Source organism: Callithrix jacchus, chromosome 2 (genome assembly GCF_049354715.1).
Source record: "Callithrix jacchus isolate 240 chromosome 2, calJac240_pri, whole genome shotgun sequence".
Classification (NCBI taxonomy): domain Eukaryota; kingdom Metazoa; phylum Chordata; class Mammalia; order Primates; family Cebidae; genus Callithrix; species Callithrix jacchus.
Window position 1 is genome coordinate 177,511,986 of NC_133503.1, and position 72,089 is coordinate 177,584,074.

The 72,089-nt window shown below is 35.9% G+C and overlaps 1 long non-coding RNA gene across 1 annotated transcript; it reads left to right on the forward strand.

Moving 5' to 3' along the window:
• Positions 1–13,526: 13,526 nt before the first annotated feature.
• Positions 13,527–18,127, forward strand: LOC144581617 (uncharacterized). The gene is made up of 3 exons (XR_013532674.1): positions 13,527–13,679; positions 16,468–16,603; positions 17,855–18,127. It is a non-coding gene; the product is annotated as an uncharacterized LOC144581617 (long non-coding RNA).
• The last annotated feature ends 53,962 nt before the right edge of the window (positions 18,128–72,089 follow it).

A 72,089-nucleotide genomic window follows, 5' to 3' on the forward strand; every position in this document is an offset into this window, starting at 1 on the left:
CAGAGCCAAACCATATCAGGACCATTAGCAGAAGGGTAAAAAAAAATGAGTTCTGCCAGGTATATAAGTCATCTTAGATTTTGATGTTGCTGTACATATTTTCTATGGCATATTTTATCATGGATTGTAGGACTATTATCAATATTAAATATGACAAATTCAGAAACATTTGCAGAAGCAAATATAAACTTAATTCGTAATTTTTTATCACATACAATGGGGGAACATTCCAGGAGAGTAATATTTGTGGGTTATACTGTGTTTCAGAAAATTACCAGGCTGTTTGCTTACAGTGAAGTCAGAGTAAAAGAATCATCAGTTGCATCATAGAATATATTCAACATTAATAAACATAATTATTCATATTTCTGAAGTTTTTTATCAGAATTACTTTAATGCAGAAAATACATTATGAGAAATGATTTATGCCCAAGTTGAATGATACGCAGTGTTGGGATGCTTCAAATATATACAACAAGGAAGTGTATATATCATTTTTTTTTTGAGACAGTCTTGTTTTGTCACCTGGGTTGGAGTTCAATCTTGGCTCACTGCAACCTCTGCCTCCCAGGTTTAAGCAATTCTCCTGCGTTAGCCTCACAAGTAGCTGAGACTACAGGCACATGCCACCACACCTGGCTAAGTTTTTTATTTTTAGTAGAAATGGTGATATGTTTGACTGTGTCCCCTCCGAAATGTCATTTTGAATTCCAACATGTTGTAGGAGGGACCCAGTGGGAGGTGACTGAATTATGGATGTGGGTCTTTCCTGCACTGTTCTCATGATAGTGAATAATTCTCATGAGATCTAATGGCTTTATAAGGCAGAATATAAATTCACAAGCTCTCTCTTTGCCTGCCGCCATCTATGTAAGACAGGACTTGCTCCTCCATCTTTCTGCCATAATCATGAGGTTTCCCCAGTCACGTGGAACTGGAAGTCCAGTTAAACCTCTTTCCTGTGTAAATTGCTCAGTCTAGGGTATGTTTTTATCAGCAGTGTGAAACAGACTAATACAGATGGGGTTCTATCATGCTGGCCAGGATGGTCTTGAAGTCCCTACCTCAAGTGATCCACCCATCTCAGCCTCCAAAAGTGCTGGGATTACAGGTAAGAGCCACCGTGCCTGGCCAACAATGTGTATATATCTTTTTGATCATTGCTTAAAATATTAAATTTATTACCTATTTTCTTAGAAGGTCCTGAATTCACAATATTCTATTGCAGCTTTTCTACATGATGATAAAATCAGGCATACAGATCACTCTTTATGAATTATGTATGATATAAATTATATTTACATTATTTTGAAGGCATTAAAGCAAACCCCTGTATTCACAAGTTGAATGAGCTAACAATGTTAGTGTTAGATTCTCAAAATAACCCATTTATGTTCTTATACCTTACCTGAAAGAGCACTATATAAATCTGAAAGATTTGCTACAGACTGCTACTTCAAATTTTGAACTCAGCCAGACAAGTTGGTTTACTGGCTATCAGTTTTATTATTTAAATAATGTGGCAAGGAATCATTAAATGGTACACAATAGTATATTTAATTTTAAACAATGCTTATAGGCAAATTTTCAAGATTAATGTTGGTTATAGAATAAGGCATGAAGTAGAAAAGTAAATAGTAATTGTCTTAGTTTCTTTATCGTATACAAGCAACAGAAAGCATGATTATATAATCCTTTTTATTCTCCTAAATATGTTTGTTATTTACCCTTCTACAGCTGGTGGTGATAAAGAAAGACTGAGAAAAATGCAATTTGTATCCCTTTCTGTGGAGATTTTCAGGTCATTCTCTAGGTTTAATTCCTAAAGCAAACAAATCTGCTACTGGCTATCCTGAGTGTAGGTTTGACAGCCTACCTGGAAAGCTGGCTAGTCACCTAAGGCAGGATGTGAAAATTAGATTATGTTTTAAAGTTTCTCTCTGTTAAGTTCAGCAAAGTACTTAGACTATATGTTTATGTGCCTGAAGAAGTGAATGAAGGCACATATGAAGAAATACTTTTATAAGTAAGAATGAACATGGATATGAATGTAAATGTGAATGTGAATAAGTGGGATGTTAAACAGTGACTAAACAGCCAAGATGCAAATTTCTGAAATTAATGCACACACACTAACAGACTAGAACTGTGAAAAAAACAGACACATACGTGAGTTTCTGTTCTTAATAAGGAAGGTTCTTCCTTCACATCTGCCTGTGGCAGAGAAATTGGTGAAAGAAATGCCCTAGAGCTATAATGAAGTGGAAAAATTGGACAAAACATATATATATATATATATATATATATATATATATATAAAACAAGTCTTTTTCTACAATTTTTGCAACTGGAAGCTCAGAAATGTTATCTCTGAAAGAAGAAAAATAATTCAGATACATGGTGTGATTGTCCTCAGCTCTCTGTGGGACACTTTCTGAATTGTGGCAAAAGAAGGAGTCACTCAAGTACAATACTGGGACCTTCAACCTACCTACTGAAATTCCAAGAGACTGAGGCAGAGTACCAGAGGGGAGAGAACTGCCCAGCCTACAGGTTCCCCCTGCACAGGGCCCACTTGATCATTTGGATAGCTGCCCCATAAGAAGAATTGGCTGTGGAAGAACAACTATTTGGGAGCTAATATCAGAAGACATGTGGGATGGGAGATGCTCAATTTACCATCCATGAGAGTGGAGAAAGTGTTGAATAACCAGTGGACGTTTCTTACCCCTCCTTCAGTGGAGGCATAAGAATTGTCATGTTTGAGCGGTAGTCCTCACCTAAAACTACAGTGAAGACTTTGCATTAGTTTTCTTCTACTGCCATAATAAATTGCCATAAACTTAGTAGCTTAAAATAGCACATGTATGCTGTCTTACAGTTCTGGAGATCAAAAGTCTAAAATGTATCTTGCTGTGCTAAACTCAAGGTGAGAAGCTGCAATTATTTCTGGAGGCTCAGAGGAGAGTCCATTTCCTTCATTTTTGAGCATCTAGAGGCAGTCTGCATTCCTGGGCTCATGATTCCCATCCATCCTCAAAGCCAACAATGGCCATTTGAGTCTCACATCTCATATGTTTCTTACATCATCACTGTGACACCAATTGTCTTTTCTGCCTCCCTGTTTTATTTAATGAATGATTATGATTTCATTGGGCTCACTTGATAATCCAGGATACTCTTCTTATTTTAAGGTCAACTAATTATCAACCATAATTGCACCCACAAATTTGACACCCAAACCCCCTCTTGCCATGTAATATAGCTTATTCATTGGTATGGGAATTAGCACATGAATAGCTTGTAAAGTAGTAGGGGGGGCATACTTCTATCTAACTCAATTCCTTTAAACACAAATTAACAAATAATGACCAAAAAGCACTGAAAGATTCCAAAAATTTCTCAAGGAATCTGACTTCTTGCCAAAACAATCTACAAAAGCTTTAAAGAAAGAAAATGATTCCAATCCCCCAAATTGCCAATATTGGGAATTAAAGACAGCACTATACATCTAACATTGAAAGGATAATAAAGACGAGTAATGAACATTTTTAATTCAGTGCTGACTTAAGGAAAAGGAAACTTAAATACTCATATAATTACTTTAAAAATTGAATTCATAATTAAACATTTAACCACAAAAAAATTCTAGGCACAGATTGCTACACTGGTGAATTGTATAAAATATTTGATAAAGAAACGTTACAAATCACACACAATTCTTTTTTTCAGAAAATAGAAAAGGCAGGAAATAATATTTTCTCTCTAAAACTAATGGTAATTTTTCTAACAGTATAAATGAATATCTTTTGAAACCCTTCCAGACTGACTAAAACGTAAAAACATTTTGAAAAGCTCTCTGTATCTGTAACAAGTTAACCAGGATTTAAATGATGAAAATTCTATGTAAGAGATGGAAAAAAAGAGTCTAATGCATTTTGGGTCAAGATCTAGGTGCTTCAAATATCAAAGCTAAATAAAATGAACAGCCAAACATAGGGCAGAAAAGGAGCACCCTTTTTCTGAATAGAGAGGCAAGCATGTGCCTCAAATCAGCATCCCCTTGCAATCTGCACCCCCATCTCTGGAACTAAGCTGTACCCAACCTAACCCTTTTAGAAAACTGTTTGGTAGTTTCTTATAAATTAAATATACCCTTAACATGCAGTTCAGAAATTATACTCTGAGTTTTTCATCAAAAAGATGCTAAACATGAAAACTTATGTGCATATGAAATAGTGTACACAAATGTTCACAGAAGCTTTATTCACAAAATCCATGTTGAAAAATTTAAATGATCATCAGCATGTAAGTGAATGGAATATTACTCTGCAAAAAAATATTATAAACTCATTATAAACTACTCACCACAAGTATATACAATTTTAATTTGTCAATTAAAAATAAATGAAATATAATTCTTTAAAAAATGAATTAATGATGCAAAAATGACATGAATCTCAAAGCCAATACCACTGAGCAAGAAGATTCTGAAACAATCACACATCCTGTAATTCTATTTATGTGGATTTTTCGAAAACGTTTATGAAATCCAGAGAAATAGAAAGCAGATCATTTCTTGCCTAAGAATGATGGGGTTGGGGGACACTGCAAAAGGGAAGAAGATAACTTTTGGAGACAATCAATAGCTATACTCTTGGTTGTGATGGTGGGTATATGAGTTTATGTATTTGTGAAAATTATCAAACTATACAATGAATATCAGTTTATAGCAGGTAATAACGACTCAGCACTAATTTTAAAAAATAAATAACATTTGACCAACCAAATCAACCAAATACACAAAAAAAGGGTTCAATAGCTATCAAAAGAAAAATATTTTCGACAATATAGTAGGCAAATACATTTTACTCAGGACACCACATTGCTAAGTTTGATTTTAAAATTAAGAAAAAAGTTTTTAAATTATCATACATTTAAATATAAATATATTTGTACCATCAAAAATATAAAAATGCAAGTCACTCTGGAAGAAAACATTTGCCATCTTATATCTGACATAGTGACCTGATCCAGAAAATTTAAATAACACAACTCAATAAAAAGAAGACAATCCAATAGAATTTGGACAAAGGTTTTAGGCAGATATTTGATAAAATATGGCATGTACAGCCAATATATGCACAAAAATCGGCTTACTGTCATATATCAGGGAAACGCAAAATAAAACCACAAAGAACTACCATTACATATACACTGCAATGGCTAAAATTAAAATAACAACACCAGATGTTGTCCAGGGTAAAAATTGATTTGAACTCATATAGTGCATTTGAGAGTATAAAATGGCACAGCTCCATAGAACCATTTGCCATGTTTTGGCAAAGTTATGCACACATTTGTAGTACCAACAATTTCATTTTAAGGTGTTATTTAAAGAAAAATGAAAACATATGTCCACAAAAACTACTTGTGTAAGAATGTAGTGTTACTACATAGCAGTGTTACTTGGAAAAGGCAAAAACATAAATAAACCCAAGTTCTGTGGATAACTGGATATGCATGATTTCACATACTCATCTATTTAAATACTACTTAAGATAAAAGTAATCCAATTATTTATTACATTTATGCAAAAATCATAAAGAAGGAAATCTCTGAAACGTGCTGAGTGAAAAATATAATAAAGCAATATATATTGTATAATTGGATTTGTTTGAAATTCTAGGAAAAGTGAAATTTAGTAGTGACAGAAAGTAGATCAGTGGTGGTGAACATGGAGTGACTATGTAGAGTAGGAACAACTTGACCTCTACTCTCCTAGAGTTTTGGTTTGATTCTTTATTTCGTTTCTTGTTTCATTTTTGACTAGATCTGAGAATTAAAATTGACATAAGAGAAATTGCCTGGAGAAAAGCATATAAGTTGATTCAATACAAGTTGTGGCACTGAAGACTTCACAAAGAAATGAAGACCCAAGGAATTAGGTAGAGTCAGACAGTTGTATACTGACTTGAACAAAAGAAAGCAAGTTGTGAAAATGTGATAAGGCAATGGGACTTGGATTAGGGTAGTTAATTGGATAAAGAAGTGACTACGAAGATAAGGGTTGTTTGTAAAGATTTCCCTTGGCCTCAACTCCCTGTACTTGATGATAAGAATGTTATTTTCCTTTTGGTATACGGAAGACATCTTTCACATGGAAATTTCATCTCCTCCTTTTAAGAAATGAAAGAAAGGTCAGAGTGATTCTTCTTGCACCTGCTGTTTGTTAAACATCTCTAATTCAAAATAATTCTTATGCCAAAGTGGCATATTTAGAGGCGGTATGTGTGTTTGAACTACTTCAACTACAAGGTGACACATACAGGAATGATAGTACTGTACTCTTTTTCTAGTTGGTGTGAGTGTTGCATACATGAATACATTTGTTCAAATCCCCTAAGAATATACTAACAAAGCGCTTTATTTCTTGTAAAATTTGCCTTAACAAAAATTTTTAAAAAATAAAAAAATAAAAATAAGTGGAGAAAAACAAGGAGGAAGGTGTGACTAAATATATGCCAAAAAATGAAATATGAAAAGAAATAATTATTTATGATAATTTACATGGAGAACTAGAAATATTACTTGTTTGTCTTATACCTGAAACTGAAGTAAGATATGAAACTTTTTTCCTAGAAAACAATTAGTGGAGTATATTTTCCTTTTGTTTTCTGCTGAGATATGCTGGAATCTTGAATAATTCACTGAGAAATAGGTACTAGTCATTGAAGGTATGTTTTTAAACAAATTCCCTTCAGTAAATTGCTCTGACAGTATCTTGTCCAACTTACTATTCACAATCCTCTGGAAAACAAAGCAATTTAGCCTGCTGTTGCCACAAAATGTTTTGCAATATAAAAAGTTTACACACATAAAACAGGTGATTGTTGAACAAATTAGTAAAGCCTTGTTGATAATCTCTTCCAGGTCAGTGAAGTGTCAGTTGCCCAAAATAATAAGTGGACAATATTCCAGTATATGCCTAAATGATTGTTATATAATAAAAGAAGAATCTTATGTAATACTTGATAAAATAATTTTGTAATCCATTAATAAAACTTCATTGTAATGAATACTTTAAACTGATTTCATATTTTGTTTGTGTTTAGTGAAATAGCTGCAAAATTTTTCCCTCCACAACAAGTGACACCTGTTGTCTAACAGATGATAAAAACTCAACTTTTATCATGTCAAATATAAACATGGAATCCACTGAGAACTAATATTTATTACTCAAAGAAATTATGCACATATTGTTAAAAAATTGACATGGCATTACTTGGATTTTTTTTACTGGCTATAAGATATTCCACAATATTTAAGTCCTTATTTCTCACTAAAAGGGGTTTATTCAGTTGCCTACCAAGGTGATAAATTTCCATCAAAACAAGTTATTTATTGAAAGTACAGCTTAATTCATCATGTTCATTACTATAAACTTTTAAAAATGTTTCTTTCACTTAATAATAAAATATAAATATTTTTAGTAATTTTTTAAATTTAATATACAATGTAAGATGTACTTTAACATTAATCGACATCTATGAGGTACTATTTTTATGCTAGGCATTGTATACCAGTTATTCTATTTAATCTTTATAATCATTCTTTAAATAGTTAACAATTACATTCCATACTTTCCAAATGACACAATCAAGATTCTGAGTTAAGTAACTGGCCTAAGGTCAATAAAAGGGCCCTTAATTTTCAGAGCCTGTGCAGTGCTCCTCCCCATGTGATCTGCTGATAGCGTTTATGTTTCTGAACCCAAAGAATCCCACTATTATTTAACTCCCTCATGCTGCTTATACCATCACAGGAAGAATTTAGGTTCTTTGTACATTTCCAGTTTATGGTATCCCATTGACTTTTGCAGGAACGACTTTCTTCTCATTTCCTCTTTGTCTTTCTCTTAAAGCTAGCTGTCTGTTTCCAAATCAGAATTTATCAAGGAACTCACTGCAAATAAGAATCTTTCTACACAAAAAAACATGAATCCTGTCAGAAGCCTGGATGATATTTATGCTTTTGATTTTAAACAAAAATTAGTAAACAATTGATCTAGTAAGTTTGGAAGAGTTTTACAACTCTCTGGTAGCTCCCAGGAAGACTGAGAGAAGTGAGAAGAGTCATAACAGATGAGACCCTCTGTGAAATGTCTCACTGATCACAGAAAATGGGCCGAAATCTATAGGAAGTTATGAAGTTGATGGTAGATTGTGCTCTCCATACATTTATTCTGAAATTCAACCAGGTTTAAAGCCCATATCAATGATTCATTATTTTATTGCTGAGTAGTGTTCTATTGTGTGGATATAGTATGATTTGTTTATTAATTCATCTATTGAACATTTGAATGGTTTCCAATGTTTGCCTTTTATGTATAAAGCTGCTATTAATATTTACTACAAGTCTTTGTATGCACATATGATTTAATTTCTCTTGGGCAAATATCTAGGAGTTGGATGGCTGGATCATAGATGAACAGATACATATTTCACTTCTTTAGAAACTGCCAGACTATTTTCCAAAGTGAATGTATCATATTTCACTAACACCATCAGTATATTGTAGCCCTAGTAATTTTATATCCTTGTAAACACATAGTATGACCAGTCTTAGCTGTTTCAATACATCTGTTGTAAACCCTCACTGGACCCTTAATTTACATTTATCTAATGCTTAATGATGTAGTTTCATTTTATGTGTTTATTTGCCAACCACATATCATTTTTGGTGAAGCATCTGTTGAAATCTATGGAATAGAAAATAGTTACTTGTTTCTTATTATTATTCAGTTTTGAGAATAGGTGTGTGTGTGTATATATATTCCCCTTTCAGATATAATTTTCAAGGATTTTTCTAGTGCTTACTCGTATTTTCATTTTTTAACAGTGTCTTTGAAAAGCAGTATTTAAATCAAACACCACCTGTTCTCACTCATAGGCTGGTGTTGAACAATGTGAACACATGGACACAGGGAGGGGAGCATCACACACTGGGGTCCGTAGCGGGGCAGGAGGGGAATAGGGGAGGGACAGCAGGGCTTGGGGAATTGGGGAGGGATAACATGGGAAGAAATGCCAGATATAGGTGATGGGGAGGAAGGCAGAAAACCACACCTCCATGTGTGTACCTACACAACAATCTTACGTATTCTTCACATATACCCAAAAACCTAAAATGCAATAAAAATAAATAAATAAATAAAAAGAAAAGCAGTATTTAAAAAGTAAATTGATGTCATATTTAGGAAAATGTTTGCCTAATCCAGACAAATAAAAGGCGGTTTATTACAGAGATCTAGAAAACCAGTGGTGTAAATTCCTTTCCAGTCTCACTCCAAAAACCTGGGAACTGATGATGCAAATTCCAGCCCAATTGCAGGAGAAGATTGAAGTCCCAGCTCAAACAGGTAGAGAGGGCAAATATTCCCTTCTTTCATCATTCTGTTCTATTCAAGCTCTCAACAGACTGAAGGAGACCCACGCCCCATGGGGGAGGGTGGTCTACTTCACTGAGTCTGCCAATTAAAATGCTACTTTCAATTGGGAAGCACTCTCACAGACACACCAAAAGTAATGTTTAAGTTGGGCACTCTGTGACCCAGTCAAGCTTGTTTATGCATACAATTAACCATCAAATCCAGTTATAAAAGTTTTCCTTTTTGTTTTCTTCTAAGTATTTTAAATATTTAAGTTTTCCTTTTGGGCCAATCTTTCATTATGAATTAATCTTTGTATCAGTTCTGAGGTATGGATTGAAGTTAAACATCTAATTATTTCAGTATCACGTTTTGAAAACACTATGCTCTCTCTGCTGGACTGCCTTTATGTCTAAGTAAAGATTATTTGTCCAGATATGATTTACTCCACTTCTGGGCTCTCTATTCTGTTCTAATAATTATTTATCTGTATTTACACAAACACTGAGGAACTGTGTTAAGGAAAAAAACTTCTCTTCCCAGGTCCACAAGTGGTATTATTCAAAGGCAAGAGTTTCCCAGTGTCACGCCTCCATCCACACCCCCATCCAGGAACATAAACTTTGTCTAGGTTTCCTGTGCACATGCTAGGTAGAGGAATTCAGGTGGGCTTCTTTGTTCAAAAAGCCCTTCGAAAGCTCTGGGAGGAGGGGCTCTGTTGCAGACCAAACAACCAATCCGGTATCAGAGTCAAAGATCAATCACTCCAGAGGAAGTTTGAAAGAACTCCTCTCATTGAATGAGAACATAAATGAGGAGGGAATAATTCCAGGGTTAAAACTCCACTGCTCCTTACCTATAGGGATATCCCCTTTGGATTCCCCTTCACAATAGCCTGGGAGCTCTCTCGTGCTCGCTCTCGCTCGCTCGCTCTCTCTCTCTCTCTCTCTCTCTCTCTCTCTCTCTCTCCTTCTCTCTCTGTCTCTCTCTGCCTAATAAATATTAGAAAACTCTTTGGTTCCACAATATTTATTCTAATGCTAAGCTCACTGTGCCTCCAGGGCCTCTTTTCCCATTCTTTGGGGTAAGAGAGGCCAAGGATCTTGGCACATCAGTGAACTGGGAACATCTTCAGGACAACCCCTCACCCTCCTCCAGCTATATCTCTGGCAACTCAGCCAGAAAAAACGTCAGGCTTCAAAGTGGTGAGTGTTATCAGACCCCTTTCGCTTGCTAAACTGTATTTGTACTTCTTTTAAATTTGTTAAGGAGGTAAAAACCAGGTGCCTGTCCACCATTTAAGTGTGTGTAGTGTAGCTGCCGGACATAAAGACTTAGTTCTCAGGTTTTCTGGGAACAGACTCTCCAACCTCCAGCTCTCTGGAACTGGGAGTGTCCATCAGCCTAAACCAGCTCCATTTCTTACTGTTCTTTCTCTGGGTCAAGCTGCGGGCCGAATGGAGAAAAGAGCAAGGTCCCGAACTCCTAGTTCAGCCCAATAGAGGTTGGGGTCCCACTTAAACCTCCAAAGAAAAAGCCACCTGTGCAAGCTATGCCCTTTCAGACCCCAACCTCCTGGGTCCGGATTTCCATAAGGCAAACTTCTTCCTCGCTCTTTCCTCTAAGACATTTCCTACACATCAGGACTGCTACAATGTTCAGGGCTAGTTCCCTTAGTTCCCAGTGCTAGGTTATGTCCTAACAGAGCCAGAGTCTACCAGTGGATAAGGGAGGCTAGAAGACATTTGTTTTTTGTCACCTGCAATTTCCCAATCCAACTGCATGGTGCCAGAATCTAATAATGTACAATTTGTCTTGCCTAGGATTGGCTTTCTGTACAGCAAAACTTCTTCATCTACCATAGTCAGACCTGAACTGAGGCCCAAATAGTTAATTACAGGCCCCACAACCCTAGGGCATATTCCTATGATGAAAAGTGGGGTGGGGGAGGAGGTCCAGGTCCCAGGGCCAGCCATTCCTTCTTTAAGATTGTTGTACTTAGAGGCCCCTCTCAAGTTTATCCTTTTAGGGCAGCTTTATGGTCAGGTCTACGTTAATTTAACTCTTACTGGGGAATATTGGCACCCACCGCCCAAGCTTCACTGGCCTAGTTCTTCAAGAATGCGCCAGTACAGGGCCACTGATCCCGGCAGTCCCCATGACACCAGTAAGTGTGATGAAACTCGGCACATGGGGAGCCCAGAAGATGATCATGCATCTAGGGTGCAAGGAAATTACAAGGTGCTATAACTGGGGGACACCCCAGGGCTAGCAGTTTCAAGGAATAGCTAGGAATGCAGGCATCGCTGTGTTCAATTTCAGATGGGTGCTACTCTTCCCAAGGCAAAATCACCTTTAAATGTATCCTGGGTAACTGGGACCAATTTGACCCACAATCTTTGAAGAAGAAGCTGGCTCTGTGGCTAGAACAGAGTCTCTAATCATTACTAAATCTATCAACCTCATTTTTCTATAACAGAGACCAGGAGAAACAGGCTGAAAGGAACAGGAGGGATCAGAGAAAGGCCACAGCGCTAGTTGTGGTCTTCAAGCAAGTAGACCTACCAGGCTCAGAAGAGAGAAAGGCTTGGTTTAGCCACCAGTCTGGCAGAGCTTGCTACCACTGCAACCTACTGGGACACTTGAAGAGAGACTGTCCCCAGAGGAATGGACCACATCTTCATCCTTTCCCACTGTGCCAAAGGGACCACTAGAAGACACACTATCCCAGGGGATGAATGTTCCCAGGGCCTGAGGTGGCAAACCAGATGACCCAACAGCAGGACTGAGGGTACTTGGGGCAAATGCCAGCACAAGCCATCACCCTCACCAAGCCCCGGGTAAAGATGACCATAGAGGGCCGGGAGGTCGGTCTTCTCTTGGACACTAGCACAGCCTTCTCAGTTTGGCTTTCCTGTCCTGGACAGTTGTCCTCCAAGTCTGTAACTGTCCGAGGAGCCCTAGGACAAGAAGTCTCCTGAAATTGCTCCCAGCCCCTATGAGATGCTTTATGGACAGCCCTTTCTTTCTAATGATCTCGTATTAGACAAAGAAACTGCAGATCTAATAAAAGATATAACCCCCTTGTCTAAGTACCCACAGGCTCTTAGGACCTTACCTGAAGGACGTCCTAGTGAAAAGGGGAAAGAGTTGCTCTTCCCTGGAGACTTTGTGCTTGTTAAGTCTCTCCCTTCAGACTCTCCCTCTCTAAGCCCCTCCTGGGAAGGTCCATTTTTGCTTATTCAGTCTACCTCAATGGCAATTATGGTGGATTCATCACACTTGGCTGAAGCCTTGGACACCTCCTGAAGAAAATCATAGGCCCTCCACTCCACAGCCTGAAGTTACAGGAGACAACCCTTCATACACCTGTGAGCTGTTAGAGGGTCTACATTTGCTCTTCTGATGAGATTCCCAGGAAAGTAACTACTCATGAGTCTAACTTATATCCTGGCATTAACAGGACTATCACTCTTGACTCTATCTGCGACTGGACTCTATGTGGTTGCCCCTACGGATCCACCTAATTATCTCTCCTCCTCTTCTTCCTAGTGCCCACCTCATAACAATTTACACCGACTCTCAGGTGAAGAGTCTTCTCTTACCAAGGCCATGCCATATTCAAACTCCAGTTATGCCTTTCATAGTGGCGGGAGGGTGAAATAATAGGAGAACTTGGTACTGGCATTGGAGAAGTTACTACCTCTACTCAGTTTTACTATAAGCTATCTCAGCAGTTAAATAATGACATAAAAAAGGTTGCGAATTCTCTCTGCAGACGCAGCTTAACTATTTAGCTGTTGTAGCTCTTCAAAATAGAAGGGCCCTGAATTTGGGGGCCTGAATTTGCTAACAACAGAGAGAGGAGGAACCTGTCTCTTTTTAGGAGAAGAATGCTGCTGCTTTATAAAATAATCAGGTATTGTCTTAAAAAAGTTAAAGAACTCAGGGACTGAATAAACACAGGGCTAAACACCTTCAAAAAACAGGATCATGGAGCTTGTTTAACAACTGGCTGTCCTGGCTTTACCCTTTTCTAGATCCGTTTATAACCAATCTACTATTGCTGGACTTTGGGCCTCTCATCTTTAACCTTCTTGTCAAATTCATTTCTTCTAGAATTAAGGCCATGAGGTCACAAATGGTCCTGCAAATGGAACCCTGGATGTCATTAGCTCATGAGTTCTGTCATGGACCTCTGGATCAACCTGCACCCCTGGAAGATGACCCTCTGGAGGAAACCTCAACTGTAAGGCCCTTTCTAGGCCCCAATTCAGCAGGAAGTAGTTAAAGAGCAATTGATGCCTGTGTCCCAATGGCAGTTGGACTTTCCTGTTCAGACAAGGGACTGAGGGACTGTGTTAAGGAAAAAAACTTCTCTTCCCAGGTCCACCAGGGGTGTTGTTTCAAAGGCAAGAGTTTCCCAGTGCCACACTTCCATCCACATCCCCATCCAGAAACATAAAGTTATTTGTCTCGTTTTCCAGTGTAGGCTAGGTAGAGGAATCCAGGTGGGCTTCTTTGTCCAAAAAGCCTGCAGAAATCTCTGGGAGGAGGGGGCTAGGATGTGGACCAAGCAGCCAATCTGGTGTCAGAGTCAAAGATCAATCACTCCAAAGGAAGTTTGAAAGCACTCTTCTCATTGGATGAGAACATGAATGAGGAGGAAGTAACTCCAGGATTAAACTCCAAGACTCCTTACCTGTAGAGATATACCCTCTGAATTCCCCTCCCACAATAGCATGTGAGCTCTGTCTCTGTCTTTCTGTCTCTGTCTGCCAAAGAAATTGCTTTTTCTGCAAAACTCTTTGGGTCCATGATATTTATTTGAATGGTAAGCTCACCACACCTCCAGGACTGTTTTCCCCATTCTTTAGGGTAAGAGGCCAAGGACCTTGGCAGGTTGGGGAACTGGGAGCATCTTCAGGATGTCCCACTCCCTCCCCTGGCTACAATACCCACATTGTCTTGATTACTGTAGTTTTATTATAGTATTGAAATAAAGATAGAATTAGTCCTCCAACTTGGTTTTGCTTTTGAAAGTTCCTTTCAAAAGCTCTTCTAGATCCTTTCTATTTCCATATGAGTTTTACAGTGAGTTTATCAATTGCTCCAAAACAGCCTGAAGGGATTTTGATTGAGATTATTTTAAATGTATTGATTAGTTTGGAGGTAATAGATATCTTAGTGATACTGAGCTTCTGACACATGAGCACAGTGTAGCTCTTCGTTTATTTATGCCATCTTTAGTTTTCATCAGGAGTGTTTCATAGTTTTCCCTATACAGGTCTTTCACAGCCCTTGTCAGATTTTCTCCTATCTTAAAGATAAAAAAATTATTTTATATTACTTTTAGATATTTGTATATCAAGGAAAGACAATGAACTAAGACAAAGAGAAAATTGGGAAGAAATATTCACATAATATCACTTCTAGAAGTTGTGATAGACATATATGTTAGAAATTCAACTAGAAAATTATATATTAATAGTTTGCTGTTCTAAATGATTTTTATATAAAATTTGTTTTCAGCTGCCTGTGTTTTAACTATATTAGAATCTGTTGCATACATAACTTTCTTATATACATTCCTCAAACATAATTATATTGACTTATAATCTTCCTTCAGTTAAGTTTATAATAATCTAGAATTTCTTTTATATATAAAATTTTATTATTTGACCTTTTACTATTAATCAAATCATCACTATATTTATTTTATAAAATAATAGTGTGAATAAAATTTCTCAGTGATCGTATGCAATTTTTTATATACAATTTTTATTTTACTTAATTCAGTTACTATCAGTTATCGAAGTTATATTTTTCTTACTTGCAATTACTTTTTAAAAAGTGGATGTTTTGCCAGTCTCATTATTTGCACACGTGGCAGGTAAGAGAATATCTTTATAAATGAATAAAAGAAATGACTATAAAACCAGAACCATATAACACTGGAAGTCTGCATGGTAATAAGCCAATTTTTGTGGAAATGAACTCATTAATGCTAAATTTTTGCTGACTTCCAACTGATCTAAAAACTGCTTTGCAAAATTCAAAAGGCACTTCATGAATTGTAGAAAAGATGAAGAAAAAAGGGAATGAACCAACTATTACCAAGCATACTTCACTCATTTGCCTTCCAACGAACTCCCCTATAATCTATAGCTGAGAGCTGGGGGAAAAAATGAATAAAATTGATGAGGGTGAAAGAAGGGTTCTATCAGAGTTTCACCAAAAGCCTCTTGTTGAGCAGTGCAAAGCAGTTTAAACATGAAGTGCAGCTGGGCTTTGAATATTTGTTAGATTTTATTGTACCTTTCCTTGCACTTGCCAATTTTTATACATTTGTCACAAAAATGTCATATTGTCCTAAGAGTGGGATGTAGACACTGGAGGGGGCAAATTAAGAAATGAAATAGAATTTGGAAAAAGATAATTATACAACAGATAGAAGGTTTTGAGAAAAAAATATCACGTTTGTTAGACTAGTTATGTAAAAGTCATTTAAAATACTTGATCAAATTAATAATTATCTTTTATAAACATTCATAGGTTTATAAGCAGGAAAAAAACTTAAAGATAATTAAAGATGTTAGTTTCCTATAATAATAATTATTTTTATTAAAATACCCTTGAATGTATATGGTCTATTTTAAAGGACACAAAATTTCAATACATGTTAAAAGATAATGGATCTCAAATATAAGGTTTTAAACATCTTCATAATCAAAACAATTAAAATTTTGATTTTTCTTTTTCATTGTATTTTGAAAATATGATGACAAATTATTATTTTGCCACACTTATTTACAACCTGTTTTCTCAAAGAAGTAGATCTTTGAAAAAACAGGTTGTAAATAAGTGTGGCAAAATAATAATTGTATCCTTTTATGTCCGAAGTATGGCTGATTTAAAACAGAGAGAAGCAAACTGCCATTCTAACAGAAGGTATTCTCAGTTAAGGGGCCAATATTGTTTCTATTTATTGTTTATATTCTTCACCCTTAAATTCAAGTAATAAATTGTTGTCATAGGACAGTTATTACCTCGAGAAGAACCTTACAATTAAGCTCAAGACCTCCAAGAAGCTATTAAAATTAACGGAGGAGCCAAATGTGGGGCAGAACATTTCTGGACATCAAGTTGACCGGCTAACATTTCCTGGAACAGGTACTTTTCTGCTTTCCACAATAAATATACAAACCAAAAGTGTAAAATACCTGTCTAACAGCAAATTCAAATAGGATTGGAAGCCGAAGGGAGATACACTTATCCAAATTTACTAGTTAAGCTAATTGAAAGAAAATATTCCATTCATTTTTTCGCCTAAGTTTATTTGATAGTTAGTTTATCCCTTTGAAATCCATCAGTATCTCATATACCATAAAAGAAAAGTAAAAATTGTTTGACATTTATCTACCATATGCAATTCAACTGGTTAGACCTTCAAGAAGGAGAAAGTTAATGTTAAGGAGAAATTTATTATCTCTAGGATAATTAATAAATTTGTCAGGAGTTTACTATATTCTTCACAAAGATATAAGTGCTATAGAAGAAACTTAATTAAAATTTAAGTTACAAGGGAGCCACAGAGCACATAACGGAGTTTTTGTTTTTGTTTTTGTTTTTGTTCTGCAATAGCACAAAGGGATTTTAATGCAAGAGATAGCCATATCAATTGGCTACTTATGTCTACATAAGACTTCAAAATAAAAGTAATGGTAATTGGTCAAACAAAGGCAAAGATATGAAAATCGTGTAATGTTTTCAGAAAATGGTGATTCAAATTATGTTGTTTAAAATAGATTTTTAAGGAATTATTGGAAAAATTGGGATAAAATTTTTAATAACTGGTATGTCTTCCATGAACTGGTGTGCAACAGATTTTAAATTTTATATTATTTTTGTTATAGACTAATTTTATGAGGTTTATTTTCTCCTATATTTATCTACCTTTTCCTGTTTCTCAATAAAGATTTACTGATACCTACAGTAAAACTTTGCCAAAGACAGGTTAGTTACATTTTCCCAGTTAATTGAAACAAAATATACTGTAGAGAGTTCATCAGCACATATTCTGGAGAAATTTCTTTCTTTTTTTGTATTTCTTAATTGGCAATCCAACACAAATCAGAGTTATCACATCTTATTTCTACACTTGAAAAATCATAGCAGCAAAACTCTATTTGTTTAATGACTACTAATTTGCATCATTCCCATAAAATTATCCTGCTCGCCCAAGTTGTTTCTTACCTTTGATCTGCTGATAGAATACAGTTGGATCTTTCAGCCCTCACCTAGAAGAGTCCCTATTTCCCTTCTGAGCCACCTTTTAAAAGAGGTAATTATATTTAGAACTCCAGAGCCAAAAATGGTTTATTTCTGATAAAATAATTCAGATTAATTTTATTTTCCCTTTAGAGTGAAGAGGACTTGACTGAATCGTATTTTAAAGATGCTTTGGATTCAAACACTTTGAGTTTATGAGCCTAGACTCAGTTTCATTGCAACTGTAAACTTGGGAAGAGCATCCAAAAGTACAAAAATAAACAAAAACATAGAAAAAATGAAAAGTCACAAAAGATAAACAACAGACAATAGGAAAAGCCAATCTAATGTTTTCAAGATTCATTCACTGTGTTGTATGTATCAGTGACCCATTTTTTATGATGAATACAATTTTATTATATAAATAAGTTACATTTTATTTATTCATTGATGGAAACTTTGCATTGTTTTCACTTTATGGTTATGTTATAATAACCAGTGATGCTTTGAATCTTGTTGTGTGTTTGTGTGTGTACATGTTTCCGATCTTGGGTTTATACCTAATAGCAGAATTGATAGATCAGATGTTAACACTATGTATAACTTTGTGAAGTAATTCTAAACAGATTTCCAAGATGACTGTGCCATTTGGCAATCCCACAGTAATGCATGAGTCCCAATTTATCCATATCATCTCCAACACTTACTTTTCATTTTTTTGATTAGGTAACCTATTGTGTAGAAAATGGTATATCATGGTTTAACCAATTATATGGGGCTTTTTTTTCACATGCTTATTGGGCATTTATATACATTACATTATTTGGAAAAACATCAATTCAAATCCTTAGTTTTTTTTATGATTCTACTATTTGTGGTCAGGCACAGTGGCTCACATCTGTAATCCTAGCACTTTGGGAGGCTGAGGTGGGCAGATCACTTGAAGTCAGAAGTTAAAAACCAGCCTGGACAACATGGTAAAACACCATCTCTAATGAAAATACAAAAATTAGCCAGACATAGTGGGGCATGCTTGTAATCCCAGCTACTTGGGATGCTGAGGTGGGAGAATAACTTAAACCCAGGAGGCGAAGGTTGCAGTGAACCGAGATTGCACCACTGCACTCCAGCCTGGGTGACACAGCAAAATTCCATCTCAGAAGAAAAAAAAAATGTGCCATTTTTCTTTTTGCTGTTGAGTTGTAAGAGTTTTAATATATTATAGTATACATATATTATAGTATACATATATACATTTTAATATATTATAGTATCATATATACATTTTAATATATTATAGTATACATATATTATAGTACTCACTAAAGTTAGTGAATACTATTTTAATGAATGTTTTTTTTATTGCTTGTGGTTTCATATCATATCTAAAAACCATTGCCTCATCCAAGGTCAAAGAAATGGATGTACGGTGGAGAAAATAAATATTAAAAAAGAAAAATAATCATGCCTACATATTTTTCTAATAGCTTTGTAATTTTAGCACTTATATTTATGTATTTAATCTATTATCAGTTAATGTTTTCTATGTTATGAAGTACCATTCCAAATTTATTCATTTGCACATGAGTTTCCATTTGCCCTGGCACCATTTGTTGAAAAGACTTCTTCCATTCATTGGATTTTCTTGGCTACTCGGTTGAAAATCAACTGACCATTAATGTAGAGTTTATTTCTGGACTCAGAATTCTAGTTCATTAATTTCCACCTACACTGTGCTACTAACACGATATCTTGATTACTGTAGCTACATAGTGAGTTTTGAAATTGGGAATTATGAGTCCTCAAAATTTTTCTTTATTTTCAAGAATTTTTGGCTATTGTGGGTCTCTTGCATTTTCAGATAAACTTTTCTATCAACCTGCCAATTTCTTCAATAAAGGAAGCTGGGATTTTGATAGGGATTGTGTTGAATCTGTAAATCAACTTTAAAATAATTCAGTGAACATGAGATGTCTTCCCATTTATTGATTACTTTTAATACTGCTCTGTAGCTTTAAGTATGCAAGTCTTGTACTTCCTCTGTAAAATACATTATAACTTTTTGTAAAAAATGGAAATGTCTTAATTTTACTTTTATATTTTCATTACTCATGTATAGAAAGTGATTTTTGTATCTTGATCTTATATCCTGCAATAATGCTGAACTCATTTATTATCAGGTTGGTGCAAAAGTTATTGTAGTTTTTGCAATTACTTTTAGTTCTTATGATTTTCTACATATAAGATCATGTAATTTGCAAAATAATATAGTCTTAGTTCTTCCTTGGGTTTTATATCTTTTAATTGACTATTTGTTTTAGCTAGGACCTCCAGTATAATATAGAAATGATAAACCTGTGGAGATTTCTGTTAGGATGAACTTTTTCTCATACTTTGGTTTTGAAGCAAGCAAGTTACAATAAGCTAAAGGAGTTAAGTTGAACATAGGCCTCTGGATACTGATGCTTATAAAAAATGATATTCAGAGAGGATCAGAATCAGTGGGCATTATTTTCTGATTAACCATATGGCAGTCTCCACTAGAGAATTCTATATTTTCTCTTACTTTTCTATAACAAAATCAAATGAAGGGCTTTATATAAAAAAATTACTGAGTCAAGGTTATGGTATATAGTGTTTCCTTTGTTGTTATCAATGTACACAATATTTAACTGGCTTATGTTAGGTAATACAATAAAACTATTTAACTAATTATTATTGACAATACTAGAAAAGAATATGTGGCCCACATTATTCCAAACTCTTAAACAGTGATTTTACTGACATTTAACTTGAAGTTAGTTTTAATACGGGTGTAAATTTTTTCTCCCCTAAGTAACTAATTTGATTTTATTACTATCATTGGGGTTTGCTTTAAGATAATTTGTAGCCATCCATTAGTAATAGATTTGGTAAATAATTTTGACCATAACCCATGCTGTGTCCTCCCTGTGAGATTTACATGGTCTTTTTCTTTGCCATTTTTTTCTATGCCATTTATTTTCCAAGTGATTTTTTTCAATGTCTCCTTTTGTACTCTATCTATTTAAGTCACTTTCAAAGTTTGCTGAAACTAAGTGAGACACCTATAAATAAACAAGAAGAACAACAAAAAATCTCGAAAGCACAGAGTATAAACTAACAATCATGACAAGAAACATATTACTATTTCCATCTCAAAATGATAAATGCTTTACAAAGGTAAGGAAACTGATTTCCCAGCCTTTTTCATTCTTTCTTCCCTCAAATCAGTCTGCCAGTAAGCATTACTGTGGATTTTGCTTGAATTCAAACCCTATATGGTAATTAACACTGGTGGATATGCTGCTTTGATCAACATATCTTGCATATAATATGCAAAAATATCCATATTATGTTGTATATGTATATTTTAATAAATGAATATGCAATTGAATTTGATCAGTGAAAAATATAAAAGGCTTCATCCTTGAAAAAAATAATCTATTTTCAAGTTGTGTTTAAGAAGGTGACAGAGATCTTAGAGTCAGTGAATCAAGTCAAATGGCATAAGAAGCTGAAAATAATGAACGGAGCAACAGAAGGAAAAATGATTTTCCCTCAGCACAACCATTTAAATAAATTGAATACACTATCAGAAAGGCAGTGTGCTATTTTCAGGACTTAGAAATTGTCAGAACAGCCCTTTCTAGATTTGCTTCAAGCTGCTGGCAGTCTCATTCCATTCACCCATTAGGCTGACGATGAAAAGCAAGCCAGGTGGCTTATGTATGCATTCAAAAACAAAGTTGTTTTATCCAAATGTGAGAATGGACAAGAAGCGAAAATAGTCCTGTGATCTGCAAATGAGAAAGAGACTTCTTTCACAAAAGAATTCTCACACTGAAAAAAAACCTCTTGAAATACAGAAGAAATTTTTACTTGTTTACTTGGCAGGAGAAGAACTTATCTGTATTGCCTTTACAAGCTTCTAAAGGCTGAGTATATAGATTATTTGTAAAAGTGTAAAGGTAACATTTGAAAGACTTGCCAATTAACTTTTAACTAGTCCTAATGTGTGCCACTTTAAGTCAAATGGACAATTACTTCAAGATAATATATATTTCCTGCTACCGATGACTAAAACCATAGATAAAGCAAAACATGGAATTTTGAGTGTGAATACGCACACTATAAATGAAGAGATGTATCTATGTATAAAGACACACCTACACATACAGTTTGAAAGTCACTTCTTTTCTTCACAATATTACCAACTAAAAAACGTAGACTACCTGGATTTTAGAATTTATCCTAATTGAGAAGACATACGATTTAAAAGCCCACGTTTGCTGCAACATTGACAAAGTTTAATTGTGACGACCTTATTTAGTATTTATAAAATGCTTGGTTTTAAAAGGCAAAGAAAAAATAGTTCTGACTCCTAACTCATAAAACCAAAATGAGTACCTCTTATAGGCACATGCTTCACAGAGCTCCCTCAGTCTTCTCCATTATACATGGAGCAGTTACGCCTTCCAGACAGAAACGATCATTGCTTGCCCTGTTGGAAGTGTGAGTACATAATAACATGAGGACATTTGTAAAGGTGGGACAAAATGTTCCAAGAGAGAAAAAGAAAAAGAAGACCTCCCAGATAGAATTTGCAGAAGGGAAATAACGTATCCCGCTATTGGTTTTCGCCTCGCAAATATGACAATTCATGGACATTTGGAATTACGATTCATACTTGAAACATAATGGTTAAAGAAAGGAAAAATACTACAAGATCGATTTCATAGTATTAAAATACTTATTTCAAAGTTTTTGGGAACAAGTTCAATAACTAAAGAGTTCTTTAAAAGAACAAAATTAAACAGTAGTTTAGGGTCAGATGATTTAGCACTTTTGATTGTTAAAAGGTTAAATGAATTGTGGGTGTGCACCTTGTTCTAAGACTGCATTGTGCAAGACATATTGAAATTTTTGCTCTGTCACTCTCTACCTTTTGATCCGTCTGCCAGTCCTCTGTCAAGACTAATGTAACATTAAACTTCTGACATTGAACTGTTGAGAATTTCCATCTTGTCTGTTATTGTACTATATTATGGGAAGGTTTCTCCATCTTTACACAAAGTAATCCATGGGAAAAAAACTCTGTATATTTCTAAGCTGTTTCAATGTAATAAAGTGGATATGAAAATTTCAAACAAGGCTGGAAACTGCTGAGTTTGAGTCCAACACCTATGCATTTACCATTTAACCATTTCCCTCTGAGGTTTTGCTACCTCTAGGGTGCAGCCAGGAATCAGTGTCATCATCGCTGGTAAGAATCACAGATGTTAATCCTTTCTTCACTATTGGGATTTCTCACTTTGTACTTACTTCCCCCACATTCTCTGCTTTCTTTCAACTGCTCTAGAACAGAGTGTATTCTTCCCTCACTGCGTTGAACATTTATGAAAACAAAATGTTCATTTAACTTATGTTTCTCCAAACTCTTGGATGACAAAGAATCAGAAATCCCAACTACATATGTAACCTGAGGAAGAAGAAAACATGGAAAGACAAATAATAATGTAATATTTTATTAAGTGGTCCTGCCACAAATATATTATAACTTGGAAATACACTTTCACTTTAGAGTCTCATGTTGCCAAATTTCATGTTTGAAGTTTCACAGGATTGTTAAGCTCTATTAAAACCTGAGGGTGCCTAAGTTCTACCTACTTTACTTCACTGTATTATCTTTACTTTAGAAATTTTATAAGGACAAGGAATTCAGCTATTAAAAAATAAAAGAGATAGAACATGGGTTTTTAACTCACATGCATTGCTTTCACACCTCACTGCTTTAATAAATCATATTTATACACACACACACACTCAAGGTCACAATGCATAGCTATTATATATTTCCAGCATTCCCACAGATACTGTGAGACCAGCTTTCAGACCAATATTGTGATATTGTATAAATATCACAATAAAGTGAGTCACACAAATTTTTGGTTTTCCAGTTCATGTAAAAGTTATGTTTATAATATACTGTAGTCTATAGCATTATGTCTAAAAAATGTACATACTTTAATTAAAAAGTACTTTATTGCTCAAGAATACTAACAAGCATCTGAGCCTTCAGTGAGTTGTAATTTTTGCTGGTGGAGGATCTTGCTTTGGTGATAATGGCTGCTATGGGGTGGTGATTACTGAAGGTTCAAGTGGCTATGGAAATTTCTAAAAATAAGACAACAATGAAGTTTTCTATGTCAATAGACTCTTCCTTTCACAAAATATTCTCTACAGACTGCTATGCTGTTTGACAGCATTTTATCAACATTAAACATTGTTTCAGTATTTGAGTCAGTATGTTCAAACTCAATCAATGCGTTATCAACTAAGTTTATGTAATATTCTAAATTTTTTGTTGTACTTTCAACAATGTACATAGAATCATCATCGGTAGTAGAAGCTGTATCATGAAACCATTTTCTTTGCACATTCATGAGAATTAACTCTTCATCTGCTCAATTTTATCATGAGATTGTAGCAATTCAGTCACGACTTTAGACTCCCCTTTTAAATCTAGTCTCCTGTTTCCACCACATCTGCAGATACTTCCTCTAAAGAAGTCCTGTAATTCTCAAAGTCATGGATGAAGGTTGCAATCAACTTCTTGCAAACCATTGTTAATGTTGACATTTTGACTTCCTCCCATGAATCACAAATATTTTTAATAGCCTCTAGAATGATGAATCCTTTCTTATTGAAGTATAAATTATGGAAGTGAAGGATTTTAATTAACTTTGCCCTGATCCATCAGAGGAATCAGTATCTATGGGAGCTATCTCCTTACAAAATGTATTTTTTAATAAAGAGACTTGAAAGTTCAAATGACTCCTTAATCCATGGCTACAGAATGAATATTGTGGTAGCAGGCATGAAAACAACATTAATATCCTTGTATATCTCCATCAGAGGTCTAAGGGTAACCAGGTACACTATCAATGAGCAGTACAAATTTGAAAGAATTTCTGTTTTCCTGAGCAGTAGGTCTCAATAGGGAGCTTAAAAGGTTCACTAACGCTGTAAACATCAGCATTAGTGATGCTAAACATCATCCAGGCTTTGATGTTCTTATTACAGAGCATAGACAGTCAATTTAGAATAATGCTTAAAGTTGAGGGCTTTTGGAATGGTAAATGACCATTGGCTTCAACTTAAAGTCACCAACCACATTAGCTCCTAACAAGAGTCAGCCTGTTCTTTGAAGCTTTGAAGCTAGGCATTGACTCTACCTCTCTAGCTATGAAAGTCCCAGGTTCCATCTTCTTGAATTACAAGGCTGTTTCATCTACACTGAAAATCTTCTGTTTAGTGGAGTCATCCTCATCAATGATCTTAGCTAGATCTTCTAGATACCTTCCTGCATCTTCTACATTCAGTACTTGCCATTTTATCCCTGTACTTTCATGTTATAAAGATGGCACCAGTGCTTAAACATGATGAACTGACTTCTGCCAGTTTTAAACATTCCCTCTGCAGCTTCTTCACCTAAGCCATTAGTAAGTTGAAGGGAATTAGGAGCCATACCCTGGATCGGGCTTTGGCTTAAGGAATGTTATGGCTGGTTTGATCTTCTATCCAGACAAAGAAACTTTCTCCATATTAGCAATACGGCTGACTTGCTTTCTTCTCATTCATGTGTTCACTGGAGTAGCAGTTTCAATTTCCTTCAGTAACGTTTCCTTTGCATTCACCACTTGGCTGACTAGCACAAGAGACTAGGCTTTAGGCTTATCTCAGCTTTCAACATGTCTTCCTCATCGAGCTTAATAGTTTCTAGCTTTTTATTTAAAGTTGGAAATGTGTCATTCTTCCTTTCACTTAAACATTAGGATTGACTGTGGAGTTATTAATTAGTCTAATGTTAATATTATTGTGTGTTAAGGAATAGAGAGGCCCGAGGATAAGGAGAGAGATGAGGGAGCTGTTGGTTGGTAGAGAAGTCAGAACACCAACATTTATCAAGTAAGTTTGCTGTCTTATATGGGGGACATGGTTTATGGAATGCCAAAACAATAACCACAGCAACACGAAAGATCATTGATTACAGACTGTTATAACAAATATAATCATAATAGATAAGTTTGAAATGTTGCCAGAATTACTAAAATTTAACATGCAGATATGAAGTAAGCACATGCTGTTGGAAAAATGCTGCCAATAGACTTGTTCAACCTAGGGTTGCCACAAACCTTCAATTTGTAAAAAGCACAATATATGCAAAGTGCCAAAAAGTAGAGCAAATTAAAGCAAAGCACAATCAGATAATACATGACAGCGTCTTACAAGGCCATCTCAACACACTACTCCATGATTATCCACACTTCATTCAATAGCAAAAGATTTTTGAGGCTTTTTGGTGTTGTTTAAATAATTTTTGTGCTGATTTCTTTGACCTAAACACTTCTGATCAGTTCACAGCAACATATGTTTATGCGGAAAATTACTTCTCAAGTAGGAAGGAATAATTCAAGGTCCAAGAGAATATGGGCTCCTTTCTAAAATCTATTGCTATTTTTTCTGGCATCAAAAATCCAGTTGTGACCATTCATAAAAAACAGATGAAAACATATTTGTTTGAAACAAAAATTATAGAATGTTTACAGGCATACTCATATAATTATCAGTGTATAAATACAGTCAAGTATTTATAATTTCCAGTTTATGACAGTAAACCTGCAAAGGCCACAAAATAAATTAATCAAAATCAGCATCACAGTTTTTTTCATGTGGTTTTGACCATTCTCTTGGTTTTTGTGTGTTCATTTTTGGTGTTAAAGAAAAATTTCTTATGAATTAACCTGTTTTTCAAAAAGCAATTTGTCTCCCTGAGAAATTTCTATCTTCTTCCAAGCTTACATTGATTTTAAAAACTATTTAATGAACTAGCTAATTTTAAACAATTTCTGTAAACCATCAGGAAATTGCACATCACATTTGAATGTTACATACAAAAGTATTTATTTTGTTATTAGTTTAAAAGGATTCTTTGTGGCAAATGTGCCAGAATATCCTGATTATAATTAAGTCGATTGTTTAGCTTAGTTTTACATTCAGGAAGGTGAAAAATGCAGATGTCTGACTGTTTGAATGCAAATCTATAAGGAGATAAATCCTCAGCAGCATATTTATTTCTGGCAGCATTACTATTGTTAGTGATTTAAATAGCTACAACTGAGAATGTAAATAGAATCAATAATCTGATGATTTTTGTGCAATGATTTAAAAAAATTAACAGTTCACAGGTCTTGTTAGTTTATACTAATTTCATCAGGGAAAAGAAAGTCAGGAGTCTCATTGAAATTAATTTTGCCCAATTACTATGTATAGTTCTTTCCAATAGAAAAGAGATGGTCGGTTATTTATTATGGTTTGCTTTGTGATAAGGATGTTCATTGTGAAGTGATTTTTAATTTTCAGAGGCTATTTAATTTGCTGCCCTTGGATTTAGTATATGAACTGCCTGATCAGCCTCTTACCCTTTAAAGATAGGGATTTACTACTTTGGAAGTTTGGCTATCTCAGTTGCAGAGCTAATAAAAAAAACATTTTGTATGCTCTAGGCTTTTATTTTATTAACTGCTACTTTCTGAAGTCTATGGCACTGTAGGAACTAGAAATGAAGAAACATCAGAGTATTCAAGTAAAAGTATAAATCATAGAATCATAAGGAATGAAAGAAACGCAGACCTTATTTTTCCCCCAATGTTAACCAAAACTAACTTCATTTCACAAGCAACCATAAGAAAATCCTTAAAAATCTGATTAAACATATTTGTTAATGAGATCAAAAACACATTTATCTAGGTTTTATCTGCTTTAAGATAAGAGAAATTTTATCTAAACAATTATTTCATTAATCACATTCACATGTGGTTATGTGTCCTTTGAATATGTTAATTAAAACCTCTAAGTCTAGCTCACTGAAAGTTATAAGAGAGCAGTTTCAAAGGACAACTATTGGGATATAACTGATCCTTTCTCTCACTTATCACTCCTTCCTCCCCATTTAGCTGGTCAGGGAAGTCTTTAAATGTTTCCTTTAAACTGGTTGCTTTTTTACCAACCTCACTGAGTCAGCCACTCCTCAGAACTCTCAGACTGCATGAATCAGCTAACTGACCTTCTTGTTAACCATCCACATTTCAGTCCATTCTCCACGCAATTAACTTTCTAAGTAGAAAGCTTATGTAACTCTTCCTGGTCGGATTACCTTGAACAAGGTCAGCTGTTCCTAGTCTAAAGGTAACTTCCAAATGCCTCAGAAATGTCTTCAATATAACATCAATAGTATCTATGTGTCTGTTTATTTACCCTCTCTTGGAAGTGGTTAACCAGAATGGATTGTTCTTCCCTCACACCCTACCCAAAATGTCTTTCCAGTTTCTTATGTCTGTGTTTGAAATACTCTTCATTCTTATTCTATTCATTCTTTAAGTTCCAGAACAAATGTTACCTGCCCGATGAAGCTCTTCTTATCAAAACCCACATGCTGAGTCCTCTTTCCTCCTTATCAACAGAAGAACTCTTCAGCGGAAGGCAACTTTTCTCCTCCTTTAATTAATTTAATCCCAAGTATGTTACTCATGCCTTTAAAAAAATCCAGTTAGAGCTCTTATAATGAGATAAATAACCTATTTTATGTTCTTGAATGACTTGCTTATGCTTTTAGGACACAGAGTCATAGGAGACTAATAGAGGCTTGTCGAATTTAGGACTACATTTCACCATATTTTATAATCCTTTCTTTTATAAGCCGTCTTACTTTCAAAGTAGTATTTTGCATCTAGATTTTGTGATCTCATTAATTATGTCACAGGATATTCATATCCTTTCAAGTTAAAGTACATTTAGGCTTAGGGTTAATACAATAAATGTTCTAACTGAGCTATATTTGAGAACTATCTAAATATTTATAAAAAGGTATAGGTGAATGTGCAGGGAGATTAGTTAAAAATCCAAGTAAAATATAGATTAAATGTGAAAATACTTGCTAAACATTTTATATTAAAGAATATATTTACACACATTCATATAGTCGTATCCACCCACTAACTTAGCCCTGATTGGTCCTAAGAAGCCTCTGGTCTATTTTTAGAACAATTCCCTAGTCTTTAAATGACTATTTCACATCATTTTCACCTTAAACTTCAAAGAGCTCTTTTTCTAACATGTCTCTCAGCTGAAGGCCTTACTCTCAATCTCAAGAAGATAGATGTAATCAAAAGAGAGCTTTATTGTGCTCCAATCTCCACACCAACTTACCTTTATTGCTAAGCACGTGCTTAGCCCTCTCTCCTCTTATCACAGAAGAACTCTTCAGCGGAAGCCAACCCTTCTCCGCTGCATTAGGTTTCATCCTTTCCAGCTTACTCACATCTATTGCTTCAGCAATTGCTCTTCTTCAGTCTGCTGTGGTTTCTCCCTTCAAATGAATCATTCCCTTCAGCATGCAAGCCTATTCCAATCCCGCTTAGTTTTAAAAAAACAAACAAACAAAAATCACACACAAACACAAAAATGATTTTCCTTATTCTACTTCTCTCCACAGTTACCCCACCTCTTCCCTTTTATGGCAGAACTTTTAAAATGAATTATTCATGAATTACGTGTTATTTCGTTACTTTTTAGTCTGTTTGGAGTACACCGTAATAGATGAGCATCACACTAACCCACCAAAAGAGCAACCGAGGTCACATATTCTTTAAAAAAGTTTCTGCCTCTTCTTTCTTCTCCTAGAAACTAGGTTTTGATGGCTTCATCACATGCTAATATCACTTGCAATCCGTTCACTCTTGCCTTCCTAACTTCTTTTCAGTCTTCTTGCTTTCTCAATATCTCCCTAACTTCCTAATATTTGACCACATTTAGTATTAGTCATACTCATTGCATGATTCATCTCACCCAGTTACAAGGTTTAGTGTCTATGGTGATGGCTCCCAAGTGTGTAACCCAAATCAAGATATCCCTCCTCAACTCTACATTTATTTTCCCAAATCCCTATTGGGCATCACTATTTGGAGTTCCAACAAATATACAAAGCTTATCAGGTCCAGAACATATGTCCTAATTTATATCGTGTAAGTGTAACCCAAACTTTCATTGTTTCTTCCCTACAGTAGTAAACAGCAACTCCAATTTTATAGGTACTGAGACACAAATGGGTAATAATTGTTGTTCCTTTCTTTTTCTTTTATCCCAAATTAACAAATACTGTAGGCTGTAACTTTAAAATCTACCCAGAATCCACCCTCCCCCCACCTACTATATTCACTACAACGATGATACCCATAGAGTGTTTCTTGATTATTGGCAAAAGCCTTTACCAAATTATTTTCATGTTTCTCAGATCACTAGAGAATTTCAAAAAATGTAATCCAGTTAAGACATTGGTTATTAACTAGAGGATATTTTATCCTTTAATGGGGGATACTTGGAAATGTCTAAATGTATCTTTCTTTGTCAAAATTAGGGAAAACTTGTGGGTACAAGCCATAGATGCTGTTAAACATTCTATAATGCATATGGCAGTTCCTTGTAAAAGAGAATGATGTTGACCAAAATCACATACAAAAACTTCATTTGGAAATATGTCACACTCTTTTTAAGACCATCTATAGACTTCTCATCTCACTCTGAATAAGAACAAACGCCTTTGTAGTTAATCGCCTACAATGCTCCACAATACCTGGTCCTCTAACACTTCTCTGATTTCATCCTCTCTCTTGACATGTCACTCTTCTCCCGCCATAGTGGTCTCTCTGAAAAGTTTCAAACAAGTTCCCATATTTTTGCATTTTTTTCTCTCTGTTTGCAGTATGCCTTAAACAGAGAATTATATAACTTTCATGCTTCCTTCTTTCAGCTATCAGCTCAAATATTGTCTTTATAGTGAGGTCGTCTCCCATTATCATTTATGAAATGTCATTCTCCAATACCAGATACAACTCATATAGCTGGCTTTGGCTATGACATTTATCTGCTTTACTTTTCTGCATAAATACTTCCCTAAAATACTAACATTTTTAAAAAATAAGGTCACTTCTAAAATATAAATTTGAAGAGATTAGGGACAATTCTCTCTCTCTCTCTCTCTTTCTCTTTTAACTTTTTTTGTTGTTGTTGTTTTTACCACTTAGGAAGATGCATGAACTAGAAAGAGATATTTAATAAATTTTGTTGAATGAATGCATAATCTAATTGAAAATTCTAGTTATTTATCTGTTGAAATAACATTAGATTAAGCTTGGCTTAATGGAATCAAGGGAATAAAACATCAGTTTTAAACTAGAGAATTTTGATTCCTCTCACATTTTATTTTGATTATATTAAAGTAGAACATCTAATAAGCTCCTTCTCAAAGAAAACATGGAACACATCAATAAAATAGAGATCAAAGGGGATGGGGACTAAGAGAGAAGAATTTAAATGTTCTTTCATTTTCTCCTTTCCTTTCTATTGATAAGTAATTTTGGGGCTTAGCCCTCAGTTCTTTGATTTGCTTTAAACCAATCTGAAAAGGAACAAATTCCTAAACCTTAAGGACAACTTCTATTAATCATTAAAATGCAGTTCAAAAATCCCTTCTGCACATCCTTGTGCTGTAAACAGCTAATTCCAGATCTATCTAAATTCCAAGTATAAATCCCAAGTTTTATTGCTAAGTTAGCTTACTCAAACTAGCTCATCTTCTCACTCATTCCAGCTTTGTTTCTTGGTTTATGTTGCGGTAAATATGGAGAAATCAGGTCTGTTATAGCACAACAGTTTGAAATACAGTTCATCTTGGTACTTTAAGGTTGTGAGTTACACACAGCCTAGTTAGAAAACAATAAATATCAATACAAGATACGTAATATGTATCATGGTTTGGCTACAAGTTCAGCTAATGCTATAACAAACTAGCTTACACTACGACAATGTGTTTCACAATGCAATACGTTGAGGAGAACAATAACCATTAGAGGTGGTCGTATCAGTTGACAGCCATAAGGATGGAAATTATTACCTTCTCTCTGCTTTGTTACTCTATGGCTCCTCACTTGTATGTCAGGCTGATATCCTTAAGCATTCGATATAATCCTATCTAACCCTAGATATCTAGCCTTTAACAAATTGCTGCATTTATTAATAATCCTAGGTACAGAAGAATTCATTCTGAATGTGTCTCTTTTAGAGGAAAGAGACCGCCCCACAGAGGTTTATCCACTATTACACCTGTTTTCTTTTCAAGTTGAGATTTCACTGATATACTTATGCAAAAATCAGTCACTAGTGAGGCAAAGACGTTATTTGGTTTAAATAATTCATAATTTTCCCTGAAACTGATAATACAATTTTCAAATATATGGTTCTGTTAGCAAGAAAGAATGGAGGAATAGATAATTGAGAGAATAAGGAGAGTATATTCTACAAGAGATTTGTCTTTGTTGGAACCCAATGTTATTTATTTGCCCTTGTCCCAACCTTTTATGTTTCTGGCACCCCAGTGCCTTCCTGGTGCTTCCTCATTACCCAATGCTTCCTAATGTAACCGTCCAGCCCTTTTCTTGCCTAAAATCCTTTATATTCCTCAAATCTTCCATACTTATTTTCATTATTCATTATGAACACATGTTAATTTCTCAAAAATGTCAGTACTTACCTTAGAAAATAATGCAATTCAGATAAATCATATGGAAGTTACATTAACTTGTATCTTGACCTCTAAGTTTCTGGGCTTTCCCCTGTTACATACATATGTTGAAGTCTAAGTCCTTTTGGCTTAACATGATTCAGCCTACTATTTCAACCATGAACATAGACTTTTGTGATAGACCTAAGACAGAGGCCAAAATCTAACCCTAGATATCTAGCCTTTAACAAATTGCTGCATTTATTAAACCTCAGTTTCATCAATTAGGGACAAAATATGAAACTTCAAGCTCTTTCATAATGCACATGAAATGGTTAGCACCATGATTGATACCTAGCAATGGTTTCCTCAATGATTGCTTTTGTATTAGTGCTATCATTACCATAATTAAAATCTCCAGCACCTATAATAAAATAGTATTCCAGCACTTCAATACCTCAGTAAATGTGTTTTATATAAATTAATTAATTTTACAGAATGGTAAGTATTATCTATAACTTGTACCATAATTTAGATAATTTTTTTAAAAAACTGTTAAATTTAGCTCATCCTGAGAATGTCTCAACCAATACCCTAAATAAAACGTAATGTTTGGGTTTATTCAATGTCCAGGATTTTCTGATTTCAGATAATCTTACATATAAGATGCAAATGTAGGAGTAAGATTGTGTACAGGAATGTGAAATGTGGTATGGCAATGAGACATCTAGTGTTCCTTGATTCTTTCCATTCTTTCTTTCTTTCTTTTTTTTACCCTCCCTTCCTTTCTCTCTCATCTCTCACTGTATATAAAATTTCTCCAGACTCTCAGAAGACTTGCATTTCTTTGAAAGCAACACTCACAGAAGCTGACTCCAAAAAGATCAAATTTATCTGGCATTGTGTACACTACATCGTCATTTGTGTTAACTGCTTATTCGTACTGCCTAATCATCACACAGTACAACCTGGAGGAAATAATCTGGACATCTGTTTAAACATGGAGAATTGAATGACACATTATCTCTGATACATTTAAAAAGACAAATAAAGTATACTACAGGAATAGATAAAAGAACGGAGAATAGACAATCAGGCAACAAACCGGGAGGTGTCCTTAATGTTCTGGAGTGAAAAGCAAGTGAGAGCATGGTAACTGATGTAGCAGAGCTGAGAAAGAGAACACTTCTCTGCAGATGAGGCTGCTAATAAAGAGCAAGTTGGTATTTCAGAAACCAGAGGTACATGAGTTCCACTGAAGACAGAAATTAACATGTAGACAGGGGAAATGAGTAGGACAGAACACAGAAGTGATTAATATTTTTTTCTGGTAGGCAAGATTCTAAAAATATACAGGTCCCAAAGATTTTCCACTCTAATTCAGGGGACTTTGAAAACAGTAAGATATCATGCCCTCTAATGTGCCACGTTTCACAGCAAAAGGAATCTTGCAGATGTAATTAAGATTACTAATCAGTTCCTCTGAAACTGGGGACCTAATGTAATCACACTAGATTCTTAAAAGCAGAGGGTTTTCACTTGCTGACAGTAGAAAAGGAAATCAGAGATTTGAAGGATTATCTATCTCTGATGATGGAAGACGTCACATGCAAATGATGCATGGAGGCTTTAGAGCTGAACAGCCTCAGCTGCCAGCCAGCGAGTAATAAGGAACCTCATTTTCACAAGTTCATGTTACTGAATTTGGTCAACAACCAGAATAAACTACATGTAGTTTCCTCAGTTTCCAAATAATAGTTCCCCCAGCTGACACCTTGATCAACCCTGCAAGACCCTAAGCAGAGAACCCATTGAGCTTGCTCAGATTTCTGAGCTACAAATTGGAGGAATAATAAATGGGTCTCAAGTTATTAAGTCTATGGTAATCTTTTATGTGACAATAGAAAACAACTGTAGTCCCAGTTTCTCTGGAGACTAAGGTGAGAGGATTACTTCAGTCTAAGAGTTCAAGTCCAGCCTGGGCAACAATTAAGACCTCACCTCTTAAAAAACAAATTAACTAAATTGACTAAAACGTCTGAATTCAGCAATGAGATCACCTCTTCCCAATCACAACAGGGATTTATTCTCTGAGTTTCCACAATGAAGGGAGGAGGAAGGAAACAGCCATTTGAGTGTCTCAGGATAAAATGATATTCCTTCTTTATTACTATATATCAAATCACACCAGTTGATTTGCTGATGTGATATTCCTTCATATTCCTTTGTTGGGGTCCGGCACGTCTGCCGGGGGACTACCGACCTGCAGGAGTCCCCGAGACCACCAACGTAGATGTCTCATTCAACCTGAGGGAGAGAGTGCGCGGAAGTGAAAGAAAATAGAAAAGCGGAGTCTGGAGGGCTGGCTTAGGCTATGTCCAAGCAGCAATTTTATTTTTGCAATACGTTTCATTATATACTTTTCTGAAGTCAAAGTTGTTTATATCAGATCAACGTACTTAAGTTACAGTAAGCAAGTTACGCCCACTAAGTTACGCCTAGTAAGTAAGTTAAGTCCAGTAAGTAGGTTACGCCCAGTCAGTAGGTTACTTCCAGTAAGTAGGTTACGCCCAATAGGTCAAGGTAAGTAAGTTACAGTCATGCCCTGTAAGCTATGGTAAGTAAGTTACAGCTATACCCAGTAAGTTACATTAAGTAAGTTACCAAGTGTAAATACTTAAGTTAGTATTTTACAATGAAGGTAACAAAGGTCCAAAATGAACACAATCAAGCAATAAACCATAAGGAGCTGAAAGTGGTCACAATGCCTTGCAAGTCCTCATATCCATAAAGTAATGTCTGTTAATTATTTTGAATAACATATATTTCCTCTCTTGGTTCCTGCTTTCCCTCAGCTCGACTCCCCCAACCAGGGATCTGTGTCTGGGCTCAAGCTCACTGTATGTCGAGGCCTATTTCCTAGGGGCCTCACACGGGAGCGATCCCCACAGATTCCCTCATTCCTTCCTCATTACTATACAGCAAATCACACCAGTTAATGAGGCTGATCAATTCACAAAGACAATTTTCATTGGAGAAATGGGGGTTTTCCTACTCATACTCAAGTTCTACAGACCATGGTCAATTCTTATGGGGCAGGGGACCATTTCTTCCTAACCCTATATTTTGTTTTCACATAGACAGAAGTCTAGTATTACGATCTTCTTTGACCTCAGTCCTCCTGTTTACTTATTCATCACATCAGAGGAAGGACGGTCTATTCTCATTCATCAATGTGGAAGGAGAAATTGCACATGAAAAACAATCCCATCCTCCCCATTTTTCTGTTTGAGAATCAAACTGCAGGTATTCTCCAGTTCCATCTTTCCAGTTTTTAATGGCTTTTATCAAGGAAAGGATCTGAGGTTTCCTCAGCAGGCTGTCTGGTCCTCAGGATGGTGTGTGAGATGAAAGGTTCTTTTCTATTTCAGTCATTCTCAGAAAACCCACCTAAAAAGATGTAAGGCACATTCTCTTCAATTATTGAAACAGCAATAAATATATTTTGATCATCCAACTGCTTTTTTGAGTAAATTATCAATGATTTCAACACATCGTTGGGAAAATAATGAAATTATTACTTATTGACATACACCCAAAATGATGACTCTACACCCTCAATTAACTATGTATAAGAGACATAAGAATTATATGAAATTTGGTGAACACAAATAGCATGAAGAGGAGAAACAGGTGAGTGTCAGGAGATCTAATTACGAGGAAATCGTAATTTAGTTGTTGATATTATACTAATTTTCTGTCTTAGGCATTTATTTTTGTTTTCATATTTTAACCACTGAAGTAAAAATTACTAAGCAATAAAAATGCATGTAAAAAATAAATTTCCCATAATTTGTATTACAATTTAAAATTTTCATTTATACAATATACTCCAAGTATTTATTTTATTATTATAATTATAAACTCTGTTTTCTAATATTTCTGTTCTTATTTTTTTGAATCATTCATATCTGAAAGTAGTCCTAGATCTCTTGGACTCTGTCAAAGTAAAGCTCTCAAAAAAAAAAAAAAAAGAAAAGGAGGTGAAGATAAGCAAATTATTCAAATTAATATAACAGAAAACATTCAAGAAAGAGTGACTGCCTATGCAAAATTTATACTTTTTTTTTTTAAAAAAATAATTTTATTAATTGAGCATGGATCACGGTAGAAATATATAAAAAGAACAAGTTTACAGACTTAGAAAGGGTTATCCATAAATTGTCATTTTTCAACATTACTGTCATTTTTGTGATCTGCTGAGGCTAGTTCACAAACTCTGTTTCTGACTGTCTAATTCTTAGGATTTATTGCCCTTAGGAATTTGGCAAAATTATTTGCTTTGCTTAGGTCCTCATAATGCACCTAGGCCCAGAACGTCAGTTCAAAGTTGATAAGTGGAAATGTACAGTTTTTCTCAAATTTCTTTTGGAACATTCCTGGATGTTCCAATATAATTAAATTCTTATTATAACTGTACTTTCATGTACTTTTCTATTCTACATCAGTTCTTTATCCTAAAACTATTTACCTTTCTTACTATTGAATTCCTTTGATAAAGCAGATTAATTGTTCCACTGGCTGTGTTCTTATGGCATTCTGTAATTATATATGTGTCTTCATAGCAACCTTTATCTCATTAGATGACCAGTATCTGTTTAAATTAATATCTATTGCAATCTGTTCTTGAGGTCAGCAACTATTGCTTATTTATATTTTTATTGCCAGTATCTAACATCATGCCATGGACAAAATAGTTGAAAAATACTGTTATGTTAATTTGTGTAAGGTGTTTGTTTAAAAGGCCCACCTAGCAATTTATCTTTGGTCCATAGCGACCACAAATTGGGTTATAGGGGCATAAAAATGATATTAATAAAAATGTAACTGATCGACATTGAATATTCTTTTTTTATCTACTCTCTGCTAAGATTAAAATACTAATTCATGTGGAAACTAATTTTTCCTGCTAATGTGATTCCTATTTACTCTATTTTTCTTTTTAAAAACAGATGGAGGAAAAATATGTGCTTGTTAGATTTTCAACAAGTGATACTTTATTCACGCAAAAACATAAGATAGATGGTACACACCTAAAATGAATATCGCATCAATCATAAAATATAAGGACACTTTTTTGTTTATTCTATGACATGTGTATATCATTAAGGATAAAAATCACAAGTTATCCCTACTGTAAATCAACACAAATAGTATTTTTTAATAGTCTATAACCTTAAGTGAAGTACAGAAGGCCATGATGAGACAGGTAGTAAGGTGCTTAGGAAACATTTCCAACACAAGAGTTCACATGTGATTGGAGACATGGAGATAAATCTGAAGTATAAAGGGCTACAATATATGTACATACTGTAATGTTAAACTCTAAATAAACATGACAGTTTTATAAATAGAATTTTCAGAGTCTATAATCTTTACATATTCAAAATGGTTATGTTGGGTTTTATTGCATATATTATATGAAATAGTCACATGATTTTCAGATTTTAGCATTGTATATTTTGTGTTATTTGCCACAATCTCTATTGTTCAGGTTCACAGCCTTGCAACTGTCATTTTATAATTATGTTCTCTGCAATCCCAGCAATAATTCTGTAATTTTGTTTTGTCCCTATTTTATATACGAAGGAACTGAATTCCCAAGAGTTTAAGTAGCTTGCCTAGAATTCCGTAACTTGAACATGACTAAATTAGGGTTTTAAATCAAGTATGTTTGATTCAAATCCCCAAGCACTTTTCTTTCTACTGTGTCCAAGAAGTGAGAATTCTACTTTTCAAATAAAAGAGGGGTCTACAGATTAGAAAAAATTTCTTTTTCTTTTTTTGAGACACTTTCGCTCTTGTTGCTCAAGCTGAAGTACAATGGCAAGATCATGGCTCACTGCAACCCCTGCCTCCCAGGTTCAAGCAGGTCTCCTGCCTCAGCCTTCTGAGTAGCTGGGTGCCACCATGCCTGGCTAATTAGAATATAATACTTTTTAGCCACGTAGCTGATAAGAAATTAATATCTAAAGTACTTAAGCAATTTACACAGCTCAATCTCGAAACAAAAACACATAAGCAAAAAACCAAATAGTTCTATTAAAAAATGAACAAAGGATCTGAATATACATATCCCTAAAGAAAACAGAAAAATGACTAACAGATACACAAAAGGGTGCTCACTAATGATTAGTGATGATATCACTAATCATCAGGGAAATCAAAATCACAATGAGATATAATATTACTTTAGACCTGTTAAAAAAATAACAAGTTTTGCTAGAGTGTGGAGAAAAGGCAAATGTTGTACACCGTTGGTGGGAGTAAAAATTGAAAGAGCCATTATGGAAAAGAGTATAGAAACTCTTTTAAAAAAAATAAAAATATTACTACCATATAATCTAGTAATCTCTCTGCTGGGTATATATCCAAGGGAAATGAAATTAGTACCTCACAGAGATGCCAACATTTGTATGTTCTTTGGAGTATTATCCATAATCACCAAATATGGAATCAACCTAAGCACCCATCAATAGATGAATGGATGAAGAAATTGTGAATAAATATATATATATACACACATATACTATTCTGTTTACAAAGATCCTGTCATTTGCTACAACATGGATTAACCTGAAGGACTTTATATATGCTAAATAAAACAGGTCAGACATAGAAGTAGAAACAAGTTATTTTCTCATTCATTTGTGAAATCTGTAACAAGTCGAATACATGAAAAGGGAATATAGCATGTCGGTTACCAGGCTTAGGGAGAGAGAGAAAAAATGTAGGTCAAAGAGTACAGATTAACAATTAAGAAGGATGAAAGAGCTGAGATCTAATGTCCGGCAGAAAAATTATGGTTAATAATATTTATTGTGTATTGAAAACCCGCTAATAAGAGTATATTTTAGGTGTTTTATTACAAAAAGATAGAAAATTATGTATTAATTTGCTTCACTATAATTGATTGTAGTATACATATGTATAAATAACATCAAGCTTACATTTTAAGTACACACAATAAAAATAAATTCTCAAAAATAGTCTCACAATTTCTACCTAGTTTATCATTGTAAAGATTTTTGGATCATAAAAAAAAAAAACATAGAAAATCAGGAATGAGATACCTTGTGGAAGGAATCCACATCTATAACATATTTGACTTTTGTATACAATATTTACGGAAGTGGTTGGCCAGTCTCTCAGCTATCAATTTAAATAACAGTGTAAAAAAGTCATTACATCCAGGCATATTTCAACATAATTTCAATACTGGAATGGTTATTTTAGAGCAAATTCTGTATCTATAAAATTTTCATGCTGTATCTCTTAGAATCAAAGATAACATAGGCAACTGTTCGAAATAGTGTCTCACCTCTTGCCTTTCTTCTTAATGTATCAGGCCCCATTTAAATAAGTGCGATCCAAAAACATAATTTCTTAAAATTACTATTTGTGACTTATTGAGAATAAAAACATAACTAGAGAGAACTCAGGCAGTCCAAGTGTTCTAGAAGTCCTGCTGGGAGATCCAAATGATTCTGATTACTGTGGCTAGGTAAAGCTTCCAGGACACTAACAGGGAATGACTCAGGAAACTTACAGTTATTTGGAGCCAATTGTAAATTTCCAGAGAGACTGCATTGAAACAACAAATCAATAGTCTTCTCACTTAAAATTGTACCTCTCAGGACTCTGAGAGCAATCTATTGCCTTATGATCAGTCAAGATGAGTTTCACAGAAAAAAAAATTCTGATATTATTTTCTCATTCTGTGTTTCTCTCAATATTTCTCCAAGATAACAGCATTGGCCTGATCGTTTGAGAACTGGACTAGTGTCCTAACGACATGTATTACAATTTGAATTCTTGTGGAATTTTACTCTAATTTACTGCAAATTTATGTGAGGCTCCATCTTTGTCTTACTCTACTTGTGCTGTGATAACCAAATACTGTAGACTGGGTAATTTATTTAAAAAAAGAAATCTATTTCTCACAGTTTTGGAAACTGAGAAGTGCAAGGTCAAGATGCCAGGACCTTCAGTTGTCTGATGAAGACTGCTCTCTGATTCCAAGATGATGCCTCCTCTGGAGGGGAGGAGCACTGTGTTCTCTCATTGCAAAAGGATAAGGTAAGCAAGCCTAACATTGCTGCTGCCTGAAGTTTTTAAGCCCCATTTACAAGGGACGACCCTTCATGACCTAATCAGCTCTTAAAGGCCCCACTTCTTTGACCATTAAGCTTCAACACTTGAATTTTGAAGTGGACACATTAAAAGCATAGCAAACCTTCATGCAGATTAGAATAACTAAACCATTTATTTGCTTTACAGTGATAATCCAAAATAAACTTACAGCCAACTAAATTTCTGGTTTAAATTGCTGTTTTCATCCCCCATTCCTTTCTCTTGCATCTCTCCCTCCCTCTGCTGCCTCTTTTTTAGAGATAGTGTCAGACTTTCACCCAGACTGAAATGGAGTGGCATAATGATAGCTCATTGCAGTCTTGACCTACTGGACTCAAATTGTCCTCTTGCCTCAGCATCTTGAGTAGCAGGGCCCACAGTTAAATGCCACAATGCCTTGCTAATTTTTTATTTATTTTATTTACAGATATATATATATATATACATATATAATTTTTCCTTAAGTTATTCAGCTACAGGTGGTATTAGGTTACATAAGTTATTTACATAAGTGGTGATTTGTGAGAACATGGTGCACCCATCACCTGAGCATTATACACTCCACCGTATATGTTGTCTTTTATCCCTTGCCCCCTCCAATTCTTCTCTTCAAATCCCCAAAGTCCATTGTTTCATTCTTATGCCTTTGAGTTCTCATAGCTTAGCTCCCGTATACCAGTGAGAACATATAATGTTTGGTTTCCCATTCCTGAGTTACTTCACTTAGAAGGACGGTCTCCAATCTCATCCAGGTCATTGCAAATGCTGTTAATTCACTCCATTTTATGGCTGAGTAGTATTTCATCATATATATATCCTTATATATATATCACATAAATATATATCACAGTTTATCCACTCATTGATTGATAGGCATTTAGGTTGGTTCCACAATTTTGCAACTGAGAATTGTGCTGCTATAAACATGCATGTGCAAGCATCTTTTTTCAAATAATGACTTCTTTTCCTCTGGATAGATACTCAGTAGTGGGATTGCTGGATCAAATAGTTTTACTTTTAGTTCTTTAAGGAATCTCCACACTGTTCTCATTGGGGCTATACTGGTTTACATTCCCACCAGCAGTGTAGAAGTGTTCCCTCATCACCCTATCCTCGCTAACATCTACTTTTTTTTTTTTTTTTTTGATTATGGCCATTCTTGCAGGAGTAAGATGGTATAACATTGTGGTTTTGATTTGAATTTCCCTGATCATTAGTGATGTTGAGCACTTTTTCATGCTTATTGGCCATTAATATATCTCCTTTTGAGAACTGTCTACTCTCGAAAGACAACTCCATGTCCTTAGTCCTCTTTTTGGTGGAATTTTGACTCCTTTGTTAGGTATTTTCCTAAGTATTTTATTTTTCAGCTATTGTAAAGGGGTTGAGCTCTTGATATGATTCTTTGCTTGGTTGCTGTTGGTGTATAGAATAGCTACTGATTTCTGTACATTAATCTTGTATCCATAAACTGTGCTGAATTCTATTCATCAGTTCTAGGTGCTTTCTGGAGTAGTCCTTAGCCTTTTCAAGGTAAATGATCATATTGTCAGCAAACAGGACAGTTTGACTTCCTCTTTACTGATTCGGATGCCCTTTATTTCTTTCTCTTTTGTGATTGCTCTGGCTAGAACTTCCAGTACTATGTTGAAACAGAGTGGTGGGAATGGGCATCCTTATCTTATTGTCATTCTCAGAGGGAATGCTTTCAACTTTTTCCCATTTGGTAGTATGTTGGCTGTGGGTTTGTCATAGATGGCTTTTATTAATTAAAATATGTCCCTTGTATGCTTATTTCATTTAGGGTTTTAATCATAAAGAGATGCTGGATTTTGTCCAATGCTTTTTCTGCAACTATTGAGATGATAATGTGATTTTTGTTTTTAATTCTGTTTATGTGGTATCTTATTTATTGACTTGCATATGTTAAACCATTCCTGCATCTCTGGTATGAAACCCACTTGAGCATGGTGAATTTTTTTTTTATATGTTACTGCATATGGTTAGCTGGCTAATATTTTGTTAAGAATTTCAAATTTTTAGTGCAAAAGAGACGTTACTATGCTGCCTAGGCTGGCCTTGAACTTCTGACCTCAAACAATCCTCTGCCTTGGCTTCCCAAATTGCTGAGATTACAGAAGTGAGCCACCACACCTGGCCTAAATTGTGGTTTTCTTGTGTTAAGGCTTGTCAAAATTTTTCTTTACAGTTAAATAACAAAATGGAGGACTTTTATTAATGCTTCATTTGAATATCTTTATTCAACTTATTACAATTTTTTAGGAATCTGAGTATTTCAGGTGAATGTTTCCCATGTATGTTATTTATTCATGTATTTATTTTTTGAGATAGAGTCTCACTCTGTCGGCCAGGCTGGAGTTCAGTGGTATGATCTCAGCTCACTGCAACCTCTGCCTCCTGGATTCAAGTGATTCCCCTGCCTCAGCTTCCTGAGTAGGTGTATTCACAGGCATATACCACCATCTCCGGCTAATTTTTGCATTTTTAGTAGACATCAGTTTTCACCATGTTGGCCAGGCTGATCTCAAACTGCTGACCTCAAGTGATTTGCCTGCCTTGGCCTCCCAAAGTACTGAATTTATAGGTGTGAGCCACTCTATACAGCCTCCCATACATTCATACATTTTATTTATTTAAGTAAGTATTAATTTGCTTGGCAAAATGTATTCATTTACTTGGCAAATATATATATATATATATTTGTAAATATATATATATATATACACATATATATATATATAATAGAATTTGGGCAACAATGGAAGCCTTTTAGAAAACATTAGATGAATATATTAAAATCTAATGCCTGAATAAGAGGCCCCGTGTGTGAATTTGCTTTGATATGGCTCTGGGAGCAGAATAGTGACACAGACGTAGCATTAACCTGTCTGTTTGTGTGTACTGAACATGGAACATATGGCAGAAATTCCCTCAATAGGGAAAAACAGGTAGCCTCAGTTTTACACTTTTCATTTGTTTTGTCTTCCATAAAAAAAAATTGCATTGCAAAGTTTACAAGGAAACTGTTGAGTACATTCCATTGCCTGATTCACAGACATCAGCTATATTGTAAACCTTTAAGTGCAATATTTGTCAAAGGCCACTTAATTGTTATTTATGATATTTTTAAACCATAAATTATTATTTAACATATCTGTGGTATGTATAGAAGCTGAAAGATTTAGTATACACCTCTCATCAAATAACCTAGTTTGAAATAAAACATATGCTGTTTTGATAGGCAATCCATGTTTATTTCACAATCTGTTTCTGAGATGAACACATTCAAAATTTATTGATCTTCATTAGACTAGTTTCTATAAAATACATCTTTGAGTATCTCAATATGTCATAACAAAATCAACATAGTCTTCTGTTTTAAAAATGTAAATCTTTTTATGTAGTTTTTAAAAATTATCGGGAGTCCAAAATAGTTTTTGGTGTGTTAAAAACATGAATTTATTCTTACTAACATGGATCTATTTGTTATTAGAGAATGAACTCTCTCCCTGTAAGTTTGAAGTTCCAGAGCATTTTTAAAATAGAAAAATTTTCCAATTTAACAGGTCTGTGTTGCATTGGAGTTGGAGTTGCATTGAAGATGAGAGTTGTAGTTAAAAGAAGCCGATGCTGTAGTTAGAAGCTTCCATTTGTATTCCTGATACTTCTTCGTAAATTTACTCCACATATGTTGCCTTCTCTACTCCATAATTTTATTTTCCCACATGACAGGCTTATAAGATTTATTTGAACTCAGGATATTGCAGAAAGATGACTTCATGACCTGGTGTTTTCTGTGGCTTGGTCCAGTGTGTATCTGAGATGGCTAAAACAAATCAGCATTTTTATCAAACTCATTTTTGTGACACTGATTATTAAGAAAGATAAGAAAACCATTACAACTGTACAACTGATCTTTCTATTTGATATGTTTGGCGCATTAGACTTTAATTTGGAGACATAACAAAAATATGTCTTATTTTTTCTGGGATGCTATAACAAAATACCATAAACTTGGTGGCTTCTATTTTTTCTATTTTAAATTGTTAAGTTTTATTTTAGATTCAGGGGCACATATGCAGATTTGTTAGATAGATATATGGCATGATGTTGAGGTCTGGTGTGTAATCTGTTCCCCTGATAATGAGCATAGTTCCCAATAAGTATATTTTTAATACTTGTCCCCCTCCTGCTCTTCCCACTCTTCTACTTCCTGGTATATGTTGTTCCTACTTTTATTTCCACATGTACCAAATGTTTAGCTCCCAATTATAAATGAGAACCTATGGTGTTTGGTTTTCTGTTCTACATTAGTTTCTTAGGATAATGGCCTTTAGCAGCATCCATGTTGTTGCAAAGGACAAGATTTTGTTCTTTTTATGCAAAATATTCCATAGTGTATATGTAACACAATTTTTATGCAATCCCTTGGTGGCTTATAAATAACATAAATTTATTTCATATAGTACTAGAGGCTGGTAAGTCCAAGATCAAGTTAATGGCACATTCTGTATCTTGTAAGGGGCTGCTTTCTGGTTTTAGACAGGGTTTTCTCCCTGTGTCCTCAGATGGTGGAAGGAACAAGGAAACTCTCTGGCACCCCTTTTAAAAGGATAATAATTCCATTAATGCTGGTTCTGACTCATGACCTAATTAAAGACCCACTTCCCAATATCATTGCAATAACCCATGTCTTAGGGTCTGCATGCTGTCTCCACCCCAAATTTTTATGGGGAAACACAATCCCTAATGGAATAGTATTAAGAGTTCGAGCTTTTGGTCAGAGGTGAGTAGGTGATGAGGCTAGGGTCTTCATAAATGGAATTGGTGTCCTTATAAAAGAGATCCCACAGAGTTTTTTGCTCCCTTTCATCTGTGAGGACACAGCAAGAAGTCAACCATCTATAAACCAGGAAGTAGGCTCACACCAAAATTCAATCATTCTTGCACCCTAATTTTGGACTTTCTAGCCTGCAGAACTGAAAGAAAAAAATTATCTTTATAATCCACACAGTTTATGATATTCTGTTATAGCAGTCTGAACAGACTGAGACACTAGCACATTTGTGATTAGATTTCTACATGTGAATTTTTGGGAGATAAAAAGATTTAGACCACAGCAGTATAACAATAATAATGGTTGTTATTATTATATCTGTAGGTATGTTAGCTTTCTATTGGTACATACATAATTATCACAACACAGACTTAATATCTTGAAATAACACACATTTTTTATCTCATGGCCATTCAGGATTTCAGGAATCTGGGCATAGCTGTCTTGTTTGGGGTTTCACAGGGCTACAGTCAAGGTGTCAGCTGAGCTATGTCACCTGGAGGCTTGACTAGGAAAGAATTTGCTTTCAAGCTTATTCAAATTTTGTCAGAATTCATTTATTTGAGGCTGCATGACTGAGAGCCTCTATTTTCTGGGCGTTTGGCTGGAGGAAACATTCACATTTTAGACCCTGCTCAGAGTTCCCAGGGGTCAACCCTGCTTCCTTGCTCCAGAGGCCTCCTTAACATGGCTGTTTACTTAATTTAGTCAACAAGATGAATTTCACTCTAGTATGCTGGGATAAAGTTGTACATAGGATAATAAAACCATAGGAATGACATCTCATTTTCTTTACCATATAATATAACCAAACTGAGTGATTCATTAGAAACAAGAAACAGGTCTTGCCCGCATCAAAGAGGATGAGATTACAAAGAGGGGTAGATAACAGTAGGTAGAAAATTGAAGATCACTTTAGGGTCTGTTCAAAATTATATGTAAAAATTGTTGTAGTCCCTTGGTTGGCTAGAGTGCAGATGTTTCTAACATTGTCTTGTCAGTGAAAAGAACTACAGAAACTACAGATTATGAGTCAGGGAATTCCAGAGAGTGTGCTGTCTTTCATTGCATCAAACTTGCTATAACTTATTGTGTGTTTCTATGGTCAGAAGAAGATAAGAATCAAGACGAATATGTTTCTTAAAAATGCTCAACACTGAAGCACTCTTAGTCTATGTAGATCTATGTACATACACAGATCATATTATAAATAATGCAAAAATAGTTCTGCTCAGAAAAATAAGAAAATATCATTATTAGATTCAACTTAAAATTCTATTGAATATAAAATACTGTTGTGGTCAGTGGAATTTTTTTAAATTACTTAATGATTTTATTAACCTGGTTTTTTATTTTATTTTACTTTATTTTTTTTAATTTTTTATTGGATTTTAGATTTCAGGTACATGAGCAGAGCATGCAAGACAGTTGCGTAGGTACACACATGGCAGTGTGCTTTGCTTCCCTTCTCCCCTTCACCCACATTTGGCATTTCTCCCCAGGCTATCCCTCCCCACCTCCCCATCCCATGGGCCCTCCCCTTTTCCCCCCAATAGACCCCAGTGTTTAGTACTCCCCTTTCTGTGTCCATGTGTTCCCATTTTTCATCACCCGCCTATGAGTGAGAATATGTGGTGTTTCATTTTCTGTTCTTGTGTCAGTTTGCTGAGGATGATGTTCTCTAGATTCATCCATGTCACTACAAATGACACAAACTCATCATTTCTGATTGCTGCATAATATTCCATGGTGTATATGTGCCATATTTTTCCAATCCAGTCTATTATCAATGGGCTTTTGGGTTGATTCCAGGTCTTTGCTATTGTAAACAGTGCTGCAATGAACATTCGTGTACATGTGTCCTTATAGTAGAATGATTTATAGTCTTTTGGATATATACCCAGTAATGGGATTGCTGGGTCAAATGGAATTTCTATTTCTAAGGCCTTGAGGAATCGCCACGCTGTCTTCCACAATGGTTGAACTAATTTACACTTTCACCAACAGTGTAAAAGTGTTTCTTTTTCTCCACATCCTATACAGCATCTGTTGTCTCCAGATTTTTTAATGATCGCCATTCTAACTGGCGTGAGATGCTATCTCAATGTGGTTTTGATTTGCATCTCTCTGATGACCAGTGATGATGAGCATTTTTTCATATGATTGTTGGCCTCATATATGTCTTCTTTCGTAAAGTGTCTGTTCAAATCCTTTGCCCATTTTTGAATGGGCTTGTTTGTTTTTTTCCTGTAAATCTGTTTGAGTTCTTTGTAAATTCTGAATATCAGCCCTTTGTCAGATGGGTAAACTGCAAAAATTTTTTCCCATTCTGTTGGTTGCCGATTCACTCTAGTGACTGTTTCTTTTGCCGTACAGAAGCTGTAGAGTTGCATTAGGTCCCATTTGTCTATTTTGGCTTTTGTTGCCAATGCTTTTGGTGTTTTGTTCATGAAGTCCTTGCCTACTCCTATGTCCTGGATGGTTTTGCCTAGATCTTCTTCTAGGGTTTTTATGGTGCCAGGTCTTATGTTTAAGTCTTTAATCCACCTGGAGTTAATTTTGGTGTAAGGTGTCAGGAAGGGGTCCAGTTTCTGCTTTCTACACATGGCTAGCCAGTTTTCCCAGCACCATTTGTTGAACAGGGAATCCTTTCCCCATTGCTTGTTTTTGTCAGGTTTATCAAAGATTGTATGGTTGTAGCTATGTTGTGTTGCCTCTGATGCCTCTGTTCTGTTCCATTGATTTATATCTCTGTTTTGGTACCAGTACCATGCTGTTTTGATTACTGTAGCCTTGTAGTATAGTTTGAAATCCGGTAGTGTGATGCCCCCCGCTGTGCTCTTTTTGCTTAGAATTGACTTGGCTATGCGGGCTCTCTTTTGGTTCCATATGAAGTTCATGGTGGTGTTTTCCAATTCTGTGAAGAAAGTCAATGGTAGCTTGATGGGGATAGAGTTGATTCTGTAAATTACTTTGGGCAGTATAGCCATTTTCACGATATTAATTCTTCCTAACCATGAACATGGAATGTTTCTCCATCTGTTTGTGTCCTCTCTGATTTCGTTGAGCAGTGGTTTGTAGTTCTCCTTGAAGAGGTCCCTGACGTTCCTTGTGAGTTGTATTCCAAGGTATTTTATTCTTTTTGTAGCAATTGTGAATGGCAGTTCGTTCTTGATTTGGCTTTCTTTAAGTCTGTTATTGGTGTAGACGAATGCTTGTGATTTTTGCACATTGATTTTATATCCTGAGACTTTGCTGAAGTTGCTTATCAGTTTCAGGAGTTTTTGGGCTGAGGCGATGGGGTCTTCTAGGTATACTATCATGTCGTCTGCAAATAGAGACAATTTGGCTTCCACCTTTCCTATTTGAATACCCTTTATTTCTTTTTCTTGCCTGATTGCTCTGGCTAGAACTTCCAGTACTATATTGAATAGGAGTGGTGAAAGAGGGCATCCTTGTTTAGTGCCAGATTTCAAAGAAAATGCTTCCAGTTTTTGCCCATTCAGTATGATATTGGCTGTTGGTTTGTCATAAATAGCTTTTAATACTTTGAGATACGTTTCATCGATACCGAGTTTTTTGAGGGTTTTTAGCATAAAGGGCTGTTGAATTTTGTCAAATGCGTTCTCTGTGTCAATTGAGATAATCATGTGGTTTTTGTTTTTGGTTCTGTTTATGTGGTGAATTACGTTGATAGACTTGCGTATGTTGAACCAGCCTTGCATCTCCAGGATGAATCCTACTTGATCATGATGAATAAGTTTTTTGATTTGCTGTTGCAATCGGCTTACCAATATTTTATTGAAGATTTTTGCATCTATGTTCATCATGGATATTGGCCTGAAGTTTTCTTTTCTTGTTCAGTCTCTGCTGGGTTTTGGTATCAGAATGATGTTGGTCTCCTAAAATGATTTGGGAAGGATTCCCTCTTTTTGGATTGTTTGGAATAGTTTTAGAAGGAATGGTACCAGCTCCTCTTTATGGGTCTGGTAGAATTCGGCTGTGAACCCGTCTGGACCTGGGCTTTTTTTGTGTGGTAGGCTCTTAATTGCTGCCTCAACTTCTGACCTTGTTATTACTCTATTCATAGTTTCAGCTTCCTCCTGGTTTAGTCTTGGGAGGACTCAGGAGTCCAGGAATTTATCCATTTCTGTCAGGTTTACTAGTTTATGTGCATAGAGTTGTTTGTAATATTCTCTGATGATGGTTTGAATTTCTGTGGAATCTGTGGTGATTTCCCCTTTATCATTTTTTATTGCATCTATTTGGTTGTTCTCTCTTTTCTTTTTAATCAATCTGGCTAGTGGTCTGTCTATTTTCTTGATCTTTTCAAAAAAACCGCTCTTGGATTTATTGATTTTTTGAAGGGTTTTTCGTGTCTCAATCTTCTTCAGTTCAGCTCTGATCTTAGTTATTTCTTGTCTTCTGCTGGGTTTTGAGTATTTTTGATCTTGCTCCTCTAGCTCTTTCAATTTTGAGGATAGGGTGTCAATTTTGGATCTCTCCATTCTCCTCATATGGGCACTTACTGCTATATACTTTCCTCTAGAGACTGCTTTAAATGTGTCCCAGAGGTTCTGGCATGTTGTGTCTTCATTCTCATTGGTTTCGAAGAACTTCTTTATTTCTGCCTTCATTTCATTGTTTATCCTGTCAAGATTCAAGAGCCAGTTGTTCAGTTTCCATGAAGCTGTGCGGTTCTGAGTTACTCTCTGAATTCTCAGGTCTGTCTTGATTGCACTGTGGTCTGAGAGACTGTTTATTATGATTTCTCTTCTTTTGCATTTGCTGAGGAGTGATTTACTTCCAATTATGTGGTCAATTTTAGAGTAGGTCTGATGTCGAGCAGAGAAGAATGTATATTCTGTGGATTTAGGGTGGAGAGTTCTGTAAATGTCGATCAGGTATGCTTGTTCCAGGTCTGAGTTCAAGCCCTGGATATCCTTGTTAATTTTCTGTCTGGTTGATCTGTCTAATATTGACAGTGGAGTGTTAAAAGTCTTCCACTATTATTGTGTGGGTGTCTAAGTCTCTTTGTAAGTCATTAAGAACTTGCCTTATGTATCTTGGTGCTCCTGTATTGGGTCCATATATATTTAGAATCATTAGCTTTTCTTGTTGAATTGATCCTTTTACCATTATGTAATGTCCTTCTTTGACTCTTTTGATCTTTATTACTTTAAAGTCTATTTTATCAGAGGTGAGAATTGCAACTCCTGCTTTTTTTTGCTCTCCATTTGCTTGGTAAATCTTCCTCCATCCCTTTATTTTAAGCCTTTGCATATTTTTGCATTTAAGAAGGGTTTCCTGGATACAGCACACTGATGGGTTTTGGATTTTTATACAATTTGCTGGTCTTTGTATTTTGATTGGTGCATTTAGCTCATTTATATTTAGGGTTAATATTGTTATGTGTGAATTTGATACTGCCATTTCAATGCTAGCTGGCTGTTTAGCCGATCAGTTGATGGAGATTCTTCATTTTATTATGCTCTTTACCATTTGTTGTTTTTGGAATGGCTGGTACTGGTTGTTCCTTTCTATGTGTAATGCCTCTTTCAGGAGCTCTGGTAAAGCAGGCCTGGTGGTGACAAAATCTCTGACTACTTGCTTGTTCACAAAGGATTTTATTTTTCCTTCACTTATGAAGCTTAGTTTGGCTGGATATGAAATTCTGAGTTGAAAGTTCTTTTCTTTAAGGATGTTGAATACTGGCCCCCACTATCTCCTGGCTTGTAGGGTTTCTGCTGAGAGATCAGCTGTGAGTCTGATGGGCTTCCCTTTGTGGGTATTCTGACCTTTCTATCTGGATGCCCTTAGCATTTTCTCCTTCATTTCAACTCTGGTGAATGTGACAATTATGTGCCTTGGGGTTGCTCTTCTTGTGGAATATCTTTGTGGTGTTTTCTGTATTTACTGGACTTGAATATTGGCCTGCCTTACTAGGTTTGGGAGGTTTCCCTGGATAATGTCCTGAAGAGTATTTTCCAGCTTGGATTCATTCTGTTCATCACATTCAGGTACACCTATCAAACATAGATTAGGTCTCTTCACGTAGTCCCACATTTCTTAGAGAGTTTGTTCAGTCCTTTTTGCACTTTTTTTTTCTAATCTTGCCTTCTCATTTTATTTCATTGAGTTGATCTTCAACCTCTGATATCCTTTCTTCTGCTCGGTCAATTTGGCTGTTGAAACTTGTGCATGCTTCACGAAGTTCTCTTGTTGTGTTTTTCAGCTCCATCAATTCACTCATATTCCTAAGTTGTCCATTCTTGTTATCATTTCATCAAATCTTTTTTCAAGTTTTTAGTTTCTTTGCATTGAGTTAGAACATGTTCTTTTAGCTCACAAAAGTTTCTCATTACTCACCTTCTGAAGTCTGATTCTGTCATTTCATCACACTCATTCTCCATCCAGCTTTGTTCCCTTGCTGGTGAGGAGTTGTGATGCCTTGTAGGAGGGGAGGTGTTCTGATTTCAGGTGTTTTACTCCTTTTTGCATTGGTTTCTTCCCATCTTTGTGGATTTATCCTCCTGTCATCTGTGTAGTTGTTGATTTTCAGATTGGGTCTCTGAGTGGATGTCCACATTGTTGATGATGAAGTTACTTCTGTTTCTTAGTTTTCCTTCTAACAGTCTGGCCCCTCAGCTGTAGGACTGCTGAGGTCCGCTCTAGGCCCTGCTTGCCTGGAGATCACCTGCACTGCTGCAGAACAGAAAGGGTTGCTACCAGATTCTTCTTCTGCTGTCTTTGTCCCACAATGATGCCCGCCAAATGTCAGTCTGATCAGACCTTTGTGAGGTGACTCTTTGGATATATGGGGTTCAGGGAGCTGCTTGAAGAGACAGTCTATTCTTTATAGGAGCTCAAGTGCTGAATGAACAACTCCATTGTTCATTCAGAGCTGCTAGGCAGGTACGTTTAAGTCTGCTGCAGCAGAACTCATAACCCCCCTTTTTTTCCCCAGGTGCTCTGTCCTAGGGAGTTAGGGCTTTATTTATGAGTATCCATTGTGCTTCTGCCTTTTTTTTTTTTTTTTTTTCAGGGCTGCCTTGCCCAGAAGGGAGGCAGCCTAGTCAGTCTGCCTGCAGAGGCTTTGCTGAGATGCTTTGGGCTCTGCCCTGCTGCCATCTGGACTTCCCTGTAGTCCTGTTTATATGGGTGTGGTTAGAACTGCCTGGGCAATGGTGGCCCACCTCTGTAATGGTGGATTCTCTCTGTTATGTCAGGTTGCCTCAGCAATGGCAGGCTGCCTCAGAAGACTACCTCCGTAGGGGTGGAGTGCCTCAGTAATGGCAGATGCCCCTCTCCCACCAAGCTGCACTGTCCTGGGGTCAGCTGTGCTTGCCATAAAACTCTCAACCCTGAGCATTTCCAATTGCTGTTTTTTTTGTTTGTTTGTTTTTGTGGGGGTGGGACCCACTGAGCCTGATCACCTGGCTCCCTGCCTCAGAGCCTTTTTTTTTTACTTTGAATGGTTGACTCTCTCCCAGGTGTTCCAGTTGCCTGCTGAAAGGGCACCTGGATGTGTGTAATTTCCCGTGTGGAGACCCACTGTGCCAGCTGAAACAACAGTGCTGCCAGGGAATCTCCTGGCCTGGCTCCCTGTTTCAGACCCATTTAATCAGATGAATGGGTGAATCAGCCTTCCCAGAGCACCAATTGCCAGCTTAAAAGGGCAACCAGGCCAGTGTATTTTGTACAGAGAGCTGGCGCACCTGGGTACCAGCAAAACAGCCAGGCCAGCCATAACAGCCGTGCTGGCGACCCATGGGGTTCCTCCGCCTGGGAATCACCTGGTCTTTGAGCAATAAAAATCCATCTGGATGCAGCATCCACTCACCTTCTGCGCTTTCACTGGGAGTTGCAATCCTGAGTTGCTCCTAAAGGGCCATCTTGGATCTGAACCAGAATGTTTAAAAGACTCTAAACACTGGCACTTCCCCAATACGAAAAAAGTCTGACTGAATACTATTTTATATAATTTGGACTATTTTTAGTTGTTTGCAAGCCTTTAAAAAAGTGAAGATAAAAATAGCTTTACTGTACATATAGAGAATATTTAAGTCATATTAATATTAAATTTATAGAAAATCTCTTGAACTTGATTTTGTTATTTCTCATAGTTTCGGAGTTATGGTTATATAAAAATAACATAATTGAGCTAATGCTGGTAAATATGCATTACTATTGAAAATAAAGTAAAAATTATAATAGCCAATTAGTTATTCTGACTACCTTTAATATTTCATATATTTCCCCTTGAGCTTTTATTTTATGCAAATCCATACTTACTATGCTAGTTACCCAGAATTGAATTAATTTATTGATTGTAAATGCACTTGTCAACATAATTAGTGTAATGCACCTCTACATTTATTGCTCAGACATATAAACAGTTTTCCTTAGAAGTTTAGGTCGACTAGCTTTTGAAGTTGTAAATATAGGAAAAGATTTTAGCAGTAAAATGCACTTAGCAAAATCAAACAAAAATCTATGTAATTGCTTTCAGTTGAAAACAGGAATGCCTACCTCTTTACAGACACAAGTGTGAATACATAAAGTGTTAAACTACTAATGAGCAGTCTTAGAGGATAGGAGAAGAAAATGAAACATTTTTCTTTGCTATTTGCTCCTGACAGAAATAGTCAAATACTGCCTCTGCAAGTCTGAAAAGGCATTTGGGCATGTGCTTGAAGGTAAATGGGCATAATAAATATATGACTGTCATTGCTTCTTTCTATATAATAGGCAAATCACAACACCTTCAGATACAAATCATTAAGAAAACATTTCTCCAATTTCAAATAAGACCATTTGTAAATTACCTTCACAGCATTATTCAGATGAAAGAGAACAGCTTTCTTAATAGAATCAAATCATGTATGAAGAATCTGTTTTCCACTGTCAATGATAAGATTTGTTATACCTATTTGCCAGAGTATAGCCAGGTTTTAATATTATGGAAAACTCTGAATATGACCTGATTAGGTTAAGCGTATGGGTCTGACAGACTGCTTTAGAGGAACTTCCGGGGTTAGTTAGGGGCTTTGTTTCAAGCACGGAAATTTTGCCCCCTCTGGCTGGCTAGGGGCTTTGTTTTCCACCTCTGTCCAGCTAGGACTTTGTTTCCAGTGCAGAACTTTTCTGCCTCTGGCTCCTAGGGCCTTGTTCAAGGGCTGGTACTCTTCCCACCTCTGGCCCCCAGAGTCAGAGGCTCAGTGACTCAGAGTTTAAAACAGCAACCAATCCAGTAAAGGATTCAAAGATCAATTAATCCAGAAAAAGGTTGAAAGACCCCCTCTTATTGGATGAGAACAAGAATGGGGTGGGAATAAATCAGAAGTGTAAGCTCCAGCTGTCCAAGCCTGCAGTGGCACACATCCCCTCAGGGTCCCCTTCCACTGCAGGAAAGCTGTACTTTTGCTCCGCCTAATAAATTGCACTACCACACACTCTTTGGGTCCATAAGTTCTATTTAAGCTGTAACGCTCACAGCCACACCAAGGCCCCCTTCCTGATTTATGGGGATTGGAGAGGCCAAGAACCCAAGTTCCGGAATATCCAGTTGCAACTAATCCGCTTACAGGTCATCCCCCATAAGTCATAAAGGAAACAAGTGAAAATAAATGTGCCATGTTTTTGATTACCTTCTGTACAGTTTTTATGGTCTTGTTTACAGTTTTATTAATCTAATATGGTTTCATTAGCCTTAAAAGTCATGTCAGTGTATGACCTTTTGAAAATGTATTAAAAATGCATTTTGAGAGTGTGTACATCCTGTAAATTTATCCTGTCAAGTCCTCTCCCTCATGGATCTATGCCTTAGCCCTGATCACATCTCTGTTCTGGTTAATTACAAATATCTAGAATTGTCTTGCCTACTCACTCAACTCAGCAAGATATTTCAAAAACATGAACGACATCCAAAGATGTAGGTGATGGAACTATAATGGGTTGAATAAAAATTATGCTGAAATTAAAACATCTGTAAGAATACAAGGCTTAAATTTTCAACTCCTTTCACATATCAATTGTCAAATGGTATAAAAGTTTTGGGGATTAATATAATTTCTTTTTACCTTTAATGGGGGGTTTTATTTAATGTAAGAGTCAATGGAAGGAACATTTGAGGAGATAGAGTAATAATTAAAATGGGGATATCCTTAGTGGAACAGAGTCAACATTATGAAATTTTTTAAAACAAGACATCAATAAATTTTTTAATAATGTACAAGTCCTTATTTCCTGTGTCTAAAGAATGAAGATAGTATTTTACTAAAGATCAGAAGGATGACTCCCAAGGTTTCCGTTTGTGCTATATATGGTATTCCGACTGTATTGAGTCAACAATAAGTATTCTAAAAACATTTTAAAAATATTTAATGACCTTATTCTCTATGCAAAATATGTAAATTATTATTCTAAATTAATTAAACTTAAAAAATAATATGGAATTCGATTACTAAGCAAAACTATTTTATTGAACAGAATGCATTAAGTATGAAGCAAAGTACCTTTGGGAGCACAAAGGAGGGAGGAAATCTTTAGTCTGTAATTGTCACGGCAAACTTTGGAAAAACTGAGTTTGCTTTTAGCCTAGATGGTCATGTTTAATGTTAGAGGAAGGTTAAATTTGAATACATAATGAAATATCAGCTTAGGTCTATAAGTAAGGAAGAAAATGTAGCTTATCTTTATGTATTTCTCCTACATAAGCAGGTATAAAGATAAGCTACTTCATTTCAAGGCACTGGTTAAAGGCTAATAGTCAACTATTATAGACTTTTGCTCTCCATGCAAATAAATCTGTTACATTTTTTCTTTTACTTAGAGTTAGTGACACGTATATTAAAAGATCTTCACTACATTATATCACCTGCTTAGCATTGAAGATTAATATATCTTAATACACTCAAGCTCTGGGATTTTATAAAGCAAGACAATTTTTGAGATACTTCTTATTCCTTGATTTGCTATAAAATTCAGCAGCTTATAGTTAAACAAAAATATATTACTATATCTCAAAGAGCATTATCTGAATTTTTTTCTTATTTTTGAAAAAGCCATGAAAACTACTGTGAATTAATCTGAAGTAAAATGATTTTCCTGTTTTGACACACTATAAACATAAGAATACAAAAATATTATGTTCATATATCCTCAGCTGCCTGGCACAATCCCAATTTAAGCCTCTAGTTTTGAAGTAATTGTTAATTGCCTCCTGTTTCACTCCTTTACATGGGCTGCTTTGGATAATAAATTATGTGGTCTCTTTAAATAAGAAAAAGTATGCATGGATCCATTCGGCTTAACACCATGCATTAGTAATGGCCAGTGTCCAATCTCACTTTATTCTCTTTTCTACATTATTGAAATTTGAAGTTCTAGACATACATGGGTGTTTTGAGTTGAATTATCTTCTCCAAAAATGTATGTCAAAAATCCCTTTACCTAGGAATATCACCTTATCTGAAAATAAGGTATTTGAATTGCAATCAAGTCAAGATTAGGTGATACTGGATTAGGTATCCAATGGCTGGTGTACCTTTAAGAAAAGAGAAAGACAGAGAGATACAGACACTCAAGGGTAAGATGACTAAATAATAATAAAGACAGAAATTAGAGTCATGCCGATGCAAGCCAAGGAATGTCAAGTATTTCCAGTGATAACCAGAAACTAAGAGGCAAGAAAGAGTTTTCTCTAGAATATTCACAAGGAGTATAGCTCTGAAGATAATGTTGATTTGGGGCTTCTAGCAACCAGTAATGTGAGAGAATACATTTCTATTGTTTTAGGCCACCCATTTTATGATACTTTGTTATGGCAATCTTGAGAAACTAGTACAATGGTTATGCCCATGAATGTCTTTACTGCTTACGGCATGTATATGCTGACCACATAGAATTCTATCATTTTTGTATGTTAATACTTGAAATAAATGAAGTTATATTATCACTATCTTTTTGCTATTTATTCCCGTTTTTGTGTGTGTAACTGGGGAATACTATTTCATTTTATAAAAGAAATATATAAGTGTATAAACTACAATATGTGTATTTATTACTGCTCTTATTAGTGGATACAGAAATTGTTAGCAATTAATGACAAATACAGATATATCTTAAATTTATCTTTTTACACATATGTGCATATAAATGAGTAGACAATGCAGATTTTCAAATTTATGTGGTACTGCTAACTGGCTCCCTGTATTTGCTGTACTAATTTTTATCCCTATCAAGAGTAAATAAAAGGCCCATTGATTTTCTGTAACTGCTGAGGTTAGTACTGGTGCAACACTACTGTTGTCAACTATTTTTTTGAATGATTGGTGGTTTTGCTGTTCAACTCAGTGTGGAATTATATTTTCTTTTTATTTTAATTTGAAGTTCTTTGATTACTAATGAAGTTTATAAAACCATTGTGTTCACAGGGATTTCAGATATTCTCTACGATGGATAACTCAGTTATAGCTTATTGTGACTTTATGTTGATTTATTTGTATTTCCATCAATGTATAAAAATGCTTTTAAATTTTTGGATCACAATTCTTTGTTGGTCTTATGTAATATAAATATATTTATCTAGATTGAGGCTCATATGCAATTCAATAAATATTTACTACAGGCGAAATTATTCTTTCTCTTCTCTGTGCTACCTTTACTGTTGTAAATATCGCAATGTTTGTTACTTGATCGCTTCTTTGGTTTCCCATGAAACTGAGTTGTCTGAGAACAGGGCCTGTGATATTCTTTGCCTCTCTAACTGAAGACTTACACGAGACCATAAAACAATACACATTAAGTAATTTTAAAAATAATTTTAGTGTTAAGGGGCTATTAAACACATTACCAGAGAGTAGTGGATTATCATTTCTAGTAAAAGTTAGAGAATATTGTATGCATAATTATCCTTTTATTTATGATAAAAGCATTATAGTTAAGAACTGATGGAATAGATTCCTCAGTTCTTTTTGTCCCTCAAGAATTTGACCCAAAAATGCATTGATATGGTTTGGTTGTGTCTCCCTTAAAATCTCATCTTGAATTGTAGCTCCCACAATTCCCATATGTTACGGGAGGGACCTGATGGGAGGTAATTGAATCATGGAGGTGGGTCTTTCATAAGCTGTTCCGAAAGTGAATAAGTCTCATGACATTTGATGGTTTTATAAACAGGAGTTTCCCTGCACAAGCTCTCTTGTCTTTGTCTGTTGCCATGTGAGATGTGCCTTTCACCTTTCCACCATGATTGTGAGACCTCCCCAGACACATGGAACTGTAAATCCATTAATCCTCTTCCTTTTTTAAATTGCCCAGTTTCAGGTATATCTTTATCAGCAGCATGTAAAGGGACTAGTACAGTTAATTGGTACCAGTAGAGTGGGGCATTGCTGTGAAAATTTCCAGAAATATGGAAGCTACTTTGGAATTGGGTGACATGCAGAGGTTAGAACAGTTTGAAGGACTCAGAGGAATACAGGAAAATATGGGAAAGTTGGGAACTTCCTAGAAACTTATCGAAAGGCTTTGAACAAAATGCTGATAGTGACATGGACAATGAAATCCAGGGTGAGGTAGTCTCAGATGGAGATGAGGAACTTGTTGAGAACTGGAGAACTTCTCAAAAGAGGACATTTATGCCATCAACAAACATGAAAAAAGCTCATCATCACTGGTCATTAGAGAAATAAAAATCAAAACCACACTTAGATACCATCGCACATCAGTGAGAATGGTGATCATTAAAAAATCAGGAGACAGCTGATGCTGGAGAGGGTATAGAGAAATAGGAACACTTTTACTCTGTTTTTGGGAGAGTAAAGTCATTCAACCAGTGTGGAAGATAGTGTGGTGATTCAGGCTTGGAACCAACCCAAATGCCCATCAATGACAGACTAGATAAAGAAAATGTGGCACATATACATTACAGAATACTATACAGCCACGAAAAAGAATGAGTTCATGTCCTTTGCAGGGACATGTATAAAGCTGGAAATCATCATTCTCAGCAAACTAACACAAGAACAAAAAACCAAACACCACATGTTCTCACTCATAACTGAGTGTTGAATGATGAGAACACATGACACAGGGAAGAGAACATCACACACTGGGGCCTGTCAAGGGAGGGTGCTAGGGAAGGGATAGTAGGCAGTGGGGGAATAGGGGACGGATAGCATTAAAAGAAATACCTAATGTAGATGATGGGGTGACGGTTGAAGCAAACTACCATGGCACTTGTGTATCTATATAACAAACCTGCACATTTTGCACATATACCCCAGAACTTAAAGTATAATAAAAAGAAAGAAAAGAGGGAAAAAAAAAGCCTTGGTTTGGACAATAAATTATGTGGTTACTGTATATATTTTAGATTTCTAAAATATAATTAAAACAGTTTTTACCTTTGGTCATGTTTGACACAGATCAAAAAGGAAAATTTATGATAGTGGCCTTTCCATGTGAAAATGCTGGAAGCAATAAATAAACACTTGAAATTTCAGTGAAAAAGTAAATTTTTCATTAGTGGTATATGCGATCAGAAATTGTTCTAAGTGTATAGTTTCCAACATGTTTTGTTTCTGGTACAAAAATAAATAAAGTCAAAAGGAACTTAGAGGTTATCTGCCCAATATTTTCACGTGTTTTCAAATTACATTTTCAAATGTTAAATGTACAAATGTTTGAGAAATGCTGAAGTGCTTTACAGCCCTAATATTTCAGAAATGAAACTAAGTTTGGGAAAAATCACAGTGCATCATTAGGCAAGTTGTACCAGAGTCAGGACTAAAAGTCGATTACCCTGACCTGGCCAATTTAGTTTTAATACAGCATAAGGCCTTTAATCATTAAAGAGTAACTGGGCCACAGTTGTGTATATTATTCCAGGAATATAATATCTATAAAGTGCCTCCATAAGACATAAAAAGGAATTTATCACTAAATTCAAAGATTAAATAAATGTTTTTTATAAGACATAAAAATAATGTATTATCACTAAATTTGGTTTATATAAATCAGTTTTGTGTGTACATATATATACACACACACATATATTTTTAATACGCAGTCTGTATAATCATTTTATCTTTCCTCTTGTAGTTTCTATTTGAATGTGACATGGAAACCTATAGCCCAGTACTGAAATGGAATATAAATTAGGATTCTTTTCCTTCCTAAATTGTAATTATTTCTGAATACTGTTTTTCTTTAGGAAGCCAAATAATTTTGGTATGTGTTTTAATTTAAATTACTTCTAGTCTGCTTCTCTTCTGATTATTTTAAAAGGCTTTATTGAGATTAATTTCAGTAGTGCTAATGTATATAATTTAAATAAAAACATGAAACCAAATTACCACAGGCTTATGCAATATTTAGGGAAGGCAGCTTAAGTTGGGGAAAAGTGGAATAAAGTACTACATATTATTGAAATGTACAAGTTAATTCCTTCATGCTGGGTTAAGTAAAGGAATTGACATGAAATCTGTAGTTCTGAATTAAAGTGCTGGAAGTTTACATAAGGATCTACAAGAGTGAGAAAGGAAGGATTATCCAAGGAAAGAAACAATAGCTGTTCTTTTAGGGAGATTCAAATAAGATTAAGCAAGCACACTCAGCTTGTTCCTTCTCCTTTTGCAATATTAGATTTTACTGCTTGTTATTTTATTTTTGTGGTAATTATATTTTCCTAGTTTTCTTTGTAAAGTATAGAAAAGAGCATACATTTTCTTCTATGTATGCAATTGTAAAATGGTAAAATAGTGAGTGCTAATTTGATTTAGTGCCATATTTTTCTTTGAATTCTATTGAAATAATCTTTAAACAATAACCAATATTAAGAAAATAAGGTGTAAGAATGATATCAAGGCCATTTATATAAAATGCTCAGAATAGACAAATTCATAAAGACAGAAGTTCACATTTCCAAGGGCTGGGGAGAGAAGTAAAAAGGAAGTAATTGCCACTGGGTACAGGAGTTCTTTGAGGAGTGAAGAAAATGTTATAAAACTATGTTGTTGAGATGTAGACCGAATCTGCAAACATGTCAAAATCACAATTTATAAAAAAATTATACATAATTTAAAACTAAATCTTACATTAATGTTAGTCTATTTCATTGGCTAAAAGTACCACGAGTCTTAAAATATTTACATTGTTTAAAACAATAAAGGCCCTCCTGAAAATATTGTCTAATAAAAGTAAGGATTCAAAGATTGAGTGAAACAGCATTTTTATTAGTGCATTTGCATGATCGATAACTATAATTAAAATTTTGAAAAACAAAGAATAGCAAGGGTAATAAGTATTGTCTTTAGACTTTAAAAACATGACAAATTTAAACACAGGCTGTATATACCAGTTTTGCATGTAATGCTTCATTTCATTGCTAAATCCTCAAAAAAACTAATATTGCTATTAGTTGTTGAGATGTGGGTAGCCTCATCTCAACACTTATGTAAACACTAATAGTATATCTATGCTATTAGTTTGTGTGATAACATACAATGACTTAAATGGTAATTCCACCAAGTTCTACATTGAATGCTTTCCTAGTGAAAGGAAAGTGTAATAGGTTTAGTGATATAAATTTATATTTAAGACATGAGCCAGTAAATATTAGATTTGATAAAATTTAAAGATTAATTTTTAAGTAAAAAGGTACTTAAAAAGTTTCAAGATAAGCTTTGGGTTACAATGCATACTTAAGCTCCTATAACTGCTGGAGAATAATTAAGCATCTCGCCTGTACCCTAATGTGAGATACTCTTAAGATGACAGATATGCTTTCAATTCCATGGGAAGTGTATGATCCTGCCTGCATTTGAAAGTCTTAAAGCTTTTAAAGTTTGCTCAGCAATTAGTGATATCGTAGTTTTCATGACTATCCTTGAAAACTTTTCTAGCCTTAGAGTCTTGAAAGATGTTTACAAAACTTGAGAGAAACTTCCGGCCTAGAAAGTCACACATTTCAACCTGAGAGGGAAAAAAACACCTAATTTGCCCAGGATAGACCTGTCTTAGGCATGCCACAGGTTAAGTTGAGAATGAGTAATTATTTTAGCTTTTCCCTTTACTATCAAACATATCAGGTTTGAATAAAAAAAATAAATTCACTCTATTAATTACCATTCTATTTTCACTTTGAAAGTAGTTTATCTTCTCCAAGACTTTTGTATTCTACTTCAAAATTATCTAGTTGCACTATTGGTAACCAATGCTAATAGGTATTTTTGATTTACTATCTATCTCACATTAATAAGACCTCTTTTGCAAGTCACCTATTTCCTTCCTCCTGGAAAATCTCTATAGTTTATTTTTAACTGGGTCCCTCTGAGACTTTTCTCAATGGCTTGGGACATTTTGGTGGGTGTAGTGCTTTAGAAACCATATAGAATATGACCCCATATACCACTGATCACGTTCACAGAAAGCCAGAGACAATATGCCCAGCTGAATAAGTAACAGCTAAATTCAAATACACACACAGAGTTGTCTAGAAAAAAAGGAGATGCAAAAGTAGTTTCAAAAATCTCTTTAAAAATATTCAGATATAAGAGCAGGGCCGGGTCAATGCTTGTCTTCCTTTGTCTGCAAGTAGCTAACATGTTCTAATCCAATTCTAAGAAGCTAAGAACCTTGATAAAAGGTTAGACGAAATGCTAACTAGACTAACCAGCTTAGAGAAGAATATAAAGTACTAGATGGAGCTAAAAAAACAGCACTAGAACTTCGTGAAGCATGGGTAAATTTTAATAGCTGAATCGACCAAGCAGAAGGATATCAGAGATTGAAGATAAACTCAATGAAATAAAATGAGAAGGCCAGAATAGAGGAAAAAAGAGTGAAAAGAAATGAATAAAACCTCCAAGAAATGTAGGATTATGCGAAGATACCAAATCTACCTTTGATCAGTGTACCTGAATGTGATGGGGAGAATGAACCCAAGCTGGAAAATACTCTTCAGGATATTATCCAGGAGAACTTTCCTAAACTAGCAAGGCAGACCAACATTCAAATTCAGGAAATACAGAAAACACCACAAAGATATTCCTCGAGAAAAGCAATCCCAAGTCACCAGGATTGAAATGAAGGAAAAATGCTAAGGGCAGCCAAAGAGAAAGCAGATGTCTCAGCAGAAACCCTACAAGCCAGAAGAACGTGGGGGCCAATATTCAACATCCTTAAATAAAAGAACTTTCAATCCAGAATTGCATATTCAGCCAAGTTAAGCTTCATAAGTGAAGGAGAAATAAAATCCTTTACAGACAAGCAATTACTGAGAAATTTTGCCACCACCAGGCCTGACTTACAAGAGCTCTTGAAGAAAGCACTAAATATGGAAGAAAACAGCGAGTACCAGCCACTGCAAAAACATACCAAATGGTAAAGACCATCCACACAATGAAGAAATTACATCAACTAACAGGCAAAATGACCAGCTAGTATCAAAATGACAGGATCAAATTCACACATAACAATATTAACCTTAAATGTAAATGGGCTATATGCCCCAATCAAAAGACATAGACTAGCAAATTGGATAAAGGGTCAAGACCCATTGGTGTGCTGTATTCAGGAGACCCACCTCATGTGCAAGGACACATATAGACTCAAAATAAAGGGATGGAGGAAGAGTTACCAAACAAATGAAGAGAGAAAAAAAAAGCATGGGTTAGAATCCTAGTCTCTGATAAAACGGACTTTAAACCAACTAATATCAAAAGAAACAAAGAAGGACATTACATAATGGTAAAGGGATCCATGCAACAAGAAGAGCAAACTATCCTAAATATATATTCACCCAGTACAGGAGCACCCAAATACATAAAGCAAGTACTTAATGACCTACAAAGAGGCTTAGACTCCCACACAATAATAGTGGGAGACTTCAACACTCCAGTGCAAGTATTAGACAGATTACTGAAAAAAAATTGTTATCCAGGGCTTGAACTCAGATCTGCACCAAGAGGACCTAATAGACATCCACAGAACTCTTCACCCCAAATCCATAGAATATACATTTGTCTCAGCACCACATCACACTTATTCCAAAATTGACCACATAATTGGAAGCAAATCACTCCTCAGCAATTGCAAAAGAACAAAAATCATAACAACTAGTCTCTCAGACCACAGTGCAATCAAATTAGAACTCAGGATTAAGAAACCACTCAAAACCATACAACTACATAAAAACTGAACAACCTGCTTCTGAGTGACTACTGAATAAGTAATAAAATCAAGACAGAAATAAAGATGTTCTTTGGAACCAATGAGATTGAATACACAAAGTACTAGAATGTCTGGGACACATTTAAAGCAGTGTCTAGAGGGGAATTTATACCACTAAATGCCCACATGAGAAGTGAGAAATGATCTAAATTTGACACCCTATTATCACAATGAAAATAACTAGAGGAGTTCACGCCTGTAATCTCAGCACTTTGGGAGGCCGAGGTGGGTGGATCACGAAGTCAAGAGATCGAGACCATCCTGGTCAACATGGTGAAACCCTGTCTCTACTAAAAATAAAAAAAAATTAACTGGGCATGGTGGCACGTGCCTGTAATCCCAGCTATTCAGGAGGCTGAGGCAGGAGAATTGCCTGAACCCAGGAGGCGGAGATTGCGGTGAGCCGAGATCGTGCCATTGCACTCCAGCCTGGGTAACAAGAGCAAAATTCCAACTCACACACACACACACACACACACACACAAATAGCTAGAGGAGCAACATCAAACAAATTCAAAAGCTAGGAAAATACAAGAAATAACTAAGATCAGAGCAGAATTGAAGAAGATAAAGACACAAAAAACCCTTCAAAAAAATCAATGAATCCAGGAGCTGTTTTTTTTGGAAAAAATAAACAAAATATATAGACTGCTAGCCAGACTAATAAAAAAGATCAAATAGATTCAATAAAAAATGATGAAGGGGATATCACTACCAATTCTACAGAAATACAAACTGTCATCAGAGATTACTACAAACATCTCAATGCACATAAACTGGTAAATCTAGAAGAAATGGATAAATTCCTGAACACTTACACCCTCCCAAGCCTAAACCGGAAAGAAGTTGAATCATGGAGTAGACCAATAACAAAGTCTGAAGTTGAGGCAGAAAACAATAGCAACCAAAAAAAGTATTCACAGGTGAATTCTACCAGACGTACAAAGAGGACCTGGTGCCATTTCTTCTGAAACTATTCTGAACAGTACAAAAAAAGGGAATCCTCCCTAACTCATTTTATGAGAACAACATCCTCCTGATACCAAACCTTGCAGAGACACAACTGAAAAAGAAAATTTCAGGCCAATATCCATGATGAACATTGATGAGAAAATCTTCAACAAAATATTGGCAAACAGAATCCAACAGCACATCAAAAAGCATATCCATCATGACCAAGTGGCCTTCATTCCAGGGATGCAGGGCTGGTTCAACACATGAAAATCTATAAACATAATCCATCACATAAACAGAACCAAAGACAAAAACCACATGATTATCTCAACAGATGCAGAGAAGGCCTTCGACAACATTCAGGAGTGCTTTATGCTAAAAACTCTCAATAAACAAGGTATCAATGGAATGTATCTCAAAATAATAAAAGCTATTTATTACAAACCCACAGCCAATATCATACTGAATGAGCAAAAACTGGAAGTATTCTCTTTGAAAACTGGTACAAGATAAGGGTGTCCTCTCTCACCACTCCTATTCAACATAGTATTGGAGGTTCTGATCAGAGCAATCAGGCAAGAAAAAAAAAATGAAGCGTATTCAATTAGGAAAAGAGAAAGTCAAAATGTCTCCTTGCAGCCTACATTATTATATATTTACAAGGCCCATCATCTCAGCCCCTAATCTCCTAGAGATAAGCAACTTCAGCAAAGTCTCAGAATATAAAATCAATGTGCAAAAATCACAAGCATTCATGTACACCAATAACAGAGAGCCAAATCATGAGTGAACATCCATTCACAATTGCAACAAAGAGAATAAAATACCTATGAATACAACTAACAAGGGATGTGAAGGATCTCTTCAAGGAGAACTACAAACCATTGCTCAAGGAAATAAGAGAGGACACAAATAGATGAAAAAACATTACATGCTCATGGTTAGAAAGAATCAATATCATAAAAATGGCCATACTATAATTTATATATTCAATGCTGTCCCCATCAAGCTACCCCAACCTTCCTCACATAACTGAAAAAAAAAAAAAAAAAAAACACCTTAAACTTCATATGGAATCAGAAAAGAGCCTACATAGCCAAGACAATCCTAATAAAAAAAAATAAAGCTTGAGGTATCATGCTACCTGACTTCAAACTCAACTGCAAGTCTACAGTAATCAAAACAGCATGGTATTGGTACCAAAACAGAGATATAGACCAATGGAACAGAATGGAGGCCTCATAAATAATGCAAACATCTACAACCATCTGATCTTTCACAAATCTGACAAAAGCAAGCAATGAGGAAAGGATTCCCTGCTTAATAAATGATGTTGGGAAAACTGGCTAGCCATGTGAAGAAAGCTGAAACTAGACCCTTCCTTACATATTATACAAAATTTAACTTCAGTTGGATTAAAGATTTAAACATAAGACCTAACACCACAAAAACCTAAAAGAAAACCTGGGCAATACCATTCAGGACATAGGCATAGACAGACTTTATGACTAAAGCACCAAAAGAAATGGCAACAAATGCCAAAATAGACAAATGTGATCCAATTAAACTTAAGAGCTTTTTAAGTTAATTGTTCTTTTACAATTAAAAAGAACTTTTACTCTGCAAAAGAAACAATCATTAGAGTAAACTGGCAACCAACAGAATGGAAAAACATGTTGGTAATCTACCCATCTGACAAAGAGCTACTATCCAGAATCTACAAAGAACTAAAACAAATTTACAAGAAAAAGACAAACAACCCTATCAAAAATTGGGTGAAGGATATGAACAGACACTTTTTAAGAAAAGACATTTATGCAGACAATAAACCTATAAAAAATGCCCATCATAACCGGTCATTAGAGAAATGCAAATCAAAACCACAATGAGATACCATCTAATGCCAGTTAGAACGGTGATCATTAAAAATCTGAAGACAACAGATGCTGGAGAGTATGTGGAGAAATAGGAATACTTTTACACAGTTGGTGGGAGTGCAAAGTAGTTCAACTGTTGTGGAAGACAGTGTAGTAATTCCTCAGGATTCAGAAATAGAAACACCATTTGACCCAGCAATCCCATTACTGGGTATATACCCAAAGGATTATAAATCATCCTATTATAAAGATACATGCACATGTATGCTCATTGAGGCACTGTTTACAATAGCAAAGACTTGGATCCAACCCAAATGCCCACCAATGATAGATAGGATAAAGAAAATGTGGCACATATACACCATGGAATACAATGCAGTCATAAAAAAGGATGAGCTCATGTCCTTTGCTGCGGCATGGATGAATATGGAAACTATCATTCTCAGCAAACTGACACAAGAATAGAAAACCAATCACCACATGTTCTCACTCATAAGTAGGTGTTGAACAATGAGAACACATGGACACAGGGAGGGGAACATCATACACTGGGGCCTTTTGTGGGATGGGGGGCTAGGGGAGGGATTGCAGGGGGTGGGAGGTTTGGGGAGGAATAACATTAAGAGAAATACCTAATGTAGGTTTTTGTGGGATAGACGTAGCAAACCACCATGGCATGTGTATACCTATGTAAAAATCCTGCATAACCTGCACATATACCCCAGAACTTATAGTATAATTAAAATATGTGGGGAGCAATAGCCATCTTGTAACTATGTTGCTTAAGCTTTTGTTCCTCTTACCTAAACCTCCATCTTGTGGGCTTCCCTTATTGTTTAAGTTTCACATTCCTCCTAGTTACGAGGCTAGCCTGTAGCCTCATCTCCATGGTTACTCTCTGACCTCAGCCCTCAGAATTTCCCGCCCTTACTTGTTTATAAGCAACCGCCTTGTAGCTAATAAACGAGACTTGATCATATCCTTGACTTGTCTCCATTCTCTGCGTCTCCTGTCTCTCTCTTTTAATCCCCACTCCCTCCCTAGGGTCTCCATTGCTCGTCCCGCCGGTCAGGACAAACTGGCGCCCAACATGAGAGCTCAAGTATGAGGGACACAGTGAGGGACGCTGTCAAGGTCCGCCGGCACAGAAGGATTAAGAAACCCGGAGGGAAGAGCAATGTGGGAACCTGCCATGGACTCGTGCTCCAGTAAGCGGACGGCGAATATGGGACAGGAAATCAGCCAGCATGAGTTGTTCATAGAGAGTTTAAGTAAGGCTTTAAAGGCGCGGGGAGTAAAGGTGAAAATAAAGCGATTGTGTAAATATTTTGACTACATTCAGGATGTCTGCCCTTGGTTTCCCCAGGAAGGAACCATAGACCAAAAATGGTGGAAAAGGGTAGGAGATGCTTTAAAAGATTATTACAGTGCTTTCGGACCTGAGAAGGTCCCAGTCACAGCCTTTTCTTATTAAAACCTGATAGATGAAATTTTAACTCAGAGATGTCATGACCCCTTCATTGCCAATGTAATACTCAGGAAGAGTCTCTCTTAAAGGGAGAACTCGATAAAAGCACCCTCAACAGTTCTAAGAGCCCAGGTGACTCTAAGCAATTGTCTGTAACTGATGAGGCGCAGTTGCCACAAGCTAATGAGAAGGATTTAATGTCCTCTGATAGTGACTCAAAGAAGGGGATGCCCGGAGAGTCACAATGCCAGGCTGAGACTAAAAATTCGCCTTCAGCAAAGACAAAGAGGGCCAAAGAGGGTGTCTTCCCAGGGGGCCCCCAACTCAGGATCTAGACACAACAAAAAGAAAAGACCCCCTGGCTAATTGAAAGAGTAAATAATTCTGAAGATGAAGGTATTGAGGAGGGAATAGATTGGGATGACTTAGAAGAATAGGTGGACCGTTATAAAAACTCAGATTGGTTCCCCCATAGGTAGCGACCTCCGCCTTACAAGGCAGGGCCCTCAGCACCCCCAATGGCATGTCCCGTTATTGATCCCTAAAAAAGGTTACAAGAAAAAATTGAGTACCTAAAAGAACAGGTTAGGCTTGAAACTGAGCATCAAGAGCTCATACAACAGCTTGAAAAAATAAAAATAGGTAAAATAAAGAATGAGGCTAAAACTCAAGTTACGCAAAATGTCATACCTCCCCATAGGGGAGAGGCGTTAAGACAACCTCCTCAGCTTAACACCTTATTAGATTTAGAGGATCCAAGCGCGTACCCAGTGACAGAAACCACCGACCAGCAGGGGACAGCTTGGAGGCATCATGCAGGTTTCGATTTTAAAATAATCAAAGAACTAACAACTGCAGTGACATGATACAGCACTACTGCTTCGTACACCACTGCGATTTTAGAATCAGTGGCCGAAAATTGGCTTACCCCAGGAGATTGGCAGAACTTGGCCCGAGCCACCCTTTCAGGGGGAGATTATTTTTGTGGAAATCTGAGTTTTATGAATGTTGTAAGGAAACTGCCCGCCGCAATGCACAGGCAAATAATAATTGGAATTTTGACATACTAGCTGGTGAAGGCAATTACGCGACCAGCGATGCAAAAATGTAGTATGATACAGGTCTGTACGCCCAAATTCAAACGGCGGGTACAAAGGCCTGGCGAAAGCTGCCTACAAAGGGGGATGTTAGTGCCTCCCTTACCAGCATAAAACAAGGGCCAGATGAACCTTTTTCAGAATTTGTACATCGCCTCATTACAGCGGCAGGCAGAATTTTTGGTAATGCAGATGCAGGCACAGATTTTGTTAAACAACTAGCATTTGAAAATGCTAATGCTGCCTGCCAAGCGGCTATCCACCCTTATAAAAGGAAAACAGATCTCTCAGGGTATATACGCCTGTGCTCAGACATAGGCTCTGCCTATCAACAGGGATTAGCTAAAGCTGCAGCCCTACAGGGCTATACTGTGAAACAGTTCTTATCTAATAAGTCAAAAAATAGGTGCTTTCAATGTGGTGCCGCTGGTCACTATGCTAAAGATTGTAATGCTGATAAAAAACCCTCCCTTAATACAAAAGTCCCTGGTTTATGTCCATGATGCAAGAGAGGGAAGCATTGGGCCAATGAATGTAAATCCAAAAGGGATGCCCAAGGGCAACCACTTTCTCCACATAGGGGAAACGGAATGTGGGGCCAGCCCTAGGCCGCCAAGCAAAAACAAATCTATGGAGCAGTCAGTTTTGTTCCTCCAACCAACAATCTGTTTCAAACCACTGTCGAGCCACAACAGGAAGTGCAGGATTGGACCTCTCTTCCACCTCCCACACAGTATTAACACCTGAAATGGGGGTTCAAGCATTGCCCACAGGCATCTTCAGGCCCCTGCCTGAGGGTTCTTTTGGACTTATTCTAGGACGAAGTGGCCTTACCCTACAAGGTCTACAAGTCCTCCCCGGAGTAATAGATAATGATTACACAGGAGAAATCAAAGTCATGGTAACCTCCCCTAAAGTTATAAGTACTATCTCCCCTGGACAAAGATTTGCACAGCTCTTACTTTTACCTCTCCATAAAACCCATAATAGAGTTATAAAAAAGGACAGAGGTAACTTAGGCTTCAGTTCCTCTGAAGTCTATTGGGCAGAAGTGATATCTCCTGACAAGCCTATGATGATATTATAGCTAGATGGAAAGGAATTTACCAGACTAGTAGATACTGGAGCAGATGTGACTATAACAAAACCCAGTGGCCTGTCACATGGCCAATAAGTGCTACTATTACTCATCTCACCGATATTGGTCAGAGCAAAAATCCCGAGAAAGTACAAAAATGTTAAAATGGGAAGATAAAAAGAAAAATCAAGGCCAAATCCAACTTTATATTGTTGCAGGCCTACCCTTCAACCTTTGGGGAAGGGATTTGCTGGCTCAGATAGGTATGGTCATAGGTAGTCCTAATGAGATCATTACTGCCCGGATGCTTAAACACGGGTATGTGCCTGGCACTGGGTTAGGAAAGACCCAAACTGGAATTTTAAACCCTATAGAATCTAAACCAAAAACAGACAAGAAAGGAGTAGGACATTTTCAGTAGGGGCCGTGGTCTGTCCTGTAGCCCACGCAGACAAAATTACTTGGTTATCAGACAACCGCATATAGGTTGACCAATGGTCCCTGTCTTCAGAAAAATTAGCTGCCGCACAACAACTGGTACAGGAACAGTTGCGGGTGGGGCATATAGAACCTAGTAATTCTCCTTGGAATACACCAATCTTCGTTATTAGAAAAAAGTCAGGAAAATGGCGATTGCTACAGGATCTTAGAGAAGTCAACAAATCCATGGTCCTCATGGGGGCCCTACAACCTGGGCTCCCTTCTCCTGTCGCCATACCCCTAAACTACTATAAAATTGTTATTGATTTAAAGGACTGTTTCTTTACTATTCCATTACATCCAGATGATCAAAAACGTTTTGATTTCAGTGTGCCCTCTACCAATTTTAAGGAACCTCTGAAAAGATATCACTGGAAAGTGTTACCTCAAGGCATGGCTAATAGTCCAACCTTATGCCAGTCTTTTGTTGCCTTAGCTATTCAACCTATTAGAGACACCTGGAAAGAGATCCATATTATCCATTATATGGATGATGTTCTTTTAGC